This window comes from Saccostrea echinata, unplaced genomic scaffold (genome assembly GCF_033153115.1).
Source record: "Saccostrea echinata isolate AGI-Se365-2 ecotype Australia unplaced genomic scaffold, CSIRO_AGI_Sech_v1 ptg000056l, whole genome shotgun sequence".
Lineage (NCBI taxonomy): Eukaryota > Metazoa > Mollusca > Bivalvia > Ostreida > Ostreidae > Saccostrea > Saccostrea echinata.
Genome location: NW_026889805.1, coordinates 10,198,126 through 10,254,112, shown reverse-complemented (window position 1 = coordinate 10,254,112; position 55,987 = coordinate 10,198,126). Strand labels below are relative to the sequence as shown.

The 55,987-nt window shown below is 32.6% G+C and overlaps 1 protein-coding gene, 1 long non-coding RNA gene and 2 pseudogenes across 2 annotated transcripts; 2 read left to right on the top strand and 2 right to left on the bottom strand.

Annotated features, from left to right (window-relative positions):
• The first annotated feature begins 8,038 nt into the window (after positions 1–8,038).
• LOC133173613 (myeloperoxidase-like) lies at positions 8,039–20,528 on the top strand (annotated as a pseudogene).
• A 6,451-nt stretch (positions 20,529–26,979) lies between these two features.
• On the top strand, positions 26,980–28,002 carry LOC133173609 (uncharacterized). The gene has a single exon (XM_061308586.1). The coding sequence runs from the start codon at positions 26,980–26,982 to the stop codon at positions 28,000–28,002; it is 1,023 nt and encodes a 340-aa protein (XP_061164570.1).
• A 4,786-nt stretch (positions 28,003–32,788) lies between these two features.
• Positions 32,789–53,370, bottom strand: LOC133173665 (N(G),N(G)-dimethylarginine dimethylaminohydrolase 1-like; annotated as a pseudogene).
• On the bottom strand, positions 36,359–40,014 carry LOC133173667 (uncharacterized). The gene is made up of 2 exons (XR_009719059.1): positions 37,848–40,014; positions 36,359–36,504 (listed from the first exon to the last, which is right to left on the bottom strand). It is a non-coding gene; the product is annotated as an uncharacterized LOC133173667 (long non-coding RNA).
• Positions 53,371–55,987: the final 2,617 nt, after the last annotated feature.

The following is a 55,987-nucleotide window of genomic DNA, read 5'->3' as shown; positions in this document are numbered from 1 at the left end:
CAAATTTCTGGACGCGTTTGACTTACACATCCTTGCACTTTCACAAATTTTAATGTTATTCTTAATACTTAAGAAAAGTGGCAATTTTGTTGTGTATTAATGAAAAATATCAAAACTATAATCCAGAAAATTCAGAGTAGAAATGTTCGAAAGCAAAACCCACTCACAGTATTGTCAGTCCGTGCTCAGTGGTGTGTGCAGACTTTAACAATTGAACACACCCGGTGAATCGTAAACATTAACAATAACAGAGCTCGTGCCCTGTTTACAAAAACAGTTTACGTTTCACGGGTGTATTCAATTTGTTAAACTCCGTACACAACACTGAGCACGGGCTGACGATATTAGTGAGGGGGTGTGCTTTTGCACATTTCTGCTCTGAATTTTCTGGATTATAGATGTAATGTTTTTCATTAATACACAACAAAATCGCTTCTTTTCTTAAATATTAAGGATAAAGATAAAATTTGTGAAAGTGCAAGGATGTGTTTATCAAACGCTTCCAGGAATTCGTAGTTCCAATAATTTCCAGATAAAATAAGTTTTTAATTATATTTTCGTGTGAAATGCTATTGCAATATATAAGTCGTGATATTATACAGAAAATTTGAGAAAATATTAACTTCAAATCTGTGTCTAAGCACCTTTAATGAAAAAATGAAGGATTTTTATCATTTGATATCTTTTCAAAATCCCTGGTAATGTATGCTGATTTTTTGGCTATGAACATCTGATGGTACTATGATTATAAAGTGATAGTATCCTGGAAATAACCAGTAGATTACAATTTTGTAAAGTACGTTGCCCATGTCCTTTAACTATTCAAAATTTCTATTTACTGACCACATCATGAAAAAAGGCTGTTCATTATAATCAGCAATATTGTGAATTGTTTATTTTTGCATGAACTTTTTGTTGTATTTATTGTTTTTACACCTTGGTCAAAACCTGGCAGTTCTGTGTTTCAACGCAACCACGCTCCTTCACGAACGACTATGCCATCTACTTATATGTATACGTGGGTGAATTAAAAAAAAAAGACCACCAATTTGAAATTTTTGGAAAAAAATCAACTACCCATAACATATTTTTCACTTATATTATCATATTGTACATGCATTCTAGTTAAAATTCCTTAAGTTGCAATAGAATAGACAATTGGATAAAGTTATTAGCAAAACTTTATTTGAAAAAAGAAAATATCACTATATCCTAAAAGACTTTCTAAAATACATAATCAAAAGAAATTATAGTTTTTTTTCTTCAAAATTGTATCAGGGATATAATGATTAGATCTAAACCTTGATTGAGTTTCTTCTCTTGTATATGTGGAAGAAATTTGGCTTTTTGATTGTTATTTTACATTATTTTTTTCTATTCTGGTTTGAAAAGTTTTAATATGAAAGAAATATGAAACAAAAAATCCCCCAATTCTTTTTTTTTGTTCATTTAAGTCAGTTCTTTAAAATCAAGCCAAAAGAGAATTTTGACATACAAGTTTTCTTACAAAAAATACTCGATTTTGAAGTGACCCTATGTTACATTATTGTGTTGCACTCCTCACAACTGATATCCAGTTTTATTTGATATTGTTTTATAAATTATAACACACAATGACCCATTCTTAGTTTGTAAATCAGTTCTTTGTTTTAATATTTTTTATCATTTACGGCATATTTTTCATATTTTCAAGACCACAAAACATGAATATTTGCAATGTGTAATATATATACATTGTATTTGAAAATATATGTTAAATTGATGAAAACTATTCTCTGAATTGACTGTAAAATGTCTGTACCGGTAATTAGTTGGCAGACATGATGTTTTAAACATCAAATAGTATCAAACTTTTTTTTCAATTTATTTTTTAGTAAAGATAGATGAAGATCATTGACAATCATAAAACAGTTTTGTTGCACTCCTGACTGCAGAAAATTTGAAAATTAAAACCACAGAACACAAAAATTCATAAAGTGTTGGCAACATCAAGTGGTAACAAAATTGTGCAATATTTATAGTCCAATACTTCAGAATTAAGACACATGAAAGTATTTAAACTTGGCGTTTTATCTTGAACTATTCCCTATTTATGTAAAAAAAAAAAAAAAAAAAAAAAAAAAAAAAAAAAAAAAAGATAAAAGATACATTTAGAAGATAAAGAGCTAGGTTCACTTTATGCATAAAATGGCCCTGTCCTTATGTTGCCATTCAGGGGTTTTCTCCCTTATGCAACTTGTGGGTCTCCCAAGTCTGTATATTGGACAAAAGAACTCTAAGTCAGGATTAAAATGTATAAAAATTTATTACTGCTTGTTGTATTTATATTTGCATAATCTCTTTGAATGATTATCCCTATTTCTTGCTCCCGTAGAAATATTATTTCTCTCCCAATTAGAAATGGGAATAAAATATTCTCAAATAGGAGAATTAAGTTTTAGGGAATTATAAATAAATTTACAAAAGTATAAAAGTATTTTCCCAAAAATACTGGGAGTTCCTTCACAATACAATTGATAGTTATGGGAGAATTATTTCACCTCCCACTGATTTTCTCCCACAGAACAATTCAACATAATTATTGAAAGTAAAAATAAAATATTATCCCAAAATTCATCAGCTCCCACTAATTAATTAATGTTCAATAGTAATTACCCAGCGGCTCTCGCTCCCGGACATGCTGGCGATACGTGTTGTAAAGCCGAAGTGGCAAAAACTTACAAACTGACTAGTCAATTGATCTGCGCTGGCTTATATAGGCATCGGGCTCGATTGTCGTGACGTCACGACAAAGTGAAAATACCCGCCATCTTTGTCATAGCAAAGAAGCTTTGATATGCTGCCATGCCGATCGAGCCGACGAAAGGAAACACGCACCCTAGGGCGCGGATAATTACTGTTTGGTACATTTGGGACTTATTGCTGATGAACTTCGTACACATAAACAAAAACAATCGTAAACAGTTAAATCGTGTCTTGGGAATGTAAGATGTCGAGGAATTTCGGGGTAACGCTAATTACCGACCTCGTCCCAATGATGAACATGGTAAATATACAATTGATGATGAAATAAATATACAATTAATAAAACATATTATTCGTCGTTTTATAGTCCCATATGTTGTAGGGAGTGTGATTTAACTTGTACTACGTATTTCCACAGAAAGTATAACCCATACGTGACTGGAATAATTAGGGGAACCGTAACACTTATATCAATTAATTGACAATCACCCTCTGTCCAATTTTATATATCAAAATAAAGTAGAGACTTGGTGCTTTCATTTCCCATAACAATTTTTTTTTTGAGAATCTAGGTATTGGAAAACAGGCTTTGAGAAAATGCAGTGTTTTTGAATTTTGCAGAAAACATGCGTATTTGACTACCTTCAGCAAAGAATTAAAATATGAGCACAGCCCACGATCCAAAAATTAAAAACATCTTTTGTGATCTTAAGAAACAGATCTTTCATTATGTTATTGAATATTTTGGATCAGAGGTTGTGCTCTATATGAAATATTTAAAAAATACCTCAATTTCTGGCCATTTTTAAGGAAATTTACAGGATAGGGGAAGAATTACGTATTTTATGACGTCATTATGCATTTACTAGAGAGAAAATTACGTCATGTTCAATAGATACACTGTCACCAAGGGTCCAAGTTATAAATACTGCATTTTCTACCAAAACTGAGCAGTTTCGATCTTTCAGAAATTCTCAGGGCCAAAAAAAGGCCCTAAGTGGCTCTTGCTCTTTATAGTGTATTTTCCTTCACAGGACAAACATTGTAAGCAACTGAGGTCAACCAGAAACATTCTACTTATCAATTTTTCTTTTTATTTATTCATATTTGATCAGTAATAATTCTAACATACTAGTATATGTTGCACTCCTGACCAAGAGCATGGGAGTCTTTAAAGTAGAATCGTGAAGCAAAAGTTATATCAGAACTTGTTCTGTTGTTACATTGAAGTTGAGGTGGAATTACTTGAACTTTATAACACAATTTTTCAGTGTGTTTATTTTTCACATTCTTAAAAAATCAAAGAGAAGATAAAAATACATCTGAATTGATGAAATTGAAAAAGAGAAGGGTTTTAGTCATAAAACTGTCAATAATTTAGTTCAAAATAATTCAAATAGATCATTATTAATTAAAGAATGAAATATATGGAGATAACGAACAGTATTCAAGCTCAAAAGTCCATTAAACAATACATAATAGGAGCAGAGCAAACACGGACCTCAAAAACATCAGAGGTGGGATCAGGTACCATGGAGGAGTGAGCATCCCCTGCCGACCGGTCACACCCGCCGTGTGCTCCTTGTCATGATCGGGAAATAACGGAAAAATCCGTCGACAATTAAGGTGTGTAAATTATGGCCTAACAATCAGTATGAAAAACGTCAGTCAGCATTTGACTCAATGATAAATTGTATTTGCTGACAAGGTCACTGTGTCGACCATAGAACTTACGAAATGATTACTTTAAACGAGACTGCTGATATTCTTGATTCATCAACTTGTTTGTCAATAATTTACCTCGTTTTAGAAATTGTACATACGTAGAGCATGCTCTTGCGTATCGAATCAACTGAGAGATATAAACCCCGTATGCAGGTGATGAAGGTATATTGCTGCATAAGTAAGGGAAGTTGACGATTGAGAAGTTAAAGTCATCACGTTCATCATCAAGCTTGGTTGTTATATTACCATTAACGTCTTTTTCAAGTAAAATATCCAAATATGAAACAGATGTGTCAGACTCTGTGGTATCTTTTATTTCAAGCTCACCGGGAAATATTGTATCGACATAAGAATGGAATTAACCATTGTTTATTGACAATACGTCGTCGATATATCTAAATGTCGAGTTGAAGGCCACAACAAGTGTTTTCTTCTTTTCACGTTAAAGATTTTGGACAAATTCTGCTTCATATGAATACAAAAAATGTCTGCTAATAACGGGGTGCAATTGGTACCCACGGGAATTCCAGTAGATTGTTGGAAGACCTGGCCTGCAAAGACCACATAGATATTGTCAATCAGAAACTCAAGCATCTTTATAATGTCAATTTCAGAGTACTTGTGTGCACAATCAGAATGTTTTTAACAAAATAATTTTGCAAATGACCAATGACAAGGTAAGTAAATTTAAGAGTTCCATTTTTATTGAAAAAGCAGCTGTCAATGATATCATAAAAAAGTGTTGACTTTAATTTATCGTGGGGAATGGTTGTGTAGTAAGTTGAAAAGTCGTAAGTTTTTAACCTGTTGATTTTGGTAAAATCTTGTGATTTCAAATTTTCCAGATGTTCCTTGGAATTTTTAAGTATCCACATCTGATTTACACCACTTCTCGAATATATTGTTGCACAGTACTCTTGAAGTTTCTCCTTCATTACTGTTAATATCTTAGTTAGGAGTAAAGAAAGAGGCTTGGTTGAACATTTACTGGAACCCGCTATGTATCTTTGTTTATAAGAATATATCTTAGCTTGAGTAGAAGTCTTTTCATCATATAACTTGAATCTATAAAAAAAAGTGTTGCACCCCTGATAATATAAAAATAGACCTGAAACATAGACTTACCCTGTAATTGATAAATCTATTTGGTAAAAATGTGTCTTTATTTTCCAAAATAAAAATCAGAAAATCATATACTGATAAAAGTTTTTTTCATGCTGGGGAACAAACATGAAATGTTGCACTCCTGACATTATTGGGTATGCACACATACTTGACTCTCATTAATGCTGCTTGTGTTTTATATAACTTTTTTTTTGGAAGTTTTAAATTGTATACCAGTTATTGCTTTACACTTTGAAAATTCTTTTTTGACTTAATTGTCTTTCAGATTTTTAAAATTTATGTTTTTTTTTTTTTTTTTTTTTTTTTTTTTTTTTTTTTTTTTTTTTTTTGGTAACACTGCATTTTTTTCTGTTGTAATCCTGACATTTTATAACATTTTTTTCAACATCAGCCATGACCACAATTTGGTCAAACAAAAGTTTCTACAGTCTACATTTCAGGCTCAATACTTTGACTCAAGTCTATATTTCCACCATAAACCATGATTATTTATTTCACAGATCTTCAAAATATATTGAATTTTCAAAATGTCACAAAAAGGTGTTGCACTCCTGATATTTTTAGCATCATTTTTGGGCATAACTTTTTTGTGAATTGAGACATCAATGAGATACTTGGCAGGTATTTAGACACTATCTAAAGAAATATACCAGGACGTAGAAAATTCCCATTGTCTGTACTTTTAGTGCAGATTGAAAAATATGGGTTTGGTCATTTTTTTAAATTCACCCACACTGTAGTACATTAATAAAAATACCAAGTAAAGTCGAGTAAAGGTCGTGCAAATAATACATGTGTATATGACGCTATCAATGTGTTATTTACATATCCTGAATTGTAAAAACAATTTCTTAGAAAAAGACGTCATTCTTGATGATTCCAATTCATTTTATGATTTGCCTGAAGTCAAAAGGATACTCAATATTTGGTGAAAGTGGATTCTTATCGAAACCTCTTGGATTTTCTTGTTTTTAAATTCAAACAATTTGTTACTTGGTACCATAACACTTGATTTATATTTTATTTTTTGGATTTTAATTACCGGTATTTAATTTTTTCCCTTTTCCCTCCCCCTCTCATTTTTTTCATTTTATTGTTCATCAATATAGGCAATTTTTCCCTGCTGTTCAGTCCATGTTCATTGTATATACTTCTATGTATATCATGAATAAAATAATTCTTAAATTAATTATTTAATAAACACACTGAAAAATTGTGTTATAAAGTTCAAGTAATTCCACCTCAACTTCAATGTAACAACAGAACAAGTTCTGATATAACTTTTGCTTCACGATTCTACTTTAAAGACTCCCATGCTCTTGGTCAGGAGTGCAACATATACTAGTATGTTAGAATTATTACTGATCAAATATGAATAAATAAAAAGAAAAATTGATAAGTAGAATGTTTCTGGTTGACCTCAGTTGCTTACAATGTTTGTCCTGTGAAGGAAAATACACTATAAAGAGCAAGAGCCACTTAGGGCCTTTTTTTGGCCCTGAGAATTTCTGAAAGATCGAAACTGCTCAGTTTTGCGTCGAATTTCAATAAAGATTCGGGGAGAATTGCAGCAATAAGTATGATTTGATTAAAAAGAAAATTGTTATAAATATGTGTATTATGTCTATAGGATATTTTCGGGGTATTTTTTGTGCATACAAATGCAGCCGACATGAATTCACAGCAAAAATAATACCATTAAGTAAATCTCAAAATAGCTGGTTAACAGAGGCATCAGAGATGTCTGCTTGCTTTTATGTGGTATGTGAAAAATTAAATTAGGATCTTGAAGTAAAAAATTTTTACCAGAAATTCCAGAAATATTAAACTAAATGCTAACTTTTGATGACCTTATCCTTTGTACGATAAAAATTCCCTTTGATAACAAACTGATTACATTATACTTGATACATGATGTAAAGCTTTTAAATACTGCATGATCGTTACATGACAATATGTATTTTATTAAATTATTCGGATTTTTGGGGTATATTTTATTGAAATATCCGGAATTTTGTGATTAAATATTTTAGGTACATTTTAAAAAATTATCCGTTTTTTGTGATTACATATTTTTGGTATAATGTATTAAATTATCCGGAATTTTGGGTACATTTTAATGAATTATCAGGGGTTTTTTTTGGGGGGGGGTGTTTTTTTTTTTTTTTTTTTTTTTTTTTTTTTTTTTGCGATTACATATTTTGGTATTTTTTTAATTGAATTATCCGGATTTTGGGGGTATATTTCATTCAATTATTTGGATTTTATGGTTTATTTTATTGAATTTTCCAGATTATTGTGGTTGATCATTTTGAGTGTATTTTAGAACATTATCCGGATTTTTGTGATATCATATTTTGGTTATATTTTATTGAATTATCCGGATAGGGCTGCCGTACGGGACCGCCATTTATCCATTGATTAATTGGAATGTGTTGTATAAATATGATAAAACTGACATGGAGAAACAAATTGAAAATATGTTCCGGATCTTCCTACTTATTGTTGCCATCCTTGGCATCCAAGGTAATTAATTCACTGTAGATTTTAACCTATTATTATATTTAAGAAAAGGAGCGTTTGAGGAACATTACATTGAAATTAAAAAAAAAAATTGTGGTCATCAAGAAAAAAAATTGAAAAACTTAATTTCAAGGCAAAATAAACATTTTAATATGGTTTATGTCAGTGGTGTTCTAGTTTGAGGAACACTACAACTACATTGAAATAAATAAGATTGTTCACTAAGGAATAAAATGAAAAACTTAATTTCAAAGACAGAGTTTGAAGCAACATAAACATTTTAGGACGTATGTGTTATGTCAGTTGTGTTCTAGATTTATTCTACTGAACTTCATGCTTTGATATATATTTTTGTGGTGTGAATAGTTAAGTATCTCATCCAAACGTTCTCTAACCCGTTGATTCGAACTTCAGACATAAAAATTAATTAAAATGACGGTTCCTGTGGTCGGTTAACTATAAGCTTCTCCCAAAGAATTTGAAACACTGGACTTAGGATTAATTTCTAAATATTGCATTTCTTGAAAAGTTTGGGAAAATTACATGAAAATAAACCTTCAATAAATTTACTTTATTACTTATTATTATTATTTCCCGTTTTTGATAAGTTTTAGAGATTGTTCCTATTAGGTTTTTAACAAATAATTTATATTCTATAGAGGGCGATTTCTCAAACTTCACAGAAACAGAAAGTTATATCAGATATCGAAATACAGATATGATATGCTAAAAATTCATGTATTTTTGATGAGTTATCTTGTCTCTTAAAAATTCTCAGAAAGGAGGGACACCGTCCATATTCTGGCCTATCCTGGTTCAATCAAAAAATAATTTTTCACCCCAAACTTAAATTCTTCCTAATCGAGTTAAGTAGTGTTTCGACTGGGTGGTAAATTAAAATTCTGCAGAATTTTAGCATTGCAAAAATTACTTCCACTTTGGAAAAGGATACATCATTGTTCGTGATTTTCCGTTGCTTACCGTCAATAACGTAATTTAGCACACGTCGTTGTTCAAAATAAAAAAAAAATCTTTGGAAATTACATCAACTCCCTTGTGTGCTAAGAAAGCAATGGTAGAAATTAACTGTCTAAATTTATGTAAATTTCCGTAAACTTTGTAAAAAAAAAAAGTGCTATACTTGTTTCTTTCAAGTTACATGTATCCTATCTGACTAAAATGGCTTGGAAATGGTAAACCTTTGTATTATATCACACAATATCTTGCTCTCTTCAACCGCATTTATTACCCATTCATTGATCCACTACTTGCATATCATCATCTTTGCAAATATTGTTGGTTTAATTTTTCAATCCTCATTTTTGGCAGAATTTCAAGTCTTATTTCATCTTAAAGCAGAGGACGAAAAGGGTGAGTTTGAATACAATGTCTAGTTTCTTTTAAACATAACCATTATCTTTTGGAATTTAAATCAGTTACTGTAGATTATGAAAGGTATATGTATATAGGTATATGCAGTGGTCTAGTTGGTAGTAAATATAAATGTATTACTTATATACTAATAATAGAATTATTATTATAACATCCACTATTTTAAAAAAAAATTAATGCAGTCCATTCCAAAAAAAAAAAAAGAAAAAAATTAAAAGACGTTAAAAAGTAACTCTTTAATTACACTTCTGTTATTTTTCATTCGAATGAGGAGGCAAAAAATCTATTGGTTACTGGTTATTGGTTGTAAATAAACATATTGACAGAGAGACATGCGTTACACTAAATACACTTGTAAGCTAATTCTGTTTTTTAATCAAATGAAAAAAAGCTATATATTTTAATTAATTTTCACAGAGGAACAGGGGAGGGAAATCTGCGATGCGTCGCCACCGGCATTGTCATGTAATTCTGAATACAAATACATGTCTGCGGACGGATCTTGTAATAATTTAAATCATCCAGACTGGGGAAGAAGCTACACAGCGCAAAGGCGATTTCTCCCATCGGAATATGACAGTGGTAAACTTCGGTTTTATGTGTAAAACAATCAGTAGTTCACATAAATTTTCTAATGTTCCATGAAATCTTTAACTGTTGCTTCAATTATTTAATTCATTTGAAAGATTGTAACTAGCCTCGACAAAAAGGATACAGGAAGATGCCACTACCTAGTTCTCGTGAAATCAGCAACCTGCTATTCCAAAACAGAAATTCAACAACCGATATGGATAAAAAGCTTAACGTTCTTCATATGTCCTTTGGCCAGTTTCTTGATCACGACCTCATACTGACACCCCTCATCAGAGGTAGTCCTCCCTCCCTTCCTCTTCTCTCTCTCATTGACACACCTAATTAGAGCTCTCGCTCTCTCTCTCTCATTGACACACCTAATTAGAGCTCTCTTTCTCTCTCTCTTATTGATACACCTTATTAGAGATAGCTCTTCCTCCCCCCTCTCTCTCTCTCATATCAACCATTGGTTAAATCAATAGTGTATAAGTTTTATTTTTCAGGAACGTTTGCCTGCTGTGGAGAAGACAGAGATAGCGACCTTTGTATACCCATCACTATTCCTCTAGGGGATCCATTCTTTAAGGAAGACTGTATGCCTCTGACACGATCGGCTTCACTTTTCCAACAACGTGAACACAAGTGTACGTACAAAACTGCAATAGAGAAATATATTTTCTCTGTAAATATTAAAATGATTTACAAACGTAGATAATCAAAGACTACAACGCTCAGCTGTACGAAATAGATGTATTCTAGAAGTGTTTATCCCTAGATGCATCATTACAGAAATTTGATCACAATTCTGTTAAAAGGTTACTTGTGAATAAAACTGCTTCAAAAACATTCACCTGATCACTCACCTTAAAAAGGAGGTCAGATCCAGCTTTTGAAGCAAGCTGGTAGTGTGCATTACTAGAGGCATCATACATGCAAATTTGAATACCATAAGGCATAAAGCTACTTAGGAATGGACCTGTTCAAGAAACATTTACCTGTTCACTTATCCGAAAAAGATGTTCGTGAGATCCGGCATCCGAAGAAAGAATGGTAGAGTGCATCCCTAAATGCATCATCCTTGCAAGTTTAATCACCATAGGGCATATAGTTACTCGAGAATGAGACCTGCTCCAAAACTAAAAAAAAAGCCTGCTCCAAAACATTAATCTGGCCATTCAAATGGAAAGACTAGGCTTTTTGATATATAGAGAACTGCTTCTTCTATAATAATGGAAATCGGAAATTTTCATATTTTGTGATTGGTCATCTATGAAATTACGTCGTTAAATTCATTCTGGTTCTACACACAAGTAGTGTAAGGTTTGATATTTTAAAAGAGTTCCTCATTGACAACATCTATGCAGTCTGGAGATCAGGTCTTCCATCAATTTGTTGGAATTGTTATAAGCACTTATTGTGCTCCTCATTAGCCGACCTGTTTTTTACATTACTATGAAGAATTTATTCCAAAAAAAATCTACATGAGAACAAAAAAAAAAAAAAAAAAACTCTTGCTGTGGACTTCACCTTGATAGATCGAAGAGATATTGTCTAATAACAATAGTTACTTTAATTAATATTAGGGATGGCAATTTGCAACCGGTTAACCGATTACTCGGTCGGAACGATAGTAATCGATTAGAAAATCTGTAATCGGTTAATCGGAAAAAATAAAATATTTGTTAATATGAACACATTTTTAAAAAAATTATTCAAAAAAAGCAATTGTCTGCACAAAGGATGATCATCAAGGATTTAAAGGACTTATCGCATGTTTCTAAATTATTTGAAATTAAAAGCGTAAAACGTTCCTTATGACCACAGTTTATAAATTTTGTGTTTTTACTGCGGATAAACCGCGGTAATTAACCAATTATTGACTCAAATGAAAACCCCTGAATTAAAAATCTAACTTAATTAGATAGCGATCACGTGACCCTGTGACGTCAAAGGCGACAATGGCTGATCAGCTTGGATGTTTTAGATCTTACTAAAATATACGCGATACAACCTGAATTTTCTGCGTTATGGAAGACCAAATCACTGATTTCATCGATATGAAATTTAATATCCAACCTTATATTTTAGAATTGTCAGCAAGAAATAATCTGAAAAATCCGTTAACATTGTAAAAATAGCAGCGACGATAGCGAGGGAGACGCGGCGAAGACGAAGAAACTCGCCATCACAATACAATTTGATTTGTCATTTTATCACATGTATTAACTTATTTGATTCACAAATTTAATATTACATAAATTTGTTATTCTTCGTTTTTAGCATAATATTAATTTATGCAAGTATGCTTTCATATGTTTTGTAAAGGATGGCGGTCTTGAAAAATAATTTTCCGATCACGAAACATTGCCGTAATCAGACCTACAGATTCTAAATGTTTGGAATAAAAAACGAAAATATCTCAAAAGTCATACCTTAGAACTAGTTAATGTTTCTATAGTAATTGAAAATTACGTTAGGAATTAATTTTTTCAGCATTTTTCATAATTAAGCTGCATTTGTCGTTGATAACTTCGAAAATAATGTGCAACTTCTCATCTCTCTATCACTGAATTGTCGCCTATGACGTCAGAGCAGTATTTCGCCGAAATCCGACTGAAATATGCATATTGCCGTATTTGAATTTCAATTCTCAATATATCTTAAAATATGCTTTTAAAAACGTTTATTGTATTCAGAATTTTAATAAACAAGGTTGTAGATAATATTTTTCATAAAATTAAGATTTTTGAAAATCATGCGATAAGTCCTTTAAGGATGTAATTTGGACGTACATGTAATTATGAATCTCCTGATTGAGACCTTTGCGTAATTGGTCAGTATATGTAGTGTTAATTACTGTGAAAACACCATGTCGTTACCCCGTCTGTCCTGTAATTCTTTAATGATAATAGTTGAATCATTGAGCACTGTGAATTGGTGTGTTTGTCGTTTTCATTTTTCAATCCAATTTACATGTAATTATTAAACAATCATTGTTAATTAAGGGCTATAGGGTTCACACGTACTTACAATGTAAGAACTCTTGTGACATCTGCTCTGGAAAATTCTCAAAGATTTCTTAGCCTTTTTTCATGGTTTTCTCATTTTTTTCTTGTCTACTGAAATTTGAATATAAAATATATGTACCCCTAGGTTTCTGATCCAGAATCAAGACAACTGGAATGTTTTAACTTCTATCGTCTTATTTGGGTCTATTTGTGTATATGGACAGGGCTACTTGAAAAGCAATTGTCAAGAAAACGTGCATTTTGATACGATTAACCGGTTAATCGGTCGGAACGTCTTGCGGTTAACCAATTAGCAATTCTGTAATCGATTGCCATCCCTAATTAATATATTGACAAGATACATCCAAGTGAAATCTAAATGAAAGACATGATAGATTCTGCCACTTGTGTTTTATAATTGGATATTTTACTTACTGTAGACGATATATGACAAACGAGATAACTTCACTTTTCCATTGTCAACTTTTCCTTTTTCATGTAGTAATATTCCACTATCACCTGCATATGATGTTTATGATTCACAACTTATTCGATATGCAAGAGCATGCTCTGAGTACGATCAAATTTTAAATCGAGACAAGCTACTGACAAATATGCTGTTATTACCGGATTTTAACAACCTCGTTTAAAGTCAACATTTCGAAACTTCTACGTCGTTATAACGACATTGTTTGCAATTGGGTCATATTTTGACTGACATGTTTCATGCAAGTCGTTAGGCTAGTAGTTTTACTTAATATGATTAAGAATCATTTCGTCTACCTGATTAATACATAGGGCTCATGATGGGTGTGGCCGGTCAACAGGGGATGCTTACTCTTCCAAGACACCTGATCTCATCTCTGAAATTTCCAGGGGTCCCTGTTTTGTACCCTGTTTACAAATATTATTTAAAAGATTTTTGAGATCGATAATTGTTCGTTATCTTCACTTTTTTTTTTTGAAAAACATTTTCTCCAAAACTTGAACCTTGGACACTGATGTCGATGGTATAGATAAAGCCCCCCCCCCCCCCCCGACTTCGTCGAGTTTAGCTAAAAAAAAGAAACATATATATTTTGCTTATATGCACCGTAGTCCATCTATCGTACCTGAAGATGAGGAGAGACATACTTCTGTTAGTTTTTAAATCAAGCTGGGGAAAATATGTTAATCATATCATACAAAGCACTTGCTTGGTATTAAGAAAAAAAAAACCTTTTCATAGTAATTTCAATTGTTCCTATGTTTAAATATTTGAAATCAAATACTGCTTCTTTTTTTTTTTTACATCAAACATTTTTTAAAGTATTACTAATTGGATTTTTTTTAATCTAAACATTTTTTATCTATCTATAAGAAATGAATGATTAAGCTTTTTAAAAAAAATGCTTACCATGTGTACAGATGAGTTCATTCAGTAATCTTGTAGGTTGTCGAGAGCAGATCAATGACGTCACTTCCTATATTGATGCATCAAATGTATACGGTTCTGATATAAATAAAGCAAATAGGCTTAGAACTTTTCAGAATGGTAAGTTTTCCTCTTTCAATTTTTCCTCTTTTCATATCAACACATTAGTATGCCATCACCATTTGTTCTTTTAATACTTTCTAGTTCTTGAAAGGCTCAAGATAGTCGTCCATTGAGTTATGAAATATGTCCATTATGAATAATAAGGGAGTGTATTAAAAACTTATTGGGCAGCTTCAGATAATTTATTGAATTGAAACAAATACAACACAGACACAAATAAATATTTCTTTAATCAATCGTTTTAACACGTTTTACAAAATAATGCATTCTATATGTAATCTATATTCCATGTCACATATACACAAAGAGAATTTTTTATTTGTTCCAATGCTAGTATATGATGAACTGTATGTTCAAAGTCACAAAAGCTAGAACAGAAAGCTGCATTCGTCTCAGAACTCAAATTTGAATGAAATATTTTTTTAATTCTATTTGAACCTTATTTGTACCAACCACAATCTAGAGGACATCACCTATCATGCTTATTGCCATTGCCCCCCCCCCTCCCGTCAAAAATCCGTCGCTCCTTCTTTCTCCCCCTAAATTACTTTGCTCACTTTCTTCCAGAAAACATCGTTTGTACTTTTATAGGAACGCACGGATGTTTGGTACACTGTCTTTGCCAACTTTGTTTCTGAATTCAGCGATAAAGAAAGATTATTGTTTTACTGATTTCTTTATCAATCATCAGCATGATATCCTTAAGCATGACAGCATCAACGTTGGGTAGGGTTTTACGTACTCTCTGCCAGTCATCATCCATTTAGATGTTTGCTGTGTTTTCTTCAACAAGCCTTGATTCAATTATGGAAAACTTTCTACGTTCACGTTATTTTCTGCATCTTGATTTGTCGGGACAAAAGGTTCAAAATGTCAGAAAAATTGCTGAATTTGAATTACCATATCTAAATTGGATTCCGAAACTTCATAAAAATGCCTACAAATAAAGATGTATAGCGGTTTCCAGTAAATGTTCAACCAAGCCTTTTTCTTTACTCATCACTAAGATATTAACAGTAATGAAGGGAAAACTTCAAGAGTACTGTGCAACAATATATTCGAGAAGTGGTGTAAATCAGATGTGGATACTTAAAAATTCCAAGGAACTTTTGGAAAATTTGAAATCACAAGATTTTACCAAAATCAACAGCTTAAAAACTTACGACTTTTCAACTTTATACACAACCATTACCCACGATAAATTAAAATCCAGGCTTTTTGATATCATTGACAGCTGCTTTTTCAATAAAAATGGAACTGTAAATTTACTTACCTTGTCATTGGTCATTTGCAAAATTATTTTGTTAAAAAACATTCTGATTGTACACACAAGTACTCTGAAGCTGACATTAAAAAGATGCCTGAGTTTCTGATTGACAATATCTATGTGGCTTTTGGAGACTAGGTCTTCCAACAATCTATTGGAATTCCCATGGGTACCAATTTCGCCCCGTTATTAGCAGACCTTTTTTTGTATTCATATGAAGCAGAATTTGTCCAAAATCTTATACGTGATAAGAAGAAAACACTTGTTGTGTCCTTCAACTCAACATTTAAATATATCGACGACGTATTGTCAATTAACAATGGTTATTTCCATTCTTATGTCGATACGATATATCCCGGTGAGCTTGAGATAAAAGATACCACAGAGTCTGACACATCTGTTTCATATTTGGATGTTTTACTTGAAAAAGACATTAACGGTAATCTAACAACCAAGCTTTATGATAAACGTGATGACTTTAACTTTTCAATCGTCAACTTCCCTTACTTATGCAGCAATACACTTTTATCACCTGCATACCGGGTTTATATCTCTCAGTTGATTCGATACGCAAGAGCATGCTCTACGTATGTACAATTTCTAAAACGAGGTAAATTATTGACAAACAAGTTGATGAATCAAGAATATCAGCAGTCTCGTTTAATGTCATCATTTCGTAAGTTCTATGGTCGATACAATGACCTTGTCAGCAAATACAATTTATCATTAAGTCAAATGCTGACTGACGTTTTTCATACTAATTGTTAGGCCATTATTTACACACTGAATTGTCGACGGATTTTTCCGTTATTTCCCGATCATGACAAGGAGCACACGGCGGGTGTGACCGGTCGGCAGGGGATGCTCACTCCTCCATGGCACCTGATCCCACCTCTAATGTTTTGGAGGTCCGTGTTTGCTCTGCACCTATTTTGTAATGTTTAATGGACTTTTGAGCTTGAATACTGTTCGTTATCTCCATATATTTCACTGTAGTCTGTATCATAGTTGTGAATTTTGAGAAAGAGAATCTATAGAAAGAATAGGAAGAAAAAATGATTAATTCTGCATTTGATATTTTGATTTTTTTCTGTAATTTCATACTTAGAAAAAAACTATTTCAAAACATAAAAAATATCATAAATACTTATCAAAACTATAATTATATTCATATGGTACTAACTGGAAAAGTTTTTTTTTAAATGGGATTGAATTCATCTACTAATTCATTTTATCTTTATGAAATAACAGGGTGAGCAGAATATTTATCTAAATTATCAACTTCATCTTCAGTTGGGTTGGACAAGTTAAATTATCAAAATTTATTCTTTTAAATATTATAATGCACTGGTAAAATACAGTTACTAGTAATTCCAGGTAAATCTCAGATGGAGATCAGACTATAATTGCTATCAAAACATATTTCACATATATTGTTCTATACCTAATTATCAAATGTGTGCAAAATGGGAACACACCTTTCAAACGTACGCTTGGGTACATTGGAGAATTCGAGGTAGTAGAGAAAGTCGTTAGTTTTGGGGTGGGAGAGGAAAGAATCTGTTTTAAGTTTCTTTTTCTTTCCATTTTGAGAACTCAATTATAAAAACACGTGGAATTTATGGTAATGTTGGTTATAATCTTATAAGCCTTATTGTGTGTACACAATGGCCTTTCGGCTTACAGAAATTTTAGAAGTTTTGTCTCATAAGGCAAGTCTTACCGTGTATATCGGCCCAAGCGGCCCTCTAACCAGCTAACAGTTCTTCTTTCTCACAGAATGAACAGTTTTCGGTCTATAACCTTAACTAGAGCTACACTTTTTACCTCCAAGAATCCATTGCGTTTACCCAAGTTTCTGACTTCTGAGAACTACATTGCTTGTCTTCAACCCTATCATATAATACTGAATACATATACACAGTTTTTCTTTTTAATGAGAGTAAAAAAACAATCTCGTGTAATATTTCTGGATACTCTAGTAATATATTCTGGATTATACTGATAAATATTGTTTTAGGTACAATGCGTCAGAAGAACGCCGGCTTGCCAGATGGTGGCACAAGCAAATGTGTTTATGATGATACTACACATGAATATTGTCCAAATGCAGGTAAAAAAAAACTAATGGTGTGTTATAGTAAACATAGGAGAAATGTACGTGTTGATTGTATTATATGATTTACCTGTAATATTGCACATTTCATTTTAGGAGATGTTCGGGTAAATGTTGTACCTAATCTTTAATCTATGCACCTTCTGTTTGTTAGATATCACAATTACATTGCAAAGCAATTGGCTGATATCAATCCTTTGTGGAGTGACGAAATACTTTATCAAGAAACTCGTGCTATAGTGAGTGCTATCACACAACATGTGGTTTACAGTGAGTATCTGCCGCTAGTCTTAGGGCATGACATTATGGAGCAATATAAACTCCTCCCTAAATCCAATGGCCATGACACGGTTTATGACGAGAAGGTTGATGCATCTACTAGAAATAGTTTTGGTGTTGCGGCCTTCCGTTTCGGTCATTCTCAGGTTACAAACCATCAAAAGCAGTTTAGTAAAACGTACTCTCGAGTTGTGAGCAAGAATATTGAAGACACCTATCATCACCCACATATGTGTGTCGAAAAGGAAGGAAAAGGAAGTGACGGTGTTTTAAGATGGCAGCTTGCAGAGGGTACTGCAAAAACAGACGGGTAAGAGAATAGTCACAGAAAATATTGCTAATCTAAATTTATCTCTCCATGCCTATAAAAATTTCTGGGTTTTTCAAGAGTATTCGAGAGTGGCGTTAGAGACAAGCTTTTCATGGACTCGGCCGGTAGGAGTTTGGATCTTCCCGCCATCAATTTGCAGCGTGGAAGGGATCATGGGATACCACCATACTGGAAATGGAGGAAATTCTGTGGATTGAATCACAAAACATTCTCAGATCACAATACTGCTGACGAACTCAAACTTCAAAACATTTAAAGGTTTGTTTTTGCTAACAAAGTACATCAATTAAAAATTGATGGTCTAACTTTAAAAATTGTTTTAAACAAATAAGGACATTTTTATTGTAAAATCCTGTTGCTTAACGTACTAGCTTGACCAATGAGATTATACAAGTGTGTTCATATCCTATTCACATTTTTGCCCCTTGACGAAATTTTCTTTTTCTGAGTCTTTTAACCGTTTCTTAGCATTTAATAATTTTTACGCCTTAACTCTATGATTTTAATAAGTTAAAACAAGTTTTTCGTAATAGTGTTATATTATAGTTTTCTTTTAGGCTCTTCTTTTTAAACATGACAAAATAAATAAAAAGTACAAAATTATCACATGTCATGTTTCTGAAAATATCACAAAAGTTCCTGTACTTTACTGAACTTATTCACCTTAAGAACTTTTTGCTTAAATTTCTTAAAGAAAACAAAAGAAAGAAAGAAAAATCGTATCATAAAAATTATCAATCAAAATCTAATTTAAGATTAAATTTTATTTACATAATTACAGTCTTCTAAAATTTTGATAATTTCATTCAGTATTTGAATATCAGGAATTTAGAAAATGTAGACCTCTTTGCCGGTGCTATGACTGAGAAGCACGTGAAAGGTGGAGTGGTGGGGCCGACATTTGCTTGTCTGATAGCAAAGCAGTTCATTCTGTACAAGAAAGGAGACAGGTTCTGGTACGAGAACGATGGCTATACAGGGTTTAGTGAAGGTTAGTTAAAATGAAATCCCGAGAGATGCAGTTGTTCTGTGTATAATAAAGATGGCTTCTAGTCGTCTTATGAAGACTTGAAACATTAATTTCCGCAATTATGTATAAAAATGCTTTTTTGGGCTTTAGATTGGAAAATATGTCATTCAAAATATCTTAAAGCAGGACATAAATTTTCTTGATATATATTCATATAACCAAGAAGTACGACGTCATTTAAATTCTTTATTGCTATCATATTCAGATAAGTATTTTATTCAGTGAATTTAATCCACCCTCTTCATACCTAACTACTGAGTACTAGTAATGCTAACATCTGTTTTAACTGAAAACAGGAACAGTTTTAATAATATTAACGTCCCAATATCTGACAGTATTAAAGACTTGACCTATCAGATTTAAAAACACTATGATATAAACTCTATCTAACGCATCTTTTTATATTTCTTGATTATCTCTCTCCAACATTTTAGATCAGCTGACGGAAATAAAAAAGGTCACACTGTCGTCCATCATTTGTAAAACTATTGAGGTGGATGAAATTACCCGTCATGCATTTCTCGTAATGAGTAATACGTGAGTAAAGTCAGTAAACAATATATTTTTCTGTTCATTACAGTAAAATACTAGTGATACCAAAGTCATCTCATAACATACGCACAAAACGTGGATTCTAATATACAAGAAATAACAGTACTTATTGAATTTTCTAGATTGTTTAAGTGTGCTTATCTGTTAAGTGGAAAGGAATAGTATTCTTGCATTGACTCTTGTTTTTTCCCCCAGAAACCCAAGAGTGAAATGTAACAACCTAACACATCCGATCTGGTCACCATGGAGAAATTTGTCTCAGGGTATTTCGCTTGCAAGGACTATAACAGTTAATACTATAAATCACCTTCCCAATTGTTTTTAATTTGTTATAAATAAAGGAATAAGATTTTTTTTCATAAGACTAGCTTGCAAAAAACTGTGCGTAAAATGACAACGAGTGATAATTCCTCATACAAGTGGTAAAATTTTGTTTTTTGGATGATAAGTTAAGACCCCATGCAATGTATGACAAGTATAAATTTACAGAGAAAATGAATTTGAAAAATATTTGTTTTTAAAAAGCAGAGAAATGGTAAATCATCTTCAAAAATTGTTGACTCATATAACAGAATAAAGGAAAAGTCAGCGAGATGAAATATGGAGATAACGAACAGTATTCCAGCTCAAAGTACATTAAAACAATACAAGTCGGCAGTAGAGCAAACACGGACCTCCAAAAACATCAGAGGTGGGATCAGGTGCCATGGAGGAGTGAGCATCCCCTGCCGACAGGTCACACCCGCCGTGTGCTCCTTGTCATGATCGGGAAATAACGGGAAAATCCGTCGACAATTCAGTGTGTAAATAATGGCCTAACAATTAGTATGAAAAACGTCAGTCAGCATATGACTTGATAGATTGTATTTGCTGACAAGGTCATTGTATCGACCATAGAACTTACGAAATGATGACTTTAAACGAGACTGTTGATATTCTTGTTTCATCAACTTGATTGTCAATAACTTACCTCGTTTTAGAAATAGTTCATACGTAGAGCTCTTGCGTATCGAATCAACTGAGAGATATACACCCCATATGCAGGTGGTAAGGGTATATCGCTGCATAAGTAAGGGAAGTTGACGATTAAAAAGTGAAAGTCATCATGTTTATCATAAAGCTTGGCTGTTAGATTACCATTAACGTCTTTTTCTAGTAAAATATCCACATATGAAACAGATGTGTCCGACTCTGTGGTATCTTTTATTTCAAGCTCACTGGAATATATGGTGTCGACATATAAATGGAAATGACTATTGTTAATTGATAATACGTCGTTGCTATATCTATGTCGAGTTGGGGGCCACAGGAAGAGATTTCTTATTCTAATGTGTGAGATTTTGAATAAATTCTGCTTCATATGAATACAAAAATAGGTTTGCTTACAACAGGGCGCATTTGGTACTCATGGGAATTCCAACAGATTGTTGGAAAACCTGGTTTCCAAAAACCACATAGATATTGTCAATCAGAAACTCAAGCTCTTTTTGATATCAACATCAGAGTACTAGTGTGAGAGTACAATGAGAATGTTTGAATAATTCCGAACAAAAATATTAAAATAATTTTCAAGTGTATTTAATTCGTCCGAAGGAAGAACTTATTTGTCCACACAGATATATTGTTCGTCTGAGCGAAGAACAAACTTGTCAGAACTAATATCTTATTTGTCAGAATATATATATATATATATATATATATATATATATATATATATATATATATATATATATATATATATATATATATATATATATATATATATATATATATATATATATTCGAATAACTATATATTTTTTTTTCTGGGCTTCAATGGCACAGTACAATTGCCTTATATAAATTTATGTTCGGTATTTATAAATTTTGAAACAAGTATTTGGAGATTTTGGCAAATTTGTTAGAGTAAACAATTTTCTAAAATTACAAAATATATAACCTTACAAATTAAAAAAATGTATTTGCTACAAGTGACTCAGGAATTTTCAATATGCTGATTTCAAATGAGACAGTTGGAAACCCTGTAACATCATTTATTTGACAGTATCCTGTCTCTGTTTTAAAGTTGATCGTACTTAGGGCATGCTCTGGTGTTCTTAATAAGTTGGGAGACATAAACACCACGTGCAGGCGATAGTGGAATATAACTAGATAAATACTTGTAAGTTGCCGATGGAATAGACGATTCAAAAGTCATTCCGTTTGCCATGGATACATTTGTAGTTTAGTTGTTAGTCGGGCATAAACGTCTATAATCAGTAAAATATCCAAATATGAAACAGATGATAAAGAAATATTAAGATAACAGTTTTAACCAATAGCCACTGTTAAGTATCTATTGTGAAATTTTTATTGTGTGCTGAGAACACAATAGATCATTTTCTTATAAGTTTCACATGTAGAAAACTGTCACCTACAAAAAAATCATTTTCTAAGGGGTCTTTATTCGTCTTTACACTGGTCCAAGAATCATGGAGAACTGACTTTATCTTGATTTAGAGTTTTATTGTAGAAAAAACACATAAGATTTTACAAGTTATCAAAATAGTCACCTGTTCATGTTTTTAATTTTTTATTTTCAAGTGTCGTCATAGGAAAATATGTATATACAGTGTATTTCCATATTTAAAATACATGATCTTTAGATAATGATCATAGAAAATGTTTTTCCAGTGTAAAGCTTTGACCCCCTTTATTGAGATTCGACGAATATAAACGAATGGATTTTTTGAAATCTCCAAAGGCTACAGAGTAACTACAATTTCCGAAAATCTAAGAAAGGAATATTTCAAAATTACTGTGAAATATGGAGATAATGAACAATAATCAAGCTCAAAAGTCCATCGAAACAATAAAAATTGGGAGCAGAGCAAACACGGATCGACCTCTAAAAACATCAGAGGTAGGATCAGGTGTCATGGGGGAGTAGGTATCCCATGTCGACCGGTCACACCCGCCGTGTGCTTCTTGTCATGATCGAGCAAACAGGAAAGTCCGTCGACAATTCAATGTGTAAATAATGACTTAACAATTAGTATGAAATCGTCAGTCAGTATTCGACTTACTGATAGATTGTTTTGCTGACAATGTCATTCTATCGACAACAGAAGTTGCGAAATTGACTTCAAACGAGACTGTTGATATCCTTGCTTCATCAACTTGTTTGTCAATAGCTTGCCTCGTTTTAGAAATTGTTCATACGTAGAGAATGCTCTTGCGTATCGAACCAACTTGGAGACATCAACTCCATTTGCAGGTGATAAGGGTATATTGCTATATAAATAAGGGAAGTTGACGATAGAAAAGTTGAAGGCATCATGTTTATCATAAAGTATTGTTGTTGCGTTACCAATAACATCTTTCTCTAGTAAAATATCCAAATATGAAACAGACGTGCCAGACTCTGTTGTTTCCTTTATTTCAAGTTCACTGTGATACATATATTCGACATCTGAATGAAAGCAACTATTGTCAGTTGATAATACGCCTTCGATATATCTTAATGTCGAGATGAAAGCAACAACAAATGTTGTCTTCTTCTCGTGTAGATGTTTTTGAATGAATTTAGCTTTATATGAATATAAAAATGGGTCTGCTAATAAAGGGGCGCAATTACTCGTGAGAATTCCAACAGATTGTTGGAAGACTTGATCTCCAAAAACTCCATATATATTGTCAGTCAGAAACTCAACTATCTTTTTAATATCAACTTCGGTGTACTTGTGTGTTTAACAAAATATTTTTTGCAAATGACCAGTGACAAAGTATGTAAAGAACCATAGCTGCCTTGCCGATGACACGGCCGACTCGAGAATTTTAAAGGAAATCACCCGTTTCTATTTATAGACATTCTTGTTCAATTGAAAGCCAACATATTTAATATCATTTGTGGACGTGTATTATATTTTCTTAAGTGCAAGTAATACATATAAAAGTCATTAACATGCTCATTACTCTAATTTCGAGACAAAAGGTTAAGAAAATATTTAACAATAAATCAAGAAGGTATGAATTTGTAAAATTTAATAAAATAGTTTAGAACTATCTTTTCCCGAGATACTTTCAAAGTGTAACGTGTATATTGGAACTTTTCGAAATTGTGTTCATTCTAAAATTTTTTTTTTTTAAGTAGAATAGAAACGCCAAAAAAGAGAAAAATTTAAAAGCACATGAATGGAAAATACTGGTCTCGACCTCGGAATCGTAAGATTTTCAGCCCAGCGATCATACCACTGCGCCACGAAGTCATTGCTGTTCTAATGATAAATTTTAGACAGATTAGTAAATCCTACGGAAATGAGAAGGAAAATTGAATATATATTTTTATCATTTCCCATATTAAGACCATCTTTAACCAAAATTATCTAAATGTAATAAGGTACAGTCATACCCAAATAAAATTATTCAGAAGCTGTTTTTCTGGTTAAGCGTGGCCTTTGGCAACAGTTCGTAATAGTTTAGGTACCCACCTTGATATTTACTATATAATCCATACAAACTAAATAATTTCCATATTAATCGTATAAGAGAACTATTAATATTCTAATACTTTTATAGCATAATTTGAGTTTACTAATGTACTTGAGTTTAAATTTAGAATCTACACTACCCAAGGATGCTTCCACATAAGTTTCAGCTTTTCTGGCCCAGTGGTTCTTGAGAGGAAGATTTTTTAATGACCCCACCCTATTTTGTCTTTTTAAGATTATCTCCCCTTGTAAGGAGGGTTGGCCCTTCATTTCAACAATTTAAACTCCCCTTCACCCAAGGATGCTCTGTACCAACTTTCGTCAAAATTGGATCAGTGGTTCTTGGGAAGAAGTTGAAAATGTGAAAAGTTTACAGACGGACGGACAGACAGATGGACGGACGACGGACAACAGATGATCAGAAAAGCTCACTTGAGCTTTCAGCTCAGATGAGCTAAAAAATTGAAGAAAAAAATACAAAAATAAAATAAAAAATAAATGAAAAATTGATTCAATATCTTAAAGAGTAACTTCTCTGTATAATTCGATGTACCACGGTTACGTCTAGTATCGTGTGCAACGTTTTCATCGATCATCGAGCAGATTTTTTTCAGGATTTTCAACCAAAAATGTGAGAAGTTTGCTTTGCTGAACGTTTAGTATACGACACCAATACATGCAGTACATTCAACACAACTTTGGAAGGGAACGCTTCATGTTGCTCACCACTTTTAATAACCATGATCAGAGGAAAAACATATCTAATCTCTGCATTTTTGCTCATATTAAAAAAAATACACTTAACTCAAACCAAAAATTTAAAGTTTGCTTTCAATGCAAAACGCAGGAGGTCGAAGATAGTTGTTGTTGGTGTTGTTTTTTTCCTTGTTTGTCCAAAAATATAACAATAAAGCTTGTATAACACCTTCCAAGAGACTGATATGGACTTTAAATATTGAAAGCAAAGAAGTTTTATTCTTGCATGGAAAATTTATTTCTGAAAACATTTAAAAATTTTATTAATTCATGAACATTGTTTAACAGTACATGAATGATCTGGATTTTTTTTTTCATGAAATTTAAAACAAATGTATTAATGCATAAAATGAACATGTATATGCATAACCGTCTTAGTATCATTGACACTTGACACGGAGCCTGATAAATTATTAAAAGGATGACGGGGTTCCTCACTGACAAAATCTGTGTGGTCTTTGGAGACCAGGTCTTCCAACAAATGTTGGAATGCCGATGGGCACTAATTTTGTTCCCTTATTAGCCGACCTGTTTTCTTTTATTCCTATGAAGCAAAATTTATTTGAAAACTTCTACACGAGAAGAAAAAAACATACACTTGCTATAGCCTTCAACTCGACATTCGGATATATAGACGATGTTTTATCAATGTACTTCCATTTATATGTCGACTCGATATATCTCAGTGAATTCTAAATAAAAGCCACACCTGTTTCATATTTGGATGTTTTACTGACTATAGACGATAAGCGCTGACTGTCAACTAAATTGTATGACAAACGAGAATGAGATGGAATTCCAAAAGAGAAATCATCTTTACCAGTTGTCTTCAGTTTACTAGCAACAAAATGTTTTTACTCTGGATTTGCGAGTCTATTCACTTTACTGAGTGACTGCAAATAACTTAAGGTGGAGGTGACCCCCGGTAGGAGAGATAACTCTAAAATTGATGAAACTTTCTTTTGTAAAATGTTTATCTTTAAACACGGTCGTTTTAAAAATTGCCACACACTGTAAACTTTTGCTTGAAATTCATTTTTTATCCCACCCAAAGGGTGGAATATTGTCAACGCTAGAGGAAAAATTTCCTGTCAGTAAGGAGGAGGTCATTCTTACAGAAATTAACAGTTTGAACTATTCAGCACTTATTTTACGTTTTAAAAGATGATCAATTTTGCAGTTTAATTCAAGTTTCAAAGTTTATATATCTTGAGGTCAAGGTCATGCTTGTAGAGTGAGGTGGTGTTTTTTGCTCCTCTGTTAAAAAGTGGATTTTTAGAGTGTTAAAGTGTTTCTTTGGTGGACAAAATACTTAATAGTGTGTGGTATAGATCCATAAAAAAGGCTGGATTTGTTTATATAAGAAAATTTGGAAAAGTGGACTTTGTGAAAATCTATTATTTTGTATTAAGTGTTAAGTGTTAATGGAAGCACTGAGCTGTGTTCACATGTATTCCATGTACCTGGAGTTGTAGTGTAAAAAAAACAGGTAACCCCTTGTGTGTGCAGTGTTTAGAGACAGTGTTCATTGAACCATTGTATAGTGTAACAATGGCTGATCAACAGGCCAAGGACACAAAAGAAGAGCAAAAAAATGAGAAAGTTTCTGTTCCATTGCTTAAGCAATCAACTCTTTTTCTTACAAGAGTGCCATCAGAGATAAAATCACAAATTGTATCTTCAAAACCAGCTTCGAAACAGAGAAGGATTTCCTCTGCAGGGGAAGAAGATTCTTCAGAAATTGAGGAAATAAAGTGTGCGTTGGCATCAATTCAGCTGTCAATACAAAAGATAGTTACAAAGGATGATATAAGGGAAATTGTTAGAAGTGTAGTGGCTGACTTTAAGGAAGATCTCAAGAAGGAATTACAGGAGGAGTTGACAGTCAGTATAAAGGAAGAGATTTTGAAAGATATAAAATCAGAGATCCAAGAGGAATTGAAGTCACAGAAAGAACAGTATACTGAAGATGTCGCTAAAATAAGGAAACAGTTAACAGACAAAGTAGATGGACTCATGATGGATAATGATACCAATATGGAAAATGTTTCGAAACTTAAAAAACAAATCAGTAAACTGGAGACCAAGCTGAAGACAGTAAATGAGCTAGCCAACACAGCAGTCAGTATGGCCAATTTTAACCAGCAGTATTCGCAAAAGAACAATATCAAGATCCTCAACTGGCCTGAACGACAAGGCCAAAAACTGAAAGAGTTTTGTACCATCGTGGCTCAGAGAACAGGCATTACCCTCGATGTGCGGGAAATCCTTGCCATTCACAGGATACCATCCAGTGACAAACAACACCCGCGTCCTGTGATTGTGAAGTTTAATACAGCAGAGGCGAGAAAATCTGTGATTACAAAACGCGAAACGCTCAAAGATGACTTCATCATGTTAGACCACATCACCAGCATGAATGCACAGCTCTTAAGAACCTTAAAAGCGGAGAATAAACAGCATCTCGTGGATAGTGCCTGGTACTTCAATGGTCACATTTTTGTTCTGGATAGGAGTGGACACAGACACCGAATTGATGTCATGGATAATATTGACCAAATATTAAGAGCTTAAAAAAACAATAACCTAGAATTCAAAAAAAAAAAAAAAAAAAAAAAAAAAAAAATGAAAACAATCAAATGTTAAATTGTCTACATTAAGCCAAATTAGCAGGAGGAGCCGGTACAGGTGGGACTATGACTTCAAGGCGAGGTATGCCAAATGTATGGTTGACTTTTGTGAATGTAAGTGTGTGTGGAGTGTGTATGTATGTAAAGTTGTTTTTGAGTTCTAGTGCACCTTTTATACCTTATAAGTTATGTTTAAAAAGAATGCTGAAATTCATTCATGACATTTGATAAAACTAAAATGAGCAACAAAGAAATGTTAGGTATATTGAGTATGAATGTAAGAGGTTTTTCTTCTAACAGTCAAAAACGTAGAGATGTGTTTAACTGGGTCAGAAATAAAAATATCTCTATTATCTGTTTTCAAAAAACACACAGTACTCATGAGACTTCAAGGTTATGGGAATCAGAGTGGGGCTACAAATCTTTTTTCAGTAGTTATACAAGCAGCTCAGCCGGAGTTGCAATACTTTTCAAGAATAACTTTGAATTAGATATCCATTCAGTTAAACATGACTCTTTGGGTAGATATATTATAATGGATATTTCAGCAAATAAATTTAGATTTACTTTATTAAATTTGTATGGTCCAAATAATGATAGTCCAGAATTTTTCCAAAACATAAAAGAAGAAATTACAAAATTAGAAAACATGTCTATCCTTATGTGTGGGGATTGGAATGTTGTTCAAAATAAAGAACTTGACACTTTCAATGTTAAGAATCTTAATAATCCAAAGGCAAATGAAGTAATAAAGAATATAAAAAATGAACTTGAAATTCATGACCCATGGAGAATCTGGAATGAGGAAGTAAGACAGTACACATGGAGAAGTTCAAACCCAGTTATTCAAAGTAGAATCGATTATTTTCTTGTATCTGATTGCATTTTTAGTAAAGTATTAGATACCAAAATAATTCCAGGATATAGAACTGACCACTCAGCAATTGTATTAAAATTCAAAACAAGTGACAGTACTAGAGGGAGAGGTTACTGGAAATTTAACTGTCAATTATTACATGAAAATGAGTATATAGAAAAAGTAAAGCAATGTATTTTGGAAACAATTGAGGGTTATAGGGTATCAGGAGATATTGAGCAAAGGGAGAGTATTCAATTTAGTATAAGTAATCAATTTTTCTGGGAAGTTTTGAAAATGAAAATCAGATCCTTAACAATAGAATATTCATCTATAAGATCAAAAAAACAAAAATTAGAAAGGAAAAAACTAGAAAAGGAAATTTTAGATTTGGAAGGAAAAGTAAATACTTCAGGAAAAGCAGAAGATATTTTGACACTTGAAGAAAAAAAGCAAACTTTACAAAATTCTAGGTCAAATTATATAGAGGGTTTAATGTTACGCTCAAAAGCTACCTGGTATGAAATGGGGGAAAAAAATTCTGACTATTTCTGTAAATTAGAAAGAAGAAATTTCTTAAATAAAACAATATCTGAATTAATAAACTCAGATGGTAAACATATTTCAGATCAGTCTGACATTCTGGATGAACAAAGGTCTTTTTTCTCAAATTTATATAAAAGTAAAAAAAATAAAAATAATGAAACATTTTTGTCTGAAAATATCTTTTTACAACATAACGTCAAATTATCTGATGAAGAAAGAGACAATTGTGAAGGTTCTCTGAAACTTCAAGAATGCACAAAGACACTAAAAAATATGAAAAACAAAAAATCACCAGGGTCAGACGGGTTTACAGTGGAATTTTACAAATTTTTCTGGAATGATATAGGTATCTTTGTTATGAATTCTTTAAATGAAGGGTTTTTAACTGGAAAACTTTCACAGTTCCAATCTCAGGGGGTAATTACATGCATTCCTAAAGAGGAAAAGGATAGAAGATACATGAAAAATTGGAGACCTATTTCATTATTAAATGTAGATTACAAAATTGGTTCTAGTACCATAGCGAATCGCATTAAGAATGTGTTGACCAGTATTATAAGTGATACCCAAAAAGGTTTTATAAAAGGACGTTTTATAGGTGAAAATACCAGGTTTTTATATGATTTAATAGATTACCTTAAAGATAAAAAACAGTTTGGTTTGCTCCTTTTATTAGATTTTGAAAAAGCTTTTGATTCATTAGAATGGGATTTTATTGTTAAAGCATTAAAGTCCTTTAATTTTGGGGAGTCATTAGAATGGTTTAATACTTTTTACTCATCCAGCACAAGCTGTGTGATAAATAATGGAAACTTATCCTCCTTTTTTAATCTTGAACGTGGATGTAGACAGGGAGACCCATTAGCACCATATATTTTTATCATTACAGTAGAACTACTAGCAATCTCATTGAAGAAAAATGAAAATATCAAAGGCATATCCATTAATGGGAAAGAAAACAAGCTAGGACAGTATGCAGATGACTCTTTTTTAACATTAGATGGAAGTGAAAAATCACTGAGAGAATCGATGAAATTAATTGAACAATTTGGAAATGCATCTGGTTTGAAACTTAATATTTCAAAATCTCAAGCAATATGGTTAGGAAGCAAGGCTGGATCAAAACAAACTCTATGCAAAGACTTAAAAATTAATTGGGGTGGTGACACCTTTAAGCTTTTAGGAATAATATTTACAGAAAACTTAGAAAATATTGTGACTACTAATTATCAATCCAAAATAAATTCTATCAAAAAATTACTTGCATCATGGGCAAAAAGAGATTTAACTCCCATAGGAAAGATTACTGTCATTAAAACGCTAGTTATTCCAAAATTTATACACTTATTCTCAGCTTTACCAAATCCACCAAAAGAACTTCTTAATGAGATCAATAAAATTTTATTTCAATTTATTTGGGCATACAAGGTGGAAAAAGTGAAAAGGAATACCTTAATAGGTAAAATTGAAGAAGGTGGACTAAATATGATTCATTTATCCTCCTTCATATCATATATAAAGCTTAAATGGATAAAGAGAGTCCTTACAGACAACAGTGGAGCATGGCAGCAATTATTATGCTGTATTTTAAATCAAAAAGATATTAATTTTGTATTTTATTTAACCAAAGAAAAACTTTCAGAGTTGTTGAATTACATTGGTAATGATTTTTGGAAAGATGTTATCAAAGCTCTTATAATTGTTAAAAAAAATCCTGTGAGTGTTTTAGATTATTTATATTCTGATATCAGAAATTTTGTTGATGTAAATAAATGGAGTTTCTACACCTCTTGGGTGGAAAAAGGTTTTAGAGTACTGAAAGACTTATTGACAGATAATGGAAAATTTAAGTGTTTTAATGATGTCAAGAATATGGTTGGTACTAATAATTTTTTAAACTATTTTAATATTATATCAAGAGTACCATCAAGAGTCAAAAGGGAAATAATTGTTTATATGAGAGATAGAGGTAATCAATTTGTAGAACCAGAGAAATGTGTTATACAAAAAATGATGTCTGTGACAAGTATGAAATTTCTGTATAAAGTTATAAAAGATAAGAAATTTGTGGCACCAGAGCCCAAAAAATTAAAATGGGAGATTTATTTAAATGAACCTATCACAGAAAAACACTGGAATTTTTCCCTTCAGAATGCATCCATATGCACAAAGGACACCAAAATAATTTACTTTCAATATAAAATTCTTATTGGCTTCCTAGCCACAAATTCTTTTCTTCACAAGATAAAAATTGCTGAAAATAATGTTTGTTCTTTCTGTAAAACAGATCCAGAAACATTGATTCATCTTTTTTATGACTGTATACATGTAACCAGGTTTTGGAGAGATTTTGAAAATTGGTATCGTGCTATTGAAAATGATTATGTAATTTCAAAACAAAAGGTGATGCTTGGTAACATTGATGGAAGTTGTTTAGAAAATTTTCTTATCTTGTTAGGAAAAAAGTACTTGTATCACTCAAGATCTCAATGTACAATACCTAAATTTAAAGAAGCAATTAACATTTTTAAGTATTATAGAAAAATCGAAAAATATTGTGAAAGTAACTTTCATTGTAAAACTAATATGTATAGTAAATGGGCAATGTTTGATTTGATTTGTTAATATAAGAAATTCTAATTAGTATAACTATAGCTGTAATATTGAACAGTTGGGTTTTTTTTTGGGAAAGGTGCACAGTGAGTGTGTGGATGTGTGTGGGTGTGGGTGTGTTTGTACATATATGTCTGTGTTATTTGATATTATGTATATGAAAACTTTTTCAAAAATAAAGCATTAAAAAAAAAAGTTTATATATTTTATAATGCATGCATCAGAAACGATTTTTTCCCCATACAGGTATATATTGCTGGATATATTTTTTAGTCTTCGTTTTTTTTCTTTTGTATGTTTTAACGTCAATCTCGAGAATTTTTCACTCATATGGAGACGCCACCACTTGCTTGTGGAGAGCTGCAAATTTTATCCTATACTCGGCACTTACGGCCATTGAGCAGTGAGGGATCTTTTTCGTGCCAGCACCTACTGCGACACAGGACCTTGGTTTATACGGTCTCATCCGAAGGACCGGTCTCCACGTCCCACAGTGGGATTCAAACCCGCGACGTAAGGATCAACTCCTTACTCTGGGACTCTAGAGCAGACGCTCTAACCACTGCGCCACGCGGGCGACTTTTATAGTCTTCGTAAATAAATGTTAAATTATTATATTCTTTTCTAATTCTTTATGGAAAAAATTAACTTAGAACAGTTGTTGATCTTAATTCATTTGAATAAAAAATAAATTTATACAATATTTTGTGTTAAATCATACATATATAAATTTAAGATTTTCTGAACATGATTATTTATTTATGCATAAAGTTTTATATACAAGTAGTCTAGAACCAACAAACACAAATATAAAAAGCAACAATATTAAAGTGATATCCGACAAAAAATCTATCTGGTTCATTGCTCCATGGTATATTTATATATTAAGGTACATGAAAAGTGTCTTAACACAATGTAACAATATTATAAAGAATATTAGAAAACTTCAGATCCCTGACTGTGCAAAAAAAAAAAAAAAAAAACAGTAAATGTTTTTGTTTCACAACTCCATGATTTATCACAAACTTAATAAGTGTCCAGGAATGTATACAATGATTTAACTGATATCAGAATTATCACACACTTAAAAAGTGTCCAAAGGAATGTGTACAACGATTTATCTGATATCCGAGTTATCACAACCTAACAAAGATAATTTAAACACAAAAAACTTACAAGAATGTTATCACACAATCATAGTGCCATCTGATTGCTATCTTGATGGACAACTGAGCAATACGATTTGACAGGGTTAAATGACATTTGTCAAAATTAACACATGTACAGTGTAACCACAATATTTAAACTTTTTCCTTTGAATAATTCAACAAAAACTTTAATGAGAATTATGAACACAATTTAACTGGTCTACAGCATATTAAACAATTGCTTTGCAAAATTCCTACAAAAATACATATAAGTAACACAAGCTCTGTATATTATTTTCATCTCAGATGGCAAGCAAAAAGCTCTGAAAAATTCCGTGCAACTGCAAAAATCGAAAATCCTATCAATGTCAAGAACAGGCTATCATATGAAGGAAAAACATGTCATGTCTATATTTAAGCAAATACTGTTAATTAAAGCACATCTAACATGTAACATAAGTATATAAATGTTAATATATATATATATATATTAATATAAATATAAAAGTATATAAACACATTTTTTTTAGAAATACAGCCATTTTCTCACATGAAGTTGACTTCTGAATACATGGTGACATCTCGAGAAGTAATAGTAGACACTATCACTTCTTAAGGAATAAGACAAGATTGGATAATACACCACCAGACTTTTCTATTTCGGAGAGTTGAACTTTGTATTTTGCATATGTTATCTTCTCATCTAAAACCTACAATAAGTTTTATCTTCTTTAGTTTGATTTTATTAAAGAAACAGTTGGAAAACTAATAAAAATAATTTTACAAGCAATAATAACATTTCATTGGTTTATTCAACCTGCAAAAGTCATCAATGAACTCTATCTTAAAAATATTAGTTACATGCAAAACCATTTGTTAGTTTTCATTCAGAAATTAATTTTCTTTACTTAAATACCCTTCCAACACAGGCACAAAGCTCACTGATTGTGATGTCCATCTTGGTGAATGTGGAGTACCACATTTACAATTTTTTCCCCAGAAATATGTCAGTCATGCAATTTTTTTAGTCATTTTAAATATACCTAGATCTGTCATGCAATAAATCTGCAAACAACAGTACCTTTTGTTAATAAATTTAGAGGGGAAAAATAGAAACATAGGTAATCAAAATTTATGAAGCTCATCTCGACCAATATTATCAAGGAGTGAAGCAAAGTCTCACATCAATAAAAGTTCTGGTAATGTATATTGTTAGATGAATCATTCATGCAAGTTTGGTCTAGATGGAACTTAAAGTTATTTGGGAATGGACCTGTTCCAAAAAACTTCAACCTGGTCACTCATCTGGAAAATCAAGGTTAAATAAAGCATCTGAAGCATGTCTGCTAGTGTGCTTCTCCATATGAATCATCAATTCAAGTTTTGTCAACATAGGGGTTATAGCTAATTTTATGATGGTCAGACTCAGTATCTAAAGGATGTCTGGAAGTGTGAATCTTTCAATGGATCATCCATGCAAGTTTTGTCCAGTTAGGGCTTATAGTTACTTGAAAATGAAATTACTGCAAATAATTAAATCTGGTCACTCATCTGGAAAATGTAGATCAAATCCAGCATCTGATCCCAAGCATGTCTGGCAATGTGTATCCCTAGATGCATCATCCTGTCAAGTATGGTCAGCATAAGGCTTGTAGTTACTTGGGAATGGACCTGCTCTAAAAACTTTAACCTCGTCACTCATATACATGTAGTAAATCTAGGTCAGATACAGCATCTGAAGTAAATCCGGTAGTGTACATCCACAGATGCATCTTCCATGCAAGTTTGGTCCAGGTAAGACTTGCAGTTACTTGGAAATGTACTTGCTCCAAAACATTTAACCTGGTCACTCATCTGGACATTCTAGGTCAGATCCAGCATCCAAAGCATGTCTAGTAGTGTACATCCCTAGATGCATCATTCATTAAAGTTTAGACTAGTCCATGTAGGGCTTATAGTTACTTGGAATGGACTTGCTTGAAAACTTTAACCTGGTAATTTATCTAGAAAATCTAGCTCAGATCTAGCATCCAAAGTATGTCTGGTAATGTGCAACCTTAAGTGCATCATCCATTCACATTTGGTCAGCATAGAAATCATAGTTAACCTATTTAGGAATGGACTTGCTCCAAAAACTTTAACCTTGACAACGGGGGGTATAGCGTAAATTCATTTTGACTGTCGAGGTTAGCTTAAAATGAGAATTTGAAGTCCCATAGCCAACCCCTGCATTGGCAATAAGGATTAGCTAATCCTTGCCTTGATGACAAAAATCAACCAATCCATGCCTTAGTAACAATAATACCTGTTGATGGAAGGGTGGAGATTATATGTTTGAACTCGGACACATTCATTCACAATAAACAACAGTTCTGAATGGTCCCCCTGTCTGAAATAGCTCTTTTTGGGAGACTGGAATGCCATCCTCTATCAATTTCTGTATAACCTATTTCAAGCCGAAAAAGATATTACATCAAGAACCCATAGTCAAAATCAATTTGATACCACTTTTAATTGCTTGACCATTGCTTTTCTAATCAATTTCCTTAATATCAATATGTATATATGATGCTGTTTCACATCACTTCATTCAAATGTCAAGATTGATTTTGATCACCTAATCATGTTTTTCCAAAAAAAAAGCTAAAACTTTTAAATGATATTTAGGAAACGTGTGCCACATATGAACATTTATTACATTTTCAACATCGAAATACTGTAATTGAATAAAAGAGATATTTTGTCACAGTGTGAAAGAATATCAGAAGTGCTGCAAAACTCTCAACTTTCTTCCCTTCATGATGGGTTCTGTTAAAAAAAATACATGTACTCTCTGGACTGTTATAATACAGTCTGAAAGTAAATAAAGCATCCTGACACAGAAATTAAAACTGCCGAAGTTTCTCCAAATATGTTGCTGAAATATGTTTACAAGTTTTCAATCTCACAATCACTAGTAAAACAGGATTTTTTTAAAAATTTTTACTCATGCTTCACACTCAAAAAATATCAAAATATCATGTCCCACTTGTGAAATAAATTCCATATCCAACTACAAAACATTGAAATCCTCCATTTATGTTCTTAATTCGTTTCACTCAAACGAACATAAATCATTTACCATATAAAACAACGCATTATTTATAGGATAGGAGGCGAAGCACTCAGATTTATTCACACATTATAATATACATTATCAATCCTCATGTACCCTCATGTACCATCATGTATTCTCATGTACCATCATGTACCCTTATACCTCCATCCATATACATTCATCAAACTACAAAAAAAAAAAAATTTAAACATCAATACATTAAACAAATCAGTCAATATAAATTATAAATTGTAATAATGGGTGGGTGGGTGGGAATAATGCCAAAACGTGGAATTGATTTAGAATCTGAGCCTTCGAATGGCACATTTACACAATATTCGCCCTTCAATAACATCTCTACTCATGCGTACTTGTTACTATATAAATAGCCAATCATTGTATAAATCCAACACCCGTATCAAAACAAACCCGCCTACTTTCCCACGGGTACAAATAATGCTTAGCACCCATGATAAATACATTTATGTTCTTAATTCGTTTCACTCAAACGAACATAATTCATTTACCATATAAAACAACGCATTATTTATAGAATAGGAGGCGAAGCGCTCAGATTTCGAAAAGAATAAAGTAGAGTTAAGTTACAATAGGGCAAAATTGAATTATATACCCAGATTTTTTGAAACGCTCAATTTTTCTGACTTTGTTTCCCTTACATAACCATCTTTTGCTTTTTCACTTTTCCACCTGCCATGTTTTTTGAAAATTCTGTCATTAACTCCTGAAGCAGCTGCCGCTGTAGCGCCTCCTGACCTTAAACTGTGTAATCCAAACTTTTTCTTATCTAAACCAATATCCCCCAAGGCAGAAAGAATAATTTCCCTTGCTCTAGTATATGACAGTGGTTTGTTAGTATTTCTTAACTTAAAGGAACCGGCTTTTTTCAAGTATGTAATTTGTCTAAAAATAAACTCATCTGAGGAACTCTCTATTCCCGCTAATTCTAAATATCTTTTCAAAAATTTACAGGACATGTTTTGGTACAAGTCTCTGCAATGCAAACATGAGAACCTTCATTATATTTGTCTGTTTTACTTTTCGGAATGAATATGGAGACATACTGATCTTGGAATGAGATATCGGATCGTCTGATGTTAACAATTTCCGAAAATCTAAGAAAACCTGAATATCCTATAAGGCAAATTGTAATGATTCGCAAATCTGGAAGACAGCTGTTTTCATTGCCATACTTTTCTGCAAGAAGAAATAAATGAAGAGGTAAAATAGGTTCCTTTTTTGTGATCGGTTTCCTGCATTCTCTCAGCACCCCTTCTTTGACCTGTGTGACTAAAGAAGAATGACATGGGTTTGAATAACCTGCTAAATTATGAGCCCATGAAATAGCACTTACAGCTTCCTCTAGTTTGGCTGACGAGCAAAAATTCTGGCCAATGTGTACCAAATACATAGAAACTGTCATATCAGTTGAAGGTAAAAGTTGAAGGTTGAAGGTAAAAATGACAAACTCGAACAATGAAAACTACACACAAAAGTTATTAAATGCATACTTATATTTCTTTCTGGTATTTTCTGCCTTTCCTTTTAGACAGTACTCCGGTAGTAGGGCAGATAGTCTATTCAGCTCTGGGTTGTCGTACGATCTGTTTTCTGCCCACCTTCCCTTGCGGAATATATCTGTAAAACGCGTAATTGAAAACATCTATAAAAAAAATATCACTACCTACATGTATATGCATCGAAATATACACACATTTCATTATTCATGACCTCCGTATATAATGTTATTCATATAAAACTTCTGCAATATGCCTCTAGCATATCAGGACCCGATACCACTTATAAGATTAACGTATCTTCCAATAAATCTCTCTTGACAACTAATCATACAATATATACGTTTATAAAAACATCTGCAATGCACCGCATGCACCAGGACCAATAATATGTTAAACCTTCTGCAATGTGCCCTTGCACATCAGGTCCCATTTCACATTCTTGCATCTAATCTGATTGTCAAAACTTTTGAATAAAAATCCAGAGAACCAAAAATAGAATTCTTATTATCTCCTTGTTTAAAAATTCTGTAACCTTCACGAAACTCTAAAACCTCCTTTACAACGGGCATGGTTTCATTATACTCGTCAAAAATCAAAGGCCAGAAATAAGAAGAGGGCCAATGTGGAACAATGATAGTACCTCTCGATTTAGTTCCAATCAAATGTAAAATGCATTTACCAATCAATGAAATGGGGGGTACTAGCCAATTGTTATCCCTTTCCCATGAAAAACTAAAACAGTCTACACCCTCTGTACCAGGATTCCAAAATAACGAATTGAATCGTTCTAACTTGGTATTTTTAAAATTCGCAAACCGGTCAATATCAAATGGACCCCAAATACTGGTCATCAATTCAAAAAACTCATCTGTTATCCCCCAGTCTTCGTAATCAATAATTTTGCTTAAATAATCTGCTTTTTTTATTTCTGGGTATCCATTGAGCGTCGATTGAAATACCGTTAGACAGACAAATTTGAAAAATGCCCAATGAAATTTCTTGTAAATCACTTTTCATACTCCCACTTTCAATGATTTTTACACAGTTTTGATTATCAGTAAACCATTTCACAGTTTTTCCACAAAGAACTTTGTGAAACGATAATAAACCAAGCTCTATAGCCTTTAATTCTCTCCATGTAGAACTCTTTTCTTTTTCAAACTCGCTCCATCCAATGTGAAAAACCTTTTGATCCAACACTACTGTATGTGCTGCTCCAGCAACATCACTAGCGTCTGAAAAAATCATGACATGCTTTCTTGAATAATTCTGAAGGCTTTTGCAGTTATAAGATCTAACGTTCTTTTTCCAAAAATACATTTCAGGTAATATTGAATCTAAGATAACATGATCTAACTTTTTATCCCAAGAAACCCTATTCTCTATAGCAACGTGGCAAGCACGACTCATGAGTCTAACAACATTTCCCATAACCGGTAACATTGAAATAATTTTTCACGTAAACTGTGCTACAATTCTTGCAGAAACATTAGGCAATGCATTCAAAAGTCTTTCTAAACAATTTTCTAAGTCTACTATTCTCCATTCTGGTACTCGTAAACTAAAATCTAAAGATCTCCATACCAGTCCAAGCCATTCAATTTCTTGTACAGGGCTGAAAATTGATTTCTTCTCGTTTATGAAAAAACCTGCTGAAACTAAAGACTGTTTAATAAATCCTGTTGCTGAAATACATTTTGCCTCGGACATAGCCAGAATAAGACCGTCATCCAGGTATAGAACTACTTTTAAATTGTTTTTTCTCCAATATTTTACTAATGGCCTCAAACACTTTGTAAAAACATATGGAGCTGAAGTTAGACCAAATGGTAAGACAGTGAAACAAAAATAATTACCCTTCCATGAAAAACCTAAATATTGCTGAAAACAAGGATCGATATCTATGTGATGATATCCCGACTGCAAATCAAATTTTGTCATAAAACAGTTTATTTTGAAATATTGTATAGCGATTTTCCAATCTTCAAATTTTACTTTTTCTTTCCGTACGAAATTATTCAAGAAACTAAGATCTAAAATAAGCCTTTTCTTTTCGTGGTTTTCTGCTACGCTCAGTGGATTGATCATATATGGTTTTTCATGTAACTGAATTACTCTACCTGAGTCTATCAGATCCTGAACTGCTCCTGAAACAAAATCTTCACTCAACATAGCTGATTTATTATTCTCGAAATGCTTTGAAGGGGGGTGAATTTCAAAATCAAGAGAATATCCATTTTGAATTATAGAAAAAAACCGAATCACAAGCATCTATTTCTTTCCAAAACTGGAGATTATGAAACAAACTTTTCTTGACTCTACCTTTTATTTGATTACATTTTCTATCATAAGAAATCAAAATTTCCTTGATACTTTTTGAAATATCGAGAATACCAGACCAGCTTGGACTATAACAATACTTATCATCATTGACCGCCTGATGTGCTTGCTCCTGCAGACCCTGTGGTGGATTGCGTGTAATTGAGGGGGCAGCGACTTTTCCAGTGTCTGGTCTTAAAACATCTGTGACACACGTCTGAAGGCTGTGGGGTTCTCCTTGAACCCCCAAAGGCACGAAAGGGCTGACTGAGTAGAGGATAACCACCAAAACTACCAGAGGAAAGCTGCGCCGGAAACCCCGCCGCTGCTGACACCGGACGGCTGTACGGTGTATGACGTCCCCTGCCTCGGAACTTCTGCCGCATGGCCCGTGACTCCGCACTTCGTATCTTTTTATCGTCATCAGAGTCGTCTGCATAATCGTTTTGTTCATATTCCCTTACGGTCTTCCAACCAGCTGGACTATTATCTGCAATTCTTATGAGTTTATTACGTTTCTGCAATTTTTCTTTAATCTCTTTAATGACGGATACAGCCGAACTGTCTTTAAGGATGATAGACAGATTTTCTAGGTCTTCAATTATTTCTTCGTTAAAAGTGTACTGAATTCTATTGCCTTCACCCTGAATACGTGTACTTTTACTTTCTTTAATCTTCTTTGACAGACTTTTAGCGTTAACTTTCTGCTCGGTCAGAAGTTTTTCAGATAGAGAAGCAAATAGAGAGTCAATGACGCTTTTGAATAAACTTACTGCGTCGGCCAAGTCATTCACATTACTAGTATTCCCAAGAGTAGACTGAACCTCAGGAGCCCTTGAAACTTGTTGACAGCGGCCTTGATTTGGTGTTTCGTATAAAAGATTCAGCTCTGTGTCCTCGTGCTCGGACATTGTAACATGGATAAAAGGTGGAATTGATTTAGAACTGAGCCTTCGAATGGCACATTTACACAATACTCGCCCTTCAATAACATCTCTACTCATGCGTACTTGTTACTATATAAATAGCCAATCATTTTATAAATCCAACACCCGTATCAAAACAAACCCGCCTATTTTCCCACGGGTACAAATAATGCTTAGCACCCATGATAAATACATTTATTTATTAATTCCTTCAGAATACAAAAATTATGCAAAGAAATATGACATTAAATCTGTTTCTTTTTCAATGTGAAAATTTATGTTTTTAATCAAACTGTTACATTTCCTTTACTTTATTTTGTGTATTCTGCCTAATCTTTTAAAAATACCACATTAAAACAAGAGAAATAACTCTGTACTGAAATCCTGTATAAAGTTGTCACGTCTCAAAGTTTTGGAAAATACCTGACTTGAACATAAAACTTTTTTTGATGCAAAGGCTTTAAAATAATTTATTTGATTAATGAAAACTTAAAAATATATTAGTTCTACCAAGTGTATAGAGTTGTAAAATATTCTAACATTGCTTAGTTAATCAGTTAGCTATAGTGCAAGTTCTTACTCTGTAAGTTCTACCCAGTGTATAGATTTGTCAAATAAACTAACATTACTGAGTTAATTCGTTAGCTGTAGTGCAAGGTCCTACTCTATAAGTTCTACTCAGTGTATAGATTTGTATATTATTTTTAATGTTACTACATTAACTAACTTTATTGTGAGTACTTACACTGTAACTGCTATCCCCGATTTCTTCCCTGGTTCTGTGTATCAGTCGGCCATTTACATACAACATGTTAGCTGCCTTATCATTGTCAAGTTTCAAAATATGATAACTGTACTGTGCCACTTGCTTGATTTGCTATGAAGAAAAAAACATTTAATTTTCATGTCATCAAAAATATATAATCAACAGTTTAGTATTCTAAATCATAGCAAATGTAAACTTCCTGAATATATCATTATATTCTATCATTTCACTTTATGATTAATTCCTTGTGAGAAATGGGAATACAGTAAAACACACTTATAGCGAACACACTTATAATGAATTGATGCTTACAGTGAAGTGATTGTCATTCCCTGTGAGTTTAAAACATATTGTAAACTTAAAGGATATAACGTATTATGCTTATAATGAAGCAAAATTGTCCGTCCCTGGCACTTCCTTATAAGCATGTTTTACTGTACTGAGATTGCGTGCAAAATTATTCTAATCCAATGTAAAATATTAACTTGCTGTATCACATAGCGATGGGACATCGGTTAATTTTCATAATCGATCATCGGTTGGAATCGGTTACTGCTTCCGATGCAAGGGTGAAATGATACACCTCCTTCACGATTTGATACATATTGTATAATTTTGTCTCGGTTCGGTTATTTTCGATACGATATATTTTGATAGAAGGAAACAAATTCATATTGTTTTATGCTTTTTTTTTCTAAATCTAGTCACATATTTTACGAATTTTATTTGCAAATTGACTAGAAGAAATTGATAAAAATTATTTGACTGTCAAAAATTATTTTACAAGCTATCAGTCATCAAAAATTTACGTTTTCTATACTTATTTATATTAAGTAACGTGTTTTACCTTATGCCAAACCCGACTGAATAATGATCCCGACCGAAAAATGAACCGAACCAAAAATTAGAGATTTTGCACCGTGTATCAAACCGAGAAAAATTACCGCGGTGAATCGATACCGCAGTGAACCGTTTCACTCCTACAATTTTACCAATTATAATCGGATTTCATAGTTTTGTATACAAAAAACAGACTATTACAATTATTTCATACTATTTCTTTAACATGAATATATAAAATATATTATATATTATTTTCTTTGTTGTTTTACTTCTTTTACACTTTCTAGGCCTATAAAAAATTATGTTTGTTTGTATCCTGTAACATTCCCAAAAAATCAAGGGTCGGTAGGTCGGGATTTTTTTGCTTATGAATAATGGGGTCAATCATCCTAGGACTGAATTATCCAGATGTTATATTTACAGTGGACACCCAACATGGCTGCCTAGCGGCAGAAAACGAACTTCAAAAAGTTGTGGGGGAAATTAATTATTCTTTAGATTTAAGGTAAATGTTGACTAAGTTGCATATTTTATATCTCAAATAAAAGATACAATTAATATTTTTGAATAAAGAGAATCAGCTGATTGATCAAACCAAAGAGCAAACACAGATTTGGGAGAGAAAAAAATCCAACCAAGGGTAAATTGAAGGGGTCGGTCGGGTTACAGGAAACAAACATAATTTTTTTAGGCCCTATATGTGCACCTCTCGGTTCTTAATCACCTCTGCTTCATGCTAGTTGGCTAGTATCAGATGCAAACACCATTTTCTTTCATTAAGAAGAATTAAATTTTAAACCAGAAATGGATAATTCTGGAATGTATTGTACTAGAAGTATGTTTCCAATGATCAATTATGAAAAATTATAATCGATCATTGGAATCGGTAGCATTTTTTCGTCGACAATCGATGTTTTCTGATTATCGGTACAACACTAGTATCACATACTTCTTGATAATATTACAAATAATTATTTATATGAAATTCAAATGTGTATGGTATGTGTCAGAGAAAAATAAGTAATCCATTAAGAAACATGTTGGACATTTACGATATTTACCTGCATAACTCTGTTCGCATTCTGACTGTTACCCACGGCAATGATGTCCTTCCCTGCCATGGACACCAGAGATTTCAGCTGGACCTGCCCATCAATTCGGACAGGGCTTACATTGTATTCTGGGAAAGCATCCGCAACAGCTGATACTCCCCGCTCATTTGTTCTTCTTCCCTGTCCCAGGCCAACAAAAATTTCTTTCCCTGAAACAAAATCAAAATTCATGAATTATAATGTTGAGATAATCAGTATGATTATCAGTCAAATATACATACCTGTAACATATAAAATCAGAATGGGGGAAAAATTCTTATGTTGAAGAATCAAATTGGTTTAAAGATTAAAGACACCAAAATCAAAACATTAAGTTTAAGTTAAATGAAGTTAAATGAAGACTGTCAGTTTGAATAGTTCATAGTTCAGTTTTGCGGATCTGTGTTTTAGTCATGGTTGGTGACACTTAACTGTGAATAAAAGGTAACACAGATTTACCTGTGAACAGTACATCTCCTCCTTCCACAATGGCATCAGGGTCAACAATCTCCACAATACGAAATTTCAGATCTTTCAGTACTTTACGAATCTCTGCAACCTGGAATTAAATAAACAAGAATATTTCTGATCACATCAGAGGGAACAAAGATTAAGAAGATATGAGGCACATTGATTCATAATACACTACTGTAACAGAGACATGTAAGTGCCTCCGCTTGGGATAGAACCCGGGACCTCTGGCATTAGTCCAGTGCTCTACCGATTGAGCGAAAGGGTTAATCCACTAGTCCAAGCTAGTAGGATGCTATGTATCTTACAATACCACATTGTCCCTCTCCAGAGAATGAGATGTCCTCATCTCTTTTGGAGTGCCGATGCCTGTGGGGTGAAGATCTGAGGGCAATCACTCTCACCCGCCAGAGAATACCCCGGTCCCAACGTGGGCATCAAATGTAACAGAGACATGTACAGGTTCAGCACAATACCCTGATAAAGGTATATAGCTTGATAAATATTATCAAGGTATTACACATACCTTGATCAAGGTATTTTATGTAATGAAAATACAAAAAAAAATCTTAAAAAATTAAATTTAAGGATATACGCAACGTAGTTTGAACTTTATTGTCTTCTTCCCTGGAGTTGAAGAGTTCCAATACTTAAAGGAATTGTGTGCTACATTTGTATGTCTATATATGCTATTGTACACTTCTTCTAAAACAAGTTTGGATAAACAAAAAATCTAGAATATGTGTTTAGTAATTTTTATGTATTTTTCTTTGAATTATACAAGAATTTTCATCAATTGATATCTTTTCAAAACCCCTGGTAATGCATGCTGATTTTTTGTCGACGAACATCTGAGGGCACTATAATCTTAAATTAAGAATATCTTGAAAAATTATCAGTAGGTAAGGTATGTTGCGTATGTTCTTAAAAGTCGAATTATGAGTTGTGGTCAGTGTATTCACTCGTGCATGAAAAGTACTCAGGTATAAAAAAGGACAGCATAAAAGAACGTCTCCTCAAACGACATGCTTTTTTACCGATTTCTTTGTGTTTGAGTACTTTACATGCATGAGTGAATTTACTGACAACTCAGAACTCGACTTTCAGTATTTATTTTTTTAGAATTTTTTTTGTATTTTCATTACATAAAATACCTTGACCAAAGTATTTGTAATACCTTGATAAAGCTATATAGCTTTATCAAGCTATATACCTTTACCAGGGTATTGTGCTGGACCTGATGTAAGTGCCTCCACTTGGGATTGAACCCTGGACCTCTGGCATTTGTCCAATGACCAATGCTCAACCGATTGAGCTAAAGGGTTAACCGGCTAGTCCAAGCTAGTAGGATGCTGTGTATCTTACACTACCACACTACGACAATGTAAACAAGGCTTGTTGTAGGCCTATGACCAATACTTTTGGAAATATGAACTCTTGACATTCATTAGATCAATATTCACCAAAAATTTTGTAAATCAGACCTAAACATTGAAATAGTTTTGTTTTCAGTAATTCATCATAAATTTGTTAAGCAGCAACTCGCTTACACTGATCAAACTATAGTCATTCTTCATGAGTCATCGAAAAGTATGATCGTGTCACACGCGTCACCCCCACCCCTTTTTCCACCTCTTTTAAATTCAGATTCTATGAAGTGACTTACCTCTCCCTGACGTGTAGTTTGTCCTAGCCTAGTGATAAGGGCTGTAGCACCGATTACGACAGCGGAATCGTCCACAAAACAGCACTCGGGGTAGTCCTCTTCCTCTTGAAGTTCGATAACTCGTACCTCGCATTTTTTAAGCGTCTCGATCAGTTGTCGATGCTCTTCTCTCGCCTTTTCTACGTCAATCTCATTCTCTTTTTCATATTTATTTGAGTACTGTTGACCACTGTATTTAAAACTGTTCGGAATTCTTCTTACAATCGCATAGTTATAATTAAACGCCGACGTCGTTACTTGTTGAAGCTCACCTTGTTCTTTTCCCCACACAAACAGGAAGTGAACGGGAAGTGACTAAAAAATGCAAACAATCTGTACTTAACGTTGCGTCATTGATCCGGAGGGTATCGCATTAATGTGTTTTGACAAATACCTGTGATATACAGATTACAGATTAATATGTTTTACGGTGTAACCGTTGGGGCGAGTGCAGTTGTACCATCAAAAAGCTATAGCCTAGCAGCTAAACACTTGTAATTCCAAAACACTTAGTACAAGTAGAGACTCCTGGTTCTCTTGTATACTTGAATTTTTGAATATTTTAGAAATATCAAAAAATGCCTCCTCTTTGAGTCTATCTAAATTCAAAATTGTCATCAATAATCAAATCCGCAAAAAGTTTATTTGCTCTTGGTTCAACTCTAAAGAAAAAAGACCGAGAGAGCTAAACAGACCCCCCCCCCCCCCCGCCAGCTTTACCTTGCAGTTGACCTATTAATATCTCCAGAACCCCCAAATAATTAAAAATTATCCCTATGTTTACAAAAAGAAAACTTGTTGTAGTCTACGGTATATAGTATACCCCCCCCCCAGCCTGTACCTTTCGTGTACAGGGCATTCCTACGTACAGGGGGTGCCCTATAAACGAAACCATTGCTGGTGCCCCCCCCCCTCCCAACACACACATAAAGACACGTACTCACAATATATACAATGAAGGAAAGAAAAGAGGCAAGTTTTATTTTATTTCAGAACCCATATATTGGGACTAAGGCTGTCAACAAAATAATGATAAATGTATATGCATATTAATTAGGAGGGTAAGATTTCTCTTTTATGCATGACCGACAAGAGCACAAATATATATGATTATATTTACATGTATATACATCGGAAGGGAATTTTTACAGGTTCTAAAATATACTCGGTAGATGGAGAGGAATATACACACAAGTCTATGTATATAAATATATCCAAAAGGTTGAACAAAATGTAGTAGCTTAAGGGTTTTCAACACAGTCATGATAATTTTACATATATTTTACATATATTGACTGTTTAATATTTTTAATATGATTGTCAGATGTATTTTTCCCCCAAACTTTTTCCCTTTACCCTTTCCTAATAATTTGAAGGAATTGTCAGAATAAAATTCATTATTTTATCAGTACAATGTACAATAGTCCTATTATTAATAAATAGCCAAATTAACAATCAGCACCTCTTTGACTTTTTACTATTTACACTGGATATTTTGGAAATATTTTAGTCAGTATAAGCTTAAGGACACATCACTTGCACTAGTTAGAGGATTTGTGTACATTTCTCTCCTGTTTTTGACTGTTTTAAAATAGCATACTATTTCAATTTTTCCCTTGTGTATCTATCTGTAACAGAGATCAGAGGGTATAGGTACTCCTACAAGTTAAAGCTTCAGTTAACCTCCCTTCACTCCTTATATACCTCGCTAACGTGGTGCCAAGTGAAAAGCATCTTGCTGGATTAAGGGGATAGGATGTCCCTCTGTTCTGACCTGACCTTACAGTTACTTCATAATAATCATTTGCCCTTAATTTATCAGAATGTGACAGATAAAGCATCTGAATTTTCTGAGAAATGCAAGAAAAAAATTTACAAGAGATTCAGTGTACTGCCCTCTTACACAACTGCTTCAGTAAAAATCATATCTAACAACAGACCACAGACATCCTTTGTTCATCTGATAGGCATATATTTAGAAAATGGAGATAATTTTTTAACATGTTGAACTGAAATGTTAAATTCAACCATAGAAATATATATTCCATCAACAGATCAAATAAAATCAATAAAATAGTGTTATACTCATATGAATAAACATATAATAATCACTATTAATATTGCTATCAAACAACTATTTTTTTTTTCTTCAAATTGTTTAGTATAGTATTGTGTATCTATAAACTATTGCACTTAATATCATATTAAGGATGTACAACACACCTACCCCAAAAATTTTCTGTAGTTTAATTTTCGCTATTTTTGTATATCTTATACATGACAATATCTACTATGTGTATGTACATTTTGGTCAAAATCGTTCGAGCCGAATTTGGACAGGAAGTTCCTAAAGTTACGCCCCCCCCCCCTTTGGCTAATAACGAGTACAAATAAAATTCAACCAACTAACTATAAAATCCCTTATTCTAAAATATTTAAGGTTAGCCTAGCTGTCAAAATTTGCCGAATCGTTCGTTTAACTATTAAACACACAAACAAAGTGAATTTGTAGAGGTACACTTCGAGAAAAACGATTTTCAAGAATTTAAACTGAAAAACTATGGTTCATATTTGCATCGAAAAATGCGTGATTTTCAAATGAAATATTTGTTTATGAAAAAATCTGTCGTTTAAGGTGGTATGGGATACCAAACGAAACTTCTCCTACATATTTATGTACCCAAATTAGAAGGATTTGAAATACCCCCACCTTTCAGTATATTAAAGTGTAATTTTAATAATTTTTTAATTATTTTAATGAGAAATACAAAAACGATTTTTTTTCTTGCATAATTCTTTTTTCATAAGCTTAATATTATAGGCAGGCGTTTGCTAATATAAAGTGTTTATAAAAACAAAAATGACAAGAAATATGTCTTAGTATTTTTTTTAATTTTCAACAAAAAATAAGCGTAAAAAACTGGGAAAACTTTATTTCTTGAAAACAGATGGATAACATTTCATGAAAGTCTACAATAAGAATGTATCTTGATATGTTAGCAAAGTGAAATAAACAAATTGAAAATATATATATAAATGGAAAATATAAAATGCATTTAAAATTTTTTGAATTAAAAGATCCGAGCGGAAGAGTTATCCTTCTTTATTTTCCAAGGGTTGAAAAAACCTGGGTGCTATTTTAGAAATGATGAGCATTTTTTCCCAACCATAAAAAAATCGCACTTTGTAGTTTTCAACTTTGAGCGGTTTTGAAAACAATGCATGGACAATCGCTTTCCAGGACGTGTCTTGTTCAGAGCAATTGCATTCATCTGAACGTTTTGGGACTATATACAACAGCTAGCTGATTTGTGACCAAACAGTTACTTCTTGAATTAAATAACAAAAAAGTCCAGCTCTGGTTAACGTGATAATTGATTGGTGATAATTCAGCACAATGTGAAGTAATCGCACTTATCCATGCCTCACCGCACACAAGGTGCTGTACAGTTACTCAAACAATTGAAATACAGCTTTTGCTTAAAAGTGTTCAAAACGTTGAAATGTTGAAACTACCTTTTACAGGGGTTTGCTTTTTTAAATGTCCGTTGTACAATTATAAGTAAATTTATATACTTGCGATTTTTTTGTCTGTTTTTACTTAAAATGCCGACTTGTGAGAACTTGCATTGAAATAGGGTTCAGAGTGTTCTTTTCAACGGTGTATCTACAAATTTTGACCCGATAATAAGCACTCATGCAAATCAAAACAATACTTCAAACGGAAATACGTCAGAACGTGGAGGTATCCCATACTACCTTAATTTTGAAAAAAATAATTAATTCTTGTAACTGATGATCAAAATGTTCTTGATAATTTTTTGAATTTTTTTTAAACGACGCGTTTTAAATTTATAGCGGAAAATCTCCCCTCCCCCTCTCTCTAAGTTACGTTTCTCACAGAGTCTTTCAGACTTGGGACGAAAGCAATGCTATGATTCTACAAATACAAGTAAAAATTCCTGGCTGGAAAATAGCTTTTACTTAAAAAATGTAATGTACATTATATTTATTACAAATATAAAACTTTACATCGGCATTTAAATGAAGATAAATAAGCAATTTCTGAAAATTTAAGACCCCCCCCCTCCATTATTCTCTTCAATGCAGGGCATTCGAGCTTGAAAAAAAAAAAAAAAACATCGGTTACGTCTGCATAATATATATAATTGGCATATTGAACTCCTGAAGTGATGTCCTTCATTCGTGTATACAGATTAAATAATAATATTGACTACTAATATTTTTTGTTATTCTAAATATTATTTTTTTTATATATTCATATTTAGTAAAACTATTTTTCTAAGAATTTTATGACCGCGTGTCCGGTTTGGAGTTCATGCACACAGGTGCAGTTTCAAACCTTCATATGACTTCTACTTGCATTGAATATTATTTTTTAAGTGAACCAACAGTAGAGTATGTACAACTCTCTTGTAATAAAATGGAATATATGTACGTATAGGTTTTAAATTCTGTTTTCAAACGAGAAGGTGCCCCCCCCCCGATATTGTATCCTTCCGTTGTTTTAATAAATGGAAATGATGTGTTCGTCCATCTTAACTTCAACTGTACCAAATTGTAAATTATTTATCAATATTAAAATTATTCATGTGCCTGAATCATCTACAATGGTATCATCTACATTGGTATCAATCGTTTTGTTTAATTCGAGGAAATGCGAACTGAAACTGTCAACAGTAAAAGATTTTCTCAGTGGGGTGCAACCGTTGTATCAATTTCAATAAATAATTTTTCACTGTTAATACTTACTTTAATTTGCATAAACTTTGGATTTCAGTTCCTTGCACACTGTAAATGTGTCTGTGTATTTGTGAGGGAAAAAACATAATTCTTCCGAAAACAGGAGGAATAACTCAGCTAAAGGGAGGAAAGACATACACCTCATTTTTAGAGTTGTTCCTCTTTGATCAGTGACCTTCTGAAAATGGTTACTCTTTTTCATTTTTTTTTCCAAAGGAAAGAAATGTTAATTTTCGTAATACGATAATATTTAGACATACCGGTAATATTTATTCTCAATGTTATGTGGCCGATTGTAACGGGAAAAAGCAATGTAGAGTAGCATTAACATTTTTAGATTAAAACATTGCCTTTGTGTATATCATAGAATTAATTAACTAAATTTAAATTAAAGAAGGAACCTGTCTTTTTTTTCTTTTTTTATGGAGGGGGAAGAATTATTTCAATTGCGTAAATGATCAAGGATAGGATTTGGTATTCCTAAAGAAACCACAATAAAAACCTCTTTTTTTTTTTTTACATTAATTACATCGGGATCGTATCGCTCGTCATTTTGACGCTTCGTAATTCATAGCGATTCTCTGTAAACACTTAAACTTCTTTGCCACGCATGGTCACCGATTTTGATGAAACTTTACCCATTATTACCACTTGACACCAGAAACATATATCAAATAAAATTTTGTTGCTATGTGTCTTGGTTGCCATGGTAACAGCCAGAAAAGTTGAAAAAAATTGAGATTTTCAGCTACTTTAAATCTTTATTAAGCCTTAATAAAGACTAAGAAAAACAAACAAACCATTCTCCCAAAAAACATGACACCTTGTTGCCACTAATGCTATAAAGAAACTATTTAGAATTTATCTCTAAGTAAGTGGTAACCATTGGTACATTTAAATGCATTTTAGATGCTGAAAAATGCTGAAAAACGCTCAATATTCACAAATGATAGATGTTACATGATCAAACTCAATCAACAATCTAAGAAAAACAATGAAAAATATTTGACCTTATGTAATTAGGTATTGGCAATATCATTCTAAAAATAACTTACATGGTTTCCATGGTAACACAGTGTCACCATGCAAAATCTGTTGCTATGATTGGGTTAATGCTACTATCTTGAGGAAAAACAATAGAATTCATGACTGGCACATATACATCCTTAGGACCTTGCAACACCGACAACATAAGAAAATTGGAATTAATTGTTACTTTGCAGTGTAACCATGGAAACAACGTACTAGTTGTTTAAATTGATATTTTTTTTTTTTTTTTTTTTTTTTTTTTTTTGCTGCTTTAGGAATTTACTTACCTTTTAATTAAGAAACATATTATTTGACTCACCGCGAATAGTACTTATCTGGTAGAACTAAAGTTGAATATCATGTATTGATAAAGTTTGTTGAAAAATACAACACTATTGCTATGGTTACCAAGAAGAGAAAATGTTCGATTTTGCTAATTTTATGTCAATACTAGACCCTATGTGCCAGCTTTTTGCATCCAGTTAGAGATTGGGTGGTAGTCAAAATTGAAAGTCAGGTTAGTTGTCCACATATATCAATCATTAAAGTTTTGGGAATCTACATACAAGGGTACGTATCCAAGGAAACAGAGTATTTTTCAGATTTTTATCTATGTTTTTTCGCCTTTTTTCCATAGCAACACACTATTTAAAGAATTGAAATTGAATTTTTTGAAATGTGAAAATTAGGGTCACACCAACGCCTTTAAAAATTGATCATCAGTTATATAGAAATGTGCTTTTTAAAAAGATTGAATAAGATTAAAACACTAAGAGAGTAAATTTAAAATCCCTTCGTGGTATTAAAAGCATGGCAACCATTGTCAACCTATAAGAAATATGTTTTGTCCTTGGTATATGTTACAAGGATCTCTTGTCTATTATTTGCTTGCATTTCAACCTATAATTGTTTTTATTCTTAAGTGTATGACTTCATAGAATTAAATAAACAAAATTATTACTTTTGAATACTTTGTTTCCATAGTAACGTATGTTATAGTTGATTTACCAAACATGTTTATCATGCATTTAAAATACCAGGCCTTCAACTTTCAGAAACAGTCATTGCCACTTGTTTGCTTTGCTGCAAACGTTAACTGTGGGACTCTGAACATGTTGAAAAATGCCATTTTCAAACTTTAGGACATGTTGCTATGGTAACCATAACTTTAGGACATGTTGCTATGGTAACCATAACACGTAGCAACCAATTTTTGCCTGATTTGAGTTTACGGTATCAAAGGCTTTTATCATAGAGAGTTTGGAGAAATTCTGAGACTATGCGTGCAACGGCTCCGATATAAAAGTTCAAGTTATTACAGAGAATGGCTCTTAACGTCAAATTTAACGTTATGTTAAACGTTTTATTGAAATCCCAAGAGTTATCGCCCCCAGTGTGTTGTACGTCTTTAAATGCTTAAAAAGATTGTATTTTCAATGAGAAAAAACAAAAAAGTTATCGAAAAACTTATTCAAGCGATAAAATTAAAAATCTGATTTAAAATGAACGTACCACAAAGAAAGTAACTAGCACAATCATGACTGTGAATTTTCACCGTTCACGATCCAAAGCGAAAGCGGAAGTTGCAATGCGCATGCGCAACTGTGAAGCAGCAGAAAAATTTGCCTGACGAATGTACAGATTTCATTCCGAATTTTCTCTGATCTTACACGTTAGTCTATTGAGCTCGCTTCGCGCCGCTCGCTGCGCTCGCTATTACTGCATCTTTGCTATGGCATATGTCAACTTCGCTCGTTTCCATCTGTATTAATAACTGTCCATTTGTTTTGTATATCATACAAAATTATGTATGCTATAACATCAGGGACGTATATATACTAACCTACTGATTAAACATTGCAGTTTTAATGATACTTAATAAACATCTATATCCATTAGTGTTCAAACGCCGCAAACATGATGATGGGCAACCTATTTAGTTCAAATCTTATGAAACGTTTAAAATATTTCCGGAAAAAATATATACATGTACTTCCATATTTCAGTCTTCAAAAATGAGCTCTGGTTCTTCATCATGGCAGGAGAAAAGAAACAGACATGTTATTTGCCGAGAGATGAAAAAAAGGTTCATATAGTAGGTTCTTGTTAGTATATAGGTCCCTGATAACATGAATATTTTATCATTTTACACAGTATAAATGGAGAAAAATCTAGTGTATACGTGACAAATAAAAAAAAAAATCAAAATTGTATATTCTACAATAGATCCATAAATGAAAAATTATAAAATCAAAGACTTAAATATTAAATTATACAAATAGGCCCTATAATGCTTTTTTTCTTTCTTTCTTTTTTTTTTTTTTTTTTTTTTTTTTTTTTTTTTTTGGTCAATACGATGATTTAGCCAGCCGAGGAATACAAAATTCATCGAGCCCGAAGGACGAGGTGAATATTGTACTTCGAAGGTGGCTAAATTATCGCACTGACTGGAAAAAAAAAATCAATTGTTTTATTATATGATTCAATGATTAAATGAAACAAAAGTGTAATAAGCAAACCGTGTCTTTTTTTTTTTTTTTTTTTTTTTTTTTTTTTTTTTTGGTTTTGGGTTTGTTTTTTTTTTTGTGTGTATTTTGTTTTTTGTTTGTTTTTATGAAGTCCTAGTGAAAAAAAGCGGGGCAAAAACAAAACTAAACCAAAATAATTAGATCAATCTCATGATCAAAGACTGCCACATCTGTTTCATATTTGGACGTTTTACTGACAATAGACAATAGCGCATCAAAAACCATCTGCTAGGTCATTGCTTTTATACTAAATTTGACTACGGAGTATTCCGTCTACCTGATCAATACGGCGGCTCACGGCGGGTGTAACCGGCTTGGATGCTTACTCCTCCTAGACACCTAAACCCACCGCTGGTATTTCCAGGGGTCTGTGTATATGGCCTGTTCACGATTCGCTTTGTCTAATATTTATGAGATCTCTAATTCATTCATGAATCCGTAGACAATTCAGTGTGTAAATAATTGCCTAACAATTGGTTTGAAAAACGTCAGTCAGCATTTGACTTAATGATATATTGTATTTGCTGACAAGGTCATTGTATCATCCATAGAACTTGCGAAATATCGACTTCAAAAGAGACTTTTGATATCCTTGTTTCATCAACTTGTTTTTCAATAGCTTGCCTCGTTTAAGAAATTGTTCCTACGTAAAGCATACTCTTGCGTATTCGAATCAACTGGGAGACATAAATTTCAGGTGATAAGATTATATTGTTACATAAATAAGGAGAGTTGAATATAGAAAAGTTGAAGTCATTACGTTTATCATAAAGTTTTGTTGTTAGGTTACCATTTACGCCTTTTTCTAGTAAAATATCTAAAGATGAAACAGATGTGTCAGACTCTGTGGTATCTTTTCTTTCAAGTTCACTGGGATATACCGTGTCGACATATGAGTGGAATCAAGTATTGTTAATTGATAAAACGATGTCGATATATCTAAATGTCAAGCTGAAGAGCACAACAAATGGTTTTCTTTTTTTTTTCAAGTAGAAGTTTTTGAATAAATTCTGGTTCATATGAATATAAAACTAGGTCTGCTAATAAAGGGGCACAATTGGTGGGAATTCCGACAGATTGTTCAAGACTTGATCTTTAAAAACTACATAGATATTGTCAAAAAGAAACTCAACATCTTTTTAATACCAATTTCGGAGTACTTGTGTGTACAATCACATGTTTTTTTAACAAAATAATTTTTGTAAATGACCAATGACAAGGAAAGTAAATGTACGACTTCCATTTTTATTGAAATAGCAGCTGTCTATGATGTCAAAAGTCTGATTACTTAATGATGGGCTATTAATATGATGTAAATTTTTTTTCTAGAATTCTAACTTTCATTTACAAAATAGAAGGTAAATTAAAGTGCTTGTATAGAAGCTGCTGGCCCTTGTTGTTTATTTGAAATATATGCCCCGATATTCTTTTATTAAGTGAACCCTGGGTTTCACCAACATAAATAAGACCACAAAGGGTACATTCTATTTCTATTCCGTAGACAACAGTTTGAACACATTTTATTGTATAAATAATATACAAATGGTTTGAACACAAGTTCTAACAACTTACGAGGTTCTCACCATAAATGGCTACAACTGTCAAGGTCTATATATAGAAAAAAAATATTGATATACAAACATGTTTGTTTTAAACATACATTAATTACATGATAAATATATAACTAAC

Coding starts and splice junctions, on each gene's coding strand:
- LOC133173609 (XM_061308586.1), top strand. CDS start 26,980: ATGGCTGATCAACAGGCCAAGGACACAAAAGAAGAGCAAAAAAATGAG.